Source organism: Akebia trifoliata, chromosome 1 (assembly GCF_017979445.1).
Source record: "Akebia trifoliata isolate Shusen 1 chromosome 1, ASM1797944v1, whole genome shotgun sequence".
Lineage (NCBI taxonomy): Eukaryota > Viridiplantae > Streptophyta > Magnoliopsida > Ranunculales > Lardizabalaceae > Akebia > Akebia trifoliata.
This window is the reverse complement of record NC_141375.1, coordinates 6,980,266-7,052,354: the sequence shown is the minus strand read 5'-3', so window position 1 is coordinate 7,052,354 and position 72,089 is coordinate 6,980,266. Positions and strand designations below refer to the sequence as shown.

Sequence of the window (72,089 nt, the reverse complement as noted above, 5' to 3'; positions counted from 1 at the left end):
GACTCCATTTGAGACTCCTCCAGTCTCCTTGACAATGTCATGGGGGAGTTTTTTTCTTTTTTCTTTTTTATTATTTGTTAATCAAGCAATAATATTAAAAAAACGATTACAAAACTCTAGTATTTGGAAGACTCAATTGGTCACCAATTAAACCCTATCTTACCACTAAAGGAAGAGTATTTACAAGGTCAAAAAACTCGGAAGAACAAGATGAAGAGGCATAAACCGTTAATGCATCAGTCACATTATTCCCTTCTTTGAAGACATGCCTTATGTCCCATTCGACCTCACTGAGTAAAAGCAAACACTTATCCACAATGTGCTCATGAAATCAATGGAATCTCCCACCTTTGAGAGCTCCAACAAGAAGGGACGAATCTATTAAGATTAATGAGCTGCACCCCATAAAACACAACGAGAAATTCAACATGAGAATTCATTCCTTTGCCTAGGAAAACACATCATACTGTTATCAACCATCCATCATGATCACGAATCACACAACCCAATCCAGTTGAACCCGAGTTTCCCAAGTTCGAACCATCACCATTTAGCATAACCATGTTAGCGGGCGGCCTGCTCCACTTAGCAGAGAGTATCTTAGATAAACCAACGGAAACCTAAGGTTTTTTTTAATTCAAATAGCCAAGCATCAATCTTTCTTTTAACTCCTCCACTAATCTAAACACACCATCAAATATTGTAGAATTTCTAGTAAGCCAAATCTCCCACGTGATGATCCAAGGAGTTATAGCTTCCCTAAAGTTTGAGGTATTTCATGACAGAGTTTGCTTGGCTCAATTGCAACCAAGTGATAATGAACTTACCTCCCATATATGAAATGTAAGGAACAATGATCCAAATTTGTATTGATAAGAGCAAACACACATTATAAAAAAAGGCGATTTAAAGGCCTTTTAGCCGTGATTTTAAAAAATGCTTCTAATTTGAAATCAACAGCAATGCTCTTTTGGGGAAACGTCGCTCAATCAATACCAATTTTCGGCCAATTCTTTTGGTGTTACAATTCCCGAGGGTATTTTACCAAAATTTTTGGAACTCCCTCACTCTTTCATCTTCTCATTTGGTTATCTCTTGTTCTCTATCTAAAAGCCCTAAAAATTAGAGCATCTTTCTCCTTTCCTCTCGACCGATTTTTGTAGGGTACATGCCAATTGAGTTTTTGTGTAATTGTGTCAGGTTGAGTTACGAAATCATTACACTTTTTTTAATATATAAAAATAGGGAGTTCTTGTATCACATCAACTTGAATACATCATCAATTACCTCCTGAAGGAAGGATCTGCAGCATAAATATTAGAGAAAGTCTCAAATCCTACAATTTTGGTGCTCATGGTGGTGAGGAGTAATGTACGACTGCTCAGTACATTGGCGACACCATTCAGACTCCCTGCTTGGTGCCTCAGTGCAAACATGAACTCCTGCAAGTACACCACCCACTTTGCATGCTGTTTACTCCATTTGTGTTGGCCATTGATGTACTTCAGGGCCTCATGATCAGTGATAAAAATGAACTCCCTCTGTACTAGGTAGTGACGCCATAGCTTCAGGGACTGAACTATGGCATAAAACTCCAGATCATTATAGATACCCCAATTTTGCATCTGCCTAATTTCATAATTCGTCACTAGATTACTATGAATTCCTAATGATGAGTTTAAAATACTCGAAGGTTAGTGAGTATTGTCCTTGATTCCTCCCATTTCCAATATTTTCATCTTCCCTACTCATTACAACTCGACATAGAAATTTACGCACGCTTAGGTTTGCTAAATAGTTTAATAACCTAGATACCTCGCTACGCTAGGAAAACATGACTTTAAAACTTAGAAATAATCACGTTGGAACTAAAGAAACTTTACACTAAAATTCGAAAAAATCTGCAAAAATCGATAAAATGATGAAATTCCTCTTAACCTCCAAATTAAACTTAGAGATCTCGGTCCTTAGAAAAATGTAATAAAAATTGAAACTAAAAATAAAATTCAGATTAAAAAATTAAACAATTGAAATTAAAAAATCCAAACTATTAAAACTAAACAATTCAAATTAAAAAATCCAAACAATTAAAACTAAATAAATAAAATTAAAATCAAACAATTAAAATTTAATCAAGCAATTAAATTTAATAAAAAACAAGCTAATGGTTATTCAATCAATCAAAATCAAATCAAATCGACCAACATTGATCAACCGATCAAATTAAAATTAAAACGCAATCAACAAATTAAATCCAATCAAAAAAATTTAAATTAATCAACATTAAAATTAAACTCAAATTCTACCGAAACCTAATTTACAAATTTAAAATTCAAAGTCAAACTCAATCGATCGACCAAATAAAATCTAAATCAAATGGCCAATTAAAAATCAAATTAAAATTTCTAACTAAACCTGAAACAAAAATTAATCAACTAATAAAACTTAAAATTAAAAAATTAATCCACCAACAAAAACTCGAAACAAAAAAATTAACCAATCGATTGACCAACCATAACTCAACAACAAGAGACTACTAACATCATACGAGTAGCATGGAAGCCCAACCTCTTTTCTCCTAAATGAAAGAAAGTAGAAGGCGTGTGAAAAAAAAGAAGAAATAATTTTTCTTTTTAGAAACATATTTCTATATAAAGGGAGGACGTTTTCTTCTTCCTTTATCCTTCGACTCTCTAGACTTCGGGTTGGCTAGACTCTCTTCACGTTTTCTTCTTCCTCTATCCTTTGGCTCTCTCTACTTCAGGCTGCTTGGCTTCTTCACATCTTCTTCTTCTTCTCCTCCATCGACTTCTCACTCTATAGCAACAGTTCCATTGCAACACAACCATCCTTTCTATGTGTAGCTGTTGCAGCCATCTGCCCCCATCTTCATCCCCTCCATCATCTTCATTAAACCTGCAACATAGCCCTTCATAGCCATCATGACCTTGCTACCCAATGCCCCTTGTCACTCCCTGCACCCTCTTCTCTTCTCTCACTCTCAGTCATCTGTTCTTTCTCTCATAATATTGCTGCACACAACCCTCACCTCTTTGATCTCCCTCCTTGCTGGACGTCCTATCCAGCCTCTCTTCTTCCTCATAACACCACTACAGCAGCATTCCATAGCACCCACAATGCTCCAACCCCTCTCTCTCTACTGGTTGTTGTACCCACGCCTTAGCCATTAATCCTGTACTCCATAGTACTTAGAACGCCCAGCAACCTTCACATCCTTCACGGCCCTGCTACAGCACACTCATCTCTCTGTCCTTGTCTCTTAGCAACGGATGCTCAGGAGCCTTCAAGTCATATCTGAAGGAACCAACCCTCGCCGCCTTCTTCTATAGGTAAGTGTATTTTGGGCTCATTTTTATTTTTATTCTTGCTTTCTTCTTATTTTTCATAGCTTATTTTTTATATATTGGTAGGATTAGGGAAACAATATTTCTGCAATTTTTTACTTTTTCGTTTATTTTGTGTAAAGAATGTATTTATTTATTTTTAATGTATTTTATGCCTCTATATTGATAGCATTAGAAGAATGGTTCTTTTTTATTTTATGTAGTTTTTATTTTTTGTTTTGTATTAGTAGGATTAGGAAAAAAAATTGTGTATATATTTTCTGTTTTTCTCACTTATTTATCTATGCTTTTAGTTTTTTTTTTTTTTTTTTAATATATTGATAAGATTGGTAGAATATTTTTGTATGTCTCTTTTATTTTTCATTTTTTTTGCTCATCGATAGGATTAGGAGATGCATCATTTCTGTGTTTTGTTTTTTTTCACATGTCAATAAGATTAAATTTTTTTTTATTTCTCATGTTTGCATATCAGTAGGATTAGAAGGAGTTTTTTTTTTTCTTCTTCTTTATGTCTTTTTCTATATTTTTGTTTGTCCTTGCATATTAATAGGATTAGAGAATTTTTTTTTTGGGTACTTTTGTGTTTTTATATCGGTAGGATTAGGAGGATATGTTTTTTACTTGGTGCGGTTGCGTGTTTTTTATGTTAATAAGATTAAGATATTTTTTTCTTATGTATTTTTTTCTATGTTCTAGTCATTCTTTTGCATATTGATAGGTTAGGAGAATATTTCTATGCCTCCATCTTGTTTATTTTTATTTGTTATTTTATTTTATTTTTGCATGTTAGAAGGATTAAGGGATTTTTTTTATCATGATCATTACGCTCAATTTGGATTTATATGATTTATGATGATGTTCGAGCTCTTAGTATTATTTTAAGATTTTTCCATGTGATTAGTGCACTCCTTGACTTGACAAATATGCATGTGTTGAATGATAGTTATTTTGACAAAATCGAAAATCATGTATGCATGCTCTTGGTTTGTTTAAGGATCCGATGAATATGAATTTTTTCTCATGGATTTTTTTTTCAAATTTGAAAATTTTATGCAATGATATTTGTCAATCTCCAATTTTGTAAGTATGATAACCTAGATGCTTTATTGTTTGGTAAATTTCCAATTTGGTGATTCTTGGCAAATCCATAATCTTCTAATTTGAGATTTCATTTTCATATAATTCTTCTTTTATAAAATTATTTGTGAATCATTGAAAAACTCATATGTGGAAACTTTCTAATATGAGATTGTATAATTTTGTATTTTTGAAGAACTTATGTTCATAGATTTCTAATTTAGAAATTTCATATTTCAATAACTTCTCAATTTAGAAGATTTTGCATTTTCATATTTAGAAGGTTCATGTTCATGGAAATTTAGGAGTTTCAAATTTAGAAACTTACATTTTTGGAAATTTTCATTTTAGAGAATATATTTTTTTAAATTTCTAATTTGGGAGTTCAACGTACATTTTTCGAATTCTAATTTAGAAAACTTTAGATTCCTAATTTGGAAGTTTCATGAGTTTCAATTTGACAGTTTTTACTTTGACAGTTTGGGAAATATTTACATGTGGAATCTCTTAATTGATTTTAGATTATGGAGCTAATTAGGGCTTTTTCAAATCCTTATATTTTTTGTGGAATTCGAGAAATCAGGTAATAATTAGAGGATCTTAGCCATAGGATTCATTTGACAATTCCGACATAAGTTGATGATGATGATGATGATTTGACCGTAGTCTTTGTATGTTAATCATAGGATAATTTTAGATCGTAGTAGAGAACGATTATTTTGATTGGGCGGGTTTGGTGCCTAACACCTTTTGAAACCTGTAATCTGACCTTTTACGCATCTCTCTGATCTGTAGATTGACCTATTTCCATTTGGAGTTATTTTTGTATGATTTTATATTCACGAAAATGCCTTAGGCACACTTTGTCCCTTTGCACACACTCACGAGTATGCATATACATGATTGCATCATGACATGTCCCTATAAACCCCGTAGTCGAATCCAAGCTAACCCTGTCCTTGGGACATGGGGGATGATAGTGAATATTATAATTTCAGTACAGTACCTTGGAGTATATCAAACTAGAGCAACACGTATTGCTTGACCAAGTGAAACTGGGATAGTATATCGGTGTTCCAGGCTGAAATGACCTAAGCTTTGTCCTAACCTTGCCTCAAGCATGTAGTGAGCTTAGAACCATGAACTTAGGTACGGTCCCACTAGACCACGACTCGAATCGATCGAGAGTGCTTACGGGTTTCTTTACTTAATTTAACCAAAAGGTAAGAGTGTGGATCGATCCATACTACTCAAATTAAAGCCGCAACATCGGTCCAACCCAAGGAAAGTAATTGACAAGACGTGCCAGCCAAATTTTTGAACCCATTAGTCCGATTGGTAAATCAATCTTTTAAATTGATATACTGGCTGATCAAGTTAATTGGTTTAATAAAATGTCAATGAGGTGATATATTATTCTTTTGAATCCATTGGGTAGAGCCAGTCCAAATTTGGCAATCAAATTTCTCTTTCTGACTAGTTCTATTCAATGGATCGAACTTTCCTTTAAATCAAAATAGGTGAATCATATTAAAGATCGTACCAAACAAAAAAAGGAAGACTTGGTTTGCTGTTAATGTGTCAATAATTGGGGGTGGTTATTTGTATAGATTGCTCACAATGAAATTCAATATTTTATGGATTAAGCCTTAGAAGCATTCACCACTGTGGAGAAGTATAACTTCAATGCATACGGGCTTCATAGTGTATTTTCCTTCAAGTTAGTGAATGTTGACTGGAATCTTTTACATGCCGTGGCCAGTTTTTGGGATCATAACTATCATGTCTTTCATTTTGGTTCGGGTACACTTTACCCAATTCACGAGGACTTTTGTAGCATTATGGGGATAAACACCTTAGGTCCAATCGCCCACCAATCATTACCATCTCAATGTACGGAAGAACTCGCAAAAGGATTAGGAGTCAAACTCAAAATAACAAAAAGATTCATCAATCATGGTTCACTGAATATACAAAGACTCTTAAAAGTACACTGAACTCCCAAACCTGAACATCCTTGGGATTTCACTCCAGAAACTTACAGGAAGGCTAGAGATTTTACCTTATGTTTGGGAGTACTGTCAGCGTATTTTCTAATTTCTTTCAGGACAAGTTATTAGTTACCAGGCTTCTTTACAAACATTGCAGGACAACTCAAAAATAAGGCTAACCCGGTCCTTACAATACTCGTCAAAACTTTTGAGGGATTATCCAACGTGAATGTATAAGGAGGGGCATGATTCTAAGGAAGCCCTCACTTGCTTTATATATGGTTGTGTGTTCGATTCTGTATCGTAGAATTGCCACAAATAAAAAAAGCAAATGGGATAAATTCACTGAAAAAGAGACATTGGTTGATTTTGCATCCGTAGAAGATTAGAAAAACTGACTCTCAAATTTGACTACCCGGGACGTTAGTTGGGATAGATTGGAATCCAAGACAAGAGAGGGTACCGTGCTCACTTCAAAAGGATATGATCATGTAAGGCTCACTGGACTGCTAAATACATCTTTTTATTGCCCAATAATGATACTAAGACAGATGGGAGTCCCTTCATGGATTCCGGTGCACCCGAGAAATTAACATCTATTAAAGGACTAAACATGCGATTGGTGGAACATATAGCTACAGCTTGGCATCAGCAGTCATTTGTGGAATTGGAGAACCAACAAGCATTCAAGAAATAGAAAAAAGGAATAGAAGAACATGTCTGAGAAGGTAGGGTCCTAGATCGAGTCGCTTTTGCTTTTGTAATAAGAGGAGAGTCTCATCATTTCTTTTGTAGGTTGTGTAAAAACGCATCTCAAGGTATATGTCACCAATATGCGCACCATGGCCTCAGTAATGAACAAATAATATTGTTGTTCCAACATACTTTATTGGGATCAGCGTTGCGATGGTTGATGTCTCAGGATTCAGCTGCAATAAGGACATGGGAAAATATGTCAAAGTCATTCTAGCATCAATACAAATATAACACCGAGATTAAGACTTCTCAGAGGAATTTGAAATTGACTAAACAAAAGAATAGGAAAACGTTTACTGACTTCATTGGCCACTGGAAGGCCAAGGTGGCACAAATGTGGGACAGACCTTCAGAAAGGAACAAGTGAAAATCATATTGAAAAAACCTCACACAAAGGTATGCTTAGCATTTGGTCACCCAAAACTTCCTTACATTCGAATCCCTATTACAAGCTGGAAGCCAACTTGAAGATATTTTTGCCTTTGGGATTTTATCTAACCCTTTCGGCAACAAGCCCAAGAAGCCCTTCACTAATCTAAACCTAACATCAACCACGCCTATATAGCCAACACTTTTACTACCGTAGTTCAACCCCCAATGTGAACCAATAATCAAACAAATTCGGGTAGAGCTCCCCCTCGACAGTTCACAAATCTAGGGATGACCCTCACTGCAGTTTTCCAGAAACTATTGAACAAAGGACTTCTCACTTCTCTCTAACATCGATCTCTCCCAAACCCCCTACCAATGATGCATAACCCTGATCTCTTCTATGAATTCCATAAAAATCCTAGCCATCATACTAATCGGTGTATTACCTTTCGTTATGCCATCCAAAACCTCATCGATGCAAAAAAAATCACTGTCCCTACCTAATACCACCAAACGTCACTACCAATCCACTACCCGTGTATCGACCTCCCCCTACACTGAATATGGTCTCTAAAACCCAATTACCATTCGACCTAATCTCCCTCATCCATCCAGTCTACATCAAGCCACCTAGTTACCCTGTTGTTGAAATAACTTTCACTGATGAGGTTTACATCACAAGCCATAAGCCATTTAACTTAGCCTGTCATATACCAATTACCTCTTGGCACAAATGATCCCACCCCACTACGATAGCCTGTCATATCCCACCCCACTACGATAGCCTGTCATATACCAATTACCTCTTGGCACAAATGATCCTAGAAAATTCATCCTCCTTAACAGATGAGGACCCTTACTTATTGGCTAAAGAGGATGAGCCATTTTCACTTACTTGCGATGAAGTCAGACATGTAATACGGGGAGGAAGAGTCTTTAAACTACAAGAACTCAATGTCAACAGTCCTGCAACCTTGGCAAGAAAGGAGAAAGTGGACCATGTTAAGGAAACTATTGAAGATGATGACGCCATAAGCAAACAGTTAAAAATGGCAGTTGCCAACTTTTCAATTTGAGGTTTACTTATGGCTTCCACATCTCATAGGGAAGTTGTGCTTAAAGCATTAAGTGCAGCCCAAGTTTTCCTCAACACTTCCCCGGATCAATTGGCCAGCATAGTAGGGACAACATATGCTGAGAATAGTTTGTCCTTCTTGGACTCAGACCTCCCGAAAGGATTAAGCCACACAAAGTTGTTGCACATTATAGTTGACTGCAATGGAATGAGAGTTCCTTTATTCTTGGTAAACCATTGAAGCGTACTGAATGTCTGTCCTTTGAAGACCGCAACTTCTCTCAGATTTAAGGTAGAAGATTTCAAATCGACTAGCCAAGGTGTCAGAGCTTACGACAATACGAAAAGAGATGTACTGAAAACTTTGCATTTAGAAATATCTTCGGGTATAGCAGACTTCCCAATGAAATTCCAAGTCTTGGATATTCAATCATTATTCAACTTATTACTAGGGAGACTGTGGATGCATTAGATCAAGGCCATACCATCTACTTTGTATCAGAAGATTAAATTCATCAAGGACGGTTTAGTTATCACACTTCATGGGGATACTGAAAACATGGAGGTTGTGAATGACATAGAAACAAAGGACAAGTCGCTACCCGAAATCCAACCCGAACAACAAGAAATACAATTCAACGGGTTTGAATTTGAAAAGATTCATGCCGTCCAATAGGATAACCCTACAAAAGAGTTCGTTATTATTTTGAATTTTTTGATCACAAAATGATATTCCTAACATTTTTTAGAATTATTCCCACATTTGTAATCATCAATAGGTTTTCCCCTTTTCTTTGGTAAATTCCTCTTGCTTGCATGCTTTGTCTACATATATAAGCTAAACTAAACGAAAAGACCAAAAACAAAAGAAAAAAAAAAAAACTTACTTGATTTGTTTAGCCGATCCCAAATCTTTGAGATAAGAAATATTCAATAAAAATAAAAATAAAAATAAAAATGAAAACTAGACATAAAACCTTACTAGATTTGGTAAGACAGGCGACAATGGAACGTAAGGTGGCAACAGTGAGGATGAAGGTCGATATAGGTGTTGCTCAATTCCTCGATAAAAAAGGAGTTCTTTGTTGATCTCATGAAGCTCCTTCTCAGATTGATCTATATGGGATAAGAGGTCTTGTATGATACCATAAGGTCCATGAAAAGGATCGTTAATCCTTGCCATGGCTTCTGCCATTATAGTCTCACTAGCCGTCTCCCTCTGACTGGGCTCGACGAATAAGTAGAGTACCTTCGTAATATTATTTATTCCAAATAGTCTTGCAGCAGCCTCGAACTCTACCGATCGCTCAAGAGGGAAGTAACGGGCTAATAAGCAATCATCTAAGCACATTTTCCCTTGATACCTATATGCAGCACAAGGTGGTCTTTCCATCACTCCACCAAGTAAAATGCAAAATTTCACAGAAGGAGAAGAGAAAAAAAAAATGATTTTAAGAAGATCAAGACGATTGAATTGGAAAGAAATGAAGATCAAAACCAGAAATATAGATCAAGAGATGGGTTGAGATTCTTTAGACGGAGAAACTTAGAATAGGTTTCTGTTACAAAGAAGGATGAAGTACACGTTTAAGAAAACAATGAAGAAATGCAGAGATTAGTCGTCAGGTTAGCCAGGCTACTCTCACAAACTTAGTTAGATTTTAAATCTTACCAATGTCTTGAGCTCACATTGTGCCATCTAAAAATGCTATCCGATGCCACGAAAATGTAGAGGATTAAATTTTAAGAACTTTGAAAACAAATTTAAAATGAAATTTATTTTTTATCCATGAATTTTAGTTTTAAATATGGGAGCTTGGATTCCGAGCTGTCAATTTTTTAACACCTTGGATGAGGCTAAAATAGATACATATATATATATAGATCTGAGCTCTCCAGGAAGAAATTTGCGGTGCTCAATTGCCAATATAGTAATGCATGTGAGCCTAGAGAGCCTTTGTAAGATTTGAAATCGTAATAAGTTAGTAAGAAAAGTGTTTTGTTTTATAAATTATGAAGACTCACTTAGTTCAGCAAATGTGTACATTTATTGAACAAAAGATTTAGCTCTTGTATTTGCTGGCTTTGAATCCCTCATTCGGAGTGTCCGAGTTGACTCAACTCAACTTATTGCGGAATAAATTTTAAATCAAAATTACAAATTAAAATTTATGGATATTTATCAGCCAGGCTCAGAATTTTTTTTTACGACGGGGTGTCCGGTCTACGTCCGATCTTTGTTAGCAATCTCCCATTTTATTCTTTAAAAGTTCACGAATTTTCCTTTTTTATTTTTCAATGAAAGTATTATTCATTGGATCATTGAACTATTCAAATAATTCACGGATTTTTTAAGTATGAAAAGAGTAAAACATGATTTTTACGAATTTTTATAAAACTCGATAGAAAAGATATGCTACTATAACATGTTGTATGTTGCAAATTGTAAATTTTTAAGTTGTGTCGTGTAACACAAGTTGACTATGAAGTGGCCCTGCTACAAAATTTTGGAAGAATCTACATTTTTAGATGAAAAATGTCACTTTTATCTTTAAAAAAATAATGACGTAACCCCTTACATTTATTTGAGATTTCACCTTAATTTTTCAAATTGATGATTTGTCCCTTGACTTTGGTCTTCTTTTAAAAATAAATGAAACAATAATCTCAATGTCCTCATTATCACCACCATCTTAATTACCATCACCATTAACACTGCCAATTTCATTATCATCATCATCACTATCATATGGCCAAATTTTTTGTTTTCGATTTTTTGAAATGAATCGGATAATACACGTATGAAGCATATGCTGCATATTTTTCATTTTTCAAATTTTTTGACTGCATATTTTTAAACTTTGGAATAAGTACGATCAAGATTGTGTTATTCAGATATTTATAAATCCTAATTGTTCGTATTTACACATTGGGATTATATCTTTTATGAAGAGTCATTCTTCATGAGTCACTGAGTAACTAAAACCTAATCCATATTTGCTGTTATTTATAAAAATAAAATAAATAAATAAAAATTAGATATAACAAATTTAACTTTGCCTGAGTCTCCATTTTGACTCAGTCTCCATTTTGACTCGGTGAGTCATCTGATTAGCTTGATTTTTGTTGTTGGTGGGCCATCATGGGTATATAGACACCTGTTTTCAATAATAACTGTATCAACCCTGAAACCATGGCCTTACCACAAGATACCGTTTCGAAAGAAGGGACTGCGCATGAAAATTTGGCCCACTAACATGTCGGCCCAACCTGATATTTCTAAGCCAAAACTGAGACCAAAAGAAGCCCGAATTAGATATGGGTGGGCCTGTGATTACGCTTCCCAAGCCCAGCCCACTGGCCCCGCACTATACCTGCATCTTAGTAGGGTCCGACTAGTTGCACACCAACCATTACCAATTGCACTCCAGTTGGATCACTACAAAACAAATTGAAAAAATGTTGCACTAATTATTTATTATTTTTTTCTTTGTTCTTTCAGCAATAAAAGCCCGTCTTACTACTAGAGGAAGATTATCTACAAGGTCAAAACACTCGGAAGAACGAGATGAAGTGGCATAAACCGCTAATGCATCAGCCACATTATTCCCTTCTCTGAAGACATGGCTTATGTCCTACTCGACCTCACTGAGTAAAAGTAGACACTTAGCCACAATGTGCTCATGAAACCAAGGGAATCTCCCACCTTTGAGAGCTCCAATGAGAAGGGACGAATTTGATTCTATTAACAGCTTCTTGCGAGCTGCACCCCATGCAACACAGTGAGAAATTCAACAAGAGAATTCGTTCCTTAGCTTAAGAAAACACAACATGTTTTAATCAAACATCCTTCATCGACCATCAACATTTAGCGTAACCCAACCGGTGGGCAGCCTGCTCCACTTAACATAAAGGATCATAGATAAACCAATTGAATCCGAAGGTTTTTTAGTTCAAATAGCCAAGCATCAATCTTTCTTTTAACTCTAGCTATTGATCTAAACACACCATCAAATATTGCAAAATTTCTAGTAAGCCAAATCTCCCACGTGATGGTCCAAGGAGTAATAGCTTCCCTAAAGTTTGAGGTATTTTTGGTCCATAAGAGCAAAAAGGAGAATGCCGCTCTCGTAAGAGAAAGAAAACCCTGATCCCCACAGAATAATCCCAATATCGTGGTACTTAAGGTGCATTCGGAAAATAAATGATTCAACGTCTCCTTCGCCAATTTGCAGAGGGGGCATTGAGAGGCAAAAACGCATCCTCTACGCTTTTGAAGACTATCAATCAGGACTACTTTGTGTAATAATTTCAAGTTAAAAACTTTAATTTTTGATGGAATTTTCAAGCTCCAAAGCATCCTCCAAGAATGAGCTTTTTGACCTTAGATTCTTATACAATTCAAAGCCGTTGAAGAAGAAAAGAGACTGGATGTGGTATGAAGCCAAACCGGTTAGTTAGAAAAGCTTTTCTCAATGATTATTTCAGAAGTAAAATGAGTTACTAAGAAGAGAGGGCATTTGATGCACCATAGACTTCCAAATCATGGAAGATTTCTAATTAGAAGCGGATTGATATGAGCTTTTATTATTTAGATACTTACCACGCAGGAACTCAGACCATAATGCCTTCTCTGTTAACATCTTCTAACAGAATTTCAGCATACCTACTTTGTGGATATCGGCAAGTTGCCAAATATCTAATCCCCTTCTTCTTTTGGGTTTGCTACCTTCTCCCAATTAAGAAGATGCAATTTTTTGTTTTATCCAGTGCGCAATAGGTTAAAATAGATATTATAAAAATATAGAATAAAGGATTTTTGTGCAACCAAAAGTTAGTGGGGTGCAACTAGTCAACCCAAAAAGAAGTATTGGAACTTGTGTAAATTCTAAATAAGTTGTTTAATTAAAATCCTAAGTCACACAATAGAAGAGTTGTGGAGGAATAGGATTCAATTGATTTCCTAAAACTCATAAAAATGAACCCTAATAGGGTTTACATAGATAACACAAAATATTCTTAAATGGAAATAAATTAATTTCATCCTAATCTAAATAAGGTTGATAAGGTGTACATATTATATCTTATTACAATGCATTAACTTCTCCTTCTTTCTCAAGAACTTTTCGACTCCATTTGAGACTCCTCCACTCTCCTTGACTATGTCATGGGAGAGTTTTTTTTTTTGTTAATCAAGCAATAATATTAAAAAAACGATTACAAAACTTGAGTATGTAGAAGACTCAATTGGTCACTAATAAAATGCTGTGTTACAACTAAAGGAAGAGTATTTACAAGGTCAAAAGACTCGGACAAACAAGATGAAGAGGCATAAACCGCTAACGCATCAGTCACATTATTCCCTTCTTTGAAGACATGCCTTATGTCCCATTCGACCTCACTGAGTAAAAGCAAACACTTATCCACAATGTGCTCATGAAATCAATGGAATCTCCCACCTTTGAGAGTTCCAACGAGAAGGGATGACTTTGATTCTATTAATTGCTTCTTGGCATTAAGATTAATGAGCTGCACCCCATACAACACAGCGAGAAATTCAACATGACACAATAGGAAAAATTGGCTATAGCGATGACTTTTAGTGACGGTCATATTTTGATCGTCATTGTAGAGTCATCTAAAACCCAACCATTCTCTCTGTCTCTCGTCTTAGACGAAAACACTCTGTCTCTCACTCTCGACATTGACGCTGATATCTCCGTCTCTCACTCTCACCCTCAAAGTCGACGCTAATCTCTCCATCTCTCATCCTCAAACTCGACTTCGACGCTGATCTCTCGATCTCTTTCTCATCTCAAACTCGACATCGACACTGATCTCTCTATGACGTTGATCTCTCGATCTCTTTCCCATCTCAAACTCGACGCTGATCTCTATAGGTTGAGCTCTCTTTCTCTCTCTCTCTCTGTATAATCCTAATTTCTATAGTGTTGATTCAAATTTTGGTTCGATTGCAAACCAAATTCCCAATTTCTATAATTTTAATTCAATTTTTGGTTTAGTTTCAAACTAAAATCCTAATTTCTCATTTTTATAGCTAAGATTTTAATCATTGGAAGTTGTACTTTTCATTATGGTGTAGCAATCGAACCCTAAACCCTTGATTTCATTTTTTAGGTTTTTAATATCAAGAGGGGATGAACTCAGTTGAGCTTCAGCACCGAAAGATAGGTTTTTAAAGATTTTATTTATTGTACTTCAGATCTGATCTCAATCACTTTTTAGACGAAATCAGATTTCAAGTGAGTTTATGGTTAAATTTTTTTTTTTAACTTTCCCGAAATGCAATGTGCAGCTGCTCTTTATTATTTTTTGTTTATGGCAAATTTATGTACTTGAATTTGATAGTTCATTGTCATTTCTCAAAATAGTAGATTCACCTTTCTAGCTTGTAGACCAACGTAAAGCATTATAATTCTAATATATGTTATTTCCGATGCTTTTGATTTCAATTCTACTTTAACTTATTTATGTTTGTTTTGCTGTTTAGTGTTAGAATTTTCCAAGTTCTTAAAGTAATTTAAGAGTTGAAAATTTATTTTTTCACATCTTTCGAATAAGTTCCTGATTTGTAAGGCATGTGTGTTCATAAATTTTCTTACTATCGCCATCCACATCATTCTCAGTTTGCCCCCACTACAAGAAAATCCTAGCTTTGCCCTTGCAGTCGAACCTCAAGTTGTTGTGTTATAACTAGGTTTTGTAATTAGACTAAATGGTTACATTTCATACAAATGTTTTTCATTTATGGTGTTTGTCTAATTATTGACACTCTCTCTCTTTCCTAAAAAAAAATTTCTCACGAGTTTTTCTACTCTTGCTGCTCAAGTTACTGTGGTGCCACCTTCATGATTAATGGCTCTGATTGGTCAGGCTTTGAAACTGCAGCAGCACCAAGGTAGTAATCTCTATGAGTTTTCTGGGTCTTGTGGGTTCAAAAATTGCATTTTCATTCATCTTGATGAATCATGGTGCTATGGCTATTTCAGGTTTGCTGCCCCTAGGAACACAGTTTGATTTGTTTCGAGGGACAGCCGCAATGAAACAAGATGAAGATGATATGTATCCAACTACTCTTGGGCACACAATCAAGTTAAAGTATAGCCGCATATATTTTCTTGTTAACACATTCAATGCCATCTATTTTAAAAGTGCAAAATTTATGCAACCGTTATGTGTATGGGGTGTAATTTAATTTAGAAAATGGTGCTTGGCTGCTTGTTGCTGTGTTTCACTGTTGCTTCTAATCAAAGGATAACTTTGTACTTTTGTTTTTTTGAGTTGTATAAAAAAACATAGAAGTATAAAGAAGGCACACATGCTGGTTTTTCGGTTTATACATTTGACACTTCTCAATTTAACCATTTTGTTTCAGTCTTCAATTTTTTCTCCATTACGACATGACCCTAATTATATAAGCTTAAACATATTTCAACCATTTATGTTTCCTCCTTAATGTGTTTGGGGGGTGCCTCTGTGCAGTTTGGGAAGAAAAGCCATCGAGAATGTGCTCACTTCTCGCTTCTCACTCTTAGGAACATTAACTGTGTTAACACTAGATAAATTTGGATTTTCTGTGAATTAGGAAAATACAATCTGAACTTGCATCGATGATATCTAAGGTTCTTGATAATGAAATCGAGTGAATTCAAATTCTAAATTAATCTACTCGATGGGATCTACCTTTTATTAAAAGTGCCCAGACCTAATTCTGACTAGAATGTTCTGTAAAAACGTTTTAACATTGCTGTCTCAACCTTCATTCAGCAACAATTTCAAATTTACATATTAAACTTGGATCGATGATATCTAAGGTTCCCGATAACGAAATTGAGTGAATTCAGATTATAAATTAATCTAATCGATGAGATCTACGTTTTATTAATAGGTGGCCAGACCTAATTCTGACTTAAATGTTCTATAAAAACGTTTTAACATTACTGTCCCAACCTTCATTCAGCAACAATTCCAGATTTACATATTGAACTTGCATCGATGATATCTAAGGCTCCCGATAACGAAATCGAGTGAATTCAGGTTCTAAATTAATCTACTCGATGGAATCTACGTTTTATTAATAGGTGCCCAGACTTAATTCTTACTAGAATATTCTGTAAAAATGTTTTGACATTATTGTCTCAACCTTCTTCATTCCATCCTTTTCATATGTCAATTTGAATATTTCATTATTTAGGGGTCATCAAAAAGTGACCTTTAATTGGACAAAAATACAATACCCAAAATCATCCACAATCAAGTCACAAAAATAAATAAATAAATAAATAAAATAAATCGAACTAAATAAAAAAAATTAGATCATCCTAGCAATGCTCCCATACTTGGGATTTTTCAAGTCTAATCCTCAATAGTCCCCAATGGAGTCTCCATAAAAGCGCCCTTGATCTACGGGGTGCGCGGATTCGCTTTCGACCTTTGAGGTTTGGGAGTCGCCACCTAGTTATTATGGTCTAGGAACCGAATATTGACTCTAAAAATAAAGATAACTAATCTACGAAAGAAAATACGGGTCCAGGGATCACGTTACGGGGTTGGAAGGTGTTAGACACCAACCCCGCCCGGCAAACGCCGGTCTCTACTAATTCTCAAATAAACTACATTACTAAGACCTAAGTAATAAAATAAAATAAAAAATAGATACCTTTCTGAAGACAATGGTCTTGTTCCCTCAGATCTGATAGAGTAATTCCTTGTACAGTACTCCTCGCTTCGTTCTGTCTTCGGATCTGATTTTTGATATCCGAGGTAAGGTATCTTTTTCTTAGATCTGGATTCTTCAGAATTGTTTATGGATTTCTGAGTGTTTTTTAAGGGCTTCTAGGTGTTTTTCAAGCTAAAATTGAGGTATGGGTGTTAGGTAAAGAGTTAGGACCCTACTCCTCTTAAGGTTTATTCTTTGATACGAAAATAGGGTATGGAGACTCCTATTTATAAATTTTTTTAAGTGACCTTTAGATAGAGTTAAGGTTTAATTATAATTCTTTTAGAGAGAATTATTGGTTAATTATAATTCTTTTAGAAAGAGTTATTATTTAGTTAGAATTCTATTAAATAGAGTTATTATTTAATTAGAACTCTATTAGGATTTATTATTTGATTAAGATTACTTTAAATAGAATTATTATTTAATTAGAACTCTATTAGGGTTTTGACTTTTAGTCTCATTTGATTGACTTTAATCTTATTTGGTTGACTTTTAATATCTTGACTTTAGTCTTACTTGAGTTACTTTAAGATCTTGACTTTAGTTTTACTTGATTGACTTTAGTGTTACTTGATTGACTTTAATTTTTTGAAGAACCCCCTTTATTATATCTTTAATTCCTTAGGCCTCTAGATGGAGGGGTCCTTGAATAAATATCTTAGCAACCATCAACAATTTTGCTTGAAAGCCTAATTGATCGATTTTTTTGGTTCAAAATTTTAAATTAATTTTATTAATGTTTTACTTTAATTATTTAATATTTTATTTATTAATTTAGAAAATTTAATTATAAAAATTATAAAATTACTGTTTTGCCCTCAGAGAGGACTTTTTGTGTTTCAAGTCAATTTTTGATGTTCTAGGATATTTTAGAATCAATTTTTCATAAGGAATTTAATGAAAATATTGGTTTGTGTCATTTATGAAATTTTTTGTGTGGAATGGTCGTAAACTTTTTGAGGAGCATTTTCGTAATTTTATCAAATTTTGTGAAAATTGACGAAATGATTTATTTGGTTTCGATTTGTTATTTTATGTGTTTGAACGGATTTTCCTAAGAATAATGTAGGCTCTAGAGTTGTTTTAAGGTTATGGGTATTTTGGTAATTGATCATTTTTTAGTGATTTTTATCGTAAAGATTCTTTTTGTCTGCAAGATGATGATTTCTATGTTTTAGGGGTTATATTTTCTTAGCGTAGCGTAGTTTCTATAGTTTTGTAAGTTCGAGATACCTCATCCGGATTTCTGAAACATATCTGTTAACAAAATAAAGTATTAGAATAAACATTCATCATTGGAAACCGTTGTGATCGGGTTGACGAGTTGATTAATCAGGCGAGTGCAAAAATGGGGTGTCTACATTTTCCTGCACCAATAACAATTAACTATGATAACACATTACTGCTTTTACTACTACAAACATTTGGTAGTGTTTTATCCAAGCACGATTTTCTTAATTTTTGTTTGTAGCAATTTACATGCAACTTTGTCATTTGTTTTGTGGGATTACCAATGAAATTCCTAGTTAGAGATACTCATTTCAAAATTTTAAATTCTCTTTACCAATTTTTATGTTCATTTCACTCACATAATAGTATTCGAAACCCCATGAAGCAATGAATTCCTTGGGGCCACCCTCCAAGGCTTGATTGACCCTCGACTCCACCAATTGCACGTAGGACTTTCCAAAGGGGTAGTACATAAATCAGTAAACTATTGCAGGAGCAATGAAATGGACAACAATGTTCAAAATGTTCACTGATCTTGATGTCAAAAGGAAAACCATTTTGGATGCCCTGACATCTAATAGGGTGATTAGGCCAAAGTTAATAAAACCTTGAGAAAGTGGTGGTTGAGGCTTAATTTTGATGTGATTCTCACCCTAATATGGATATAAATATGGGTATGGGTGCGAACACAGTTTGGGGACACCCTTATTTGGTAGTTTTTTTAAAAGTATAATATTTAATCATAAAGGAAAATAGATAAAACAAACGGAAAGAAATGAGACAAGGAGATTGTCCTGAGAACAAAGAGCAAGCAAACCAGATGACCCCGTACATCTTGGCATTCAATTTTGTATTGAGCTTTATCTTCTATCACTGTTGTAGACACCCCATTTTAGCATCCGCCTGATTAATCAACTCGTCAACCCGATCGCAAGGATTCCCAATGATGGATGTGTATTCCATTGCTTTACTTTGTTACCAGATTTGTTTCAGAAATCCAGATGAGGTATCTCGAATTGACAAAACCTTAGAAACCACGCTACGCTAGGAAAAGTACGACCCCATAAACATAGAAATCATCATCTTGCAGACCAAAAAGAAACTTCACGATAAAAATCACTAAAAATTATCAAATTACCAAAATACCCCTAACCTCAAAACAACCTTAGAGCCTACGTTACGCTTAGGAAAACCCATTCGAACACATAAAATGACAAATCGGAACCAAATAAATCATTTCACCAATTTTAACAGAATTTGACAGAATTACAAAAATACCCCTCATAAAGTTCACAACCATTTCACACAAAAAATTTCATAAATAACAAAAACTATTATTTCCATTGAATTCCTTACGAAAAACCGATTCTAAAATATCCTAGAACATCAAAAACTGACTTAAAACGTGAAAAGTCCTCTCCGGGGGCAAAACGATAATTTCACAATTTTCATGATAAAAAATTTCGAAATTAATAAATAAAACATTAAATAATTAAATTTAAACATTAATGAAATTAATTTAAAATTTTGAATCTAAAAAATCGATTAATCGGACTCTTAGGCAAAATTGTTGAGGGTTCGTGGGATATTTCTTTAAGGACCCCTTCATTTGGGGGTCCAAAGAATTAAAAATATTTTAGAGGAGGGGTTCTCCAAAAATCAAGATAAATCAAGCAAGACTAAGGTCAAGGTATTAAAGTCAATCAAGTGAGACTGAAGTCAAAATTAAAGTCAATTAAGCAAGACTGAAGTCAAGATATTAAAAGTCAATCAATTAAAACTAAAGTCAAAACATTAAAAGTCAATCAAATAAGACCAAAAGTCATAATAGAATTCTAATTAAATAATAACTCTATCTAATAGAGTTCTAACTTAAAAATAATTCTACCTAAAACAATTCTAATTAAAACACAATTCTACCTAAAACAAGTCAAATTAAAACACAACTCTAATTAAACACTAACTCTATCCAAATCAACCCCTAAAAACTTCTATAAATAGAGGTGCTCACACCCTATTTTCGTATCAAAATATAAACCCTAAGAGAAGTAGGTCTAGAAGCTCCCCTAACCCCCCATAAACCCTAGTTTTGGAGCCTCAACTCCTTAACTAACATCCCTCCTTCAATTTTAGTCTAGAAAACACCCAAAAGCCTTCTAAAAACACCCCCAAATCCGCAACGAACTTGAAGAGTTCAGATTCAAAAACAAGGAGATACCTTGCCTCGGAGATCCGAAGTCAAATCCGGAAACAGAACGAAGCAAGGGAGCACGGTACAAGGAGCTCTTTTTGTCAGATCTGAGGGAACAAAGTCCTTGCATCGGAAAGGTTTTTTTTTTTTATTTATTTTTTATCTAGGTTTTAGCAATGTAATTTACTTGGGAATTTAGTAGAGACCGGCTTTGGCCGGGCGGGGTTGGTGCCTAACACCTTCCAATCCCGTAACATGATCCCCGAACTCAGTTTTTTTTTGTTTTAGATTAGTTTTTATCCGTTTAGAGTCATTGATCGGTTCCTAGACCGTAATAACTAGGTGGCGACTCCCAAACCTCAAGGGTCAAAAGCGGGTCCACGCACCCCGCGGATCGAGGGCGCTTTCAGTGGCGACTCCACTGGGGACTATTGAGGATCAAACTTGAAAAACCCCAAGTATGGGAGCATTGCCAAGATGACCTAGTTTTTTTTTATTATTTAGTTCGATTTATTTTATTTATTTTTTCTGTTTATTTATTTTGTCTTGATTGTAGATGATTTTGGGTATTGCATTTTTTTTTTTTTCAATTAAGGATCACTTTTTGATGACCCATAAATAATAAAAGATTCAAATTGATGGAATGATGAAGGTTGGACAGAAATATTAAAACGTTTTTAGAGAATATTCTAGTGAGAATTAAGTCTGAAAGCCTCTTAATAAAACATAGATCTCGTCGAGTAGATTAATTTAGAATCTAAGTTCACTCAATTTCGTTATCGGAAGCCTTAGATATCATCGATGCAAGTTCAATTTGTAAATCTGGAATTATTTCTGAATGAAAGTTGGGACAGCAACGTTTAAAATTTTTTACAGAACATTCTAGTGAGAATTAAGTTTGGGAACCTATTAATAAAACGTAGATCTCATCGAGTAGATTAATTTAGAACTTGAGTTCACTCAATTTCGTTATCAGAAGCCTTAGATATCATCGATGCAAGTTCAATCTGTAAATCTGGAATTTTTTCTGAATGAAAGTTGGGACAACAACGTTAAAACGTTTTTACAGAACATTCTGGTGAGAACTAAGTCTGGACACCTATTAATAAAATGTAGATCTCGTCGAGTAGATTAATTTAGAACTTGAGTTCACTCGATTTCGTTATCGAGAGCCTTAGATATCATCGATGCAAGTTCAGATTGTATTTTCCTAATTCACAGAAAATCTGAATTTATCTAATGTTGGCACAATTAATGTTCTTGAGAGTGAGCTCATCTCAACCATTGTCATTCTATCATCAATGTAACACCTATTGGAATCTCGATTTATTTTGGATCACCTAAAAGTGATCATTGATTGGACTTTAAAAATTATAAAAATTGTGCCTATTGCGATGATTAGATCTAATTAATTATTATAGGCCCTTATTTATTAATTGATTTGCTAATTGATGAATGCTAGAGATGTGCACGTTTAAAGCTTGAATTAAACCATATGAGTATGTTCCTGATCGATGTTTGCTTGCACTTGTATGATTTAATATCCTCTCTTGATTGGCTTGATTGGGCCATGGGCCCATTTGTTTGAAAAGGCCCCGGGCACACCCCACCTTACTTTGCACACACCACATGCACGTTTATCGCTTTACTCACTTACACGTCCCACTTAGCCAACGTGGCACTAGTGCGTGGCCCGGTCTCTTCGGAGATGCGACGTCATTCATGAAACCCACAACTCCAGTCACGTACCTTAGGGTATATCGAACTGGGGCATCAACACCGTCTGATCAGGTGATTCTGAGAGACATATTGATGCACCCATGCTGGGGTGACCTGAGCCTTTGTCTTATTGTAAGCCACACAGTCACATGTCCCGATTGCCAACGTAGTACTAGTACGTGGTCGGTCCCCTCGTGGGATGCCAAACCATTTATGAAAGCTACAACTCTTGACTCGTACCCGTAGGTATAAAAGGTAATCTAAGTATATCAATTGCACTTCTTGGTCAAAACCGGTGCCTAAGCAAGATCTTGCCCCGCTGTACCCTACTGTACGAGGGGGATAGACTATGTCTATTCTAGACGAGAGGTATTTAAGTGGGCCCTTGCTCAGCATTGTGCGCCACCTCTCAACTGGAGATCAAACTGGCTGTTTTTGGCTTCAGAGAAGTGAATTGAGGTTTTAGATTATCACCTATACGGTATATCAAACCAAGTCACCACGTATCGAAAGGTATATAGGTGTGCTTGGGCAAGAGTGGCCAGATAAAAATGCATTGCACGTAGTAAGCCTAGAGTCTAGAAACCTTCCCAGTAGGTCACGACTCGAACTTATCGTGGGTGTTCCCGGGTTGTTTATTGAATGAATGCATGTGATTGATGAATGCATGTGAATGATGTGAATGATGAAATCCGAGTGCATAATTGATCTCAAGGATAAAAATGTTGCTTTTGAAAAGTAAAATGGGTGCACCGATCCAATAAAAAAAAAATCCATTCTTTTACAATAATGACCCAGTCCATCCCGATCCAACAATCATGATGGACCGGGCCAGTTAAATGGAAATCGAATTTTCAAAGAAGAAAAAGAAAGTATTTTCTAGGACAAAATGTTTCCCAAAAGAAGTGTTTTCCAGAAAAAGTGTTATTCTCTAGAAAAATGTTTTCTAAGAAAAAAATGTTTTCTAGAAATATTTTCCAAGAGAAAATGTTTTCCAAATAAAAATTATTTTTCAAAGGAAAAAATGTTTTCCAGAAGAAAATGTTTTCCAAAAGAAAAGAAAATGAAGGAAAAATGATTTACAAAAGATATATATTTGCATGAAAAATTATTGAAATATGTTTGAAGTTATTATTCAATGAAAACATTATTTGTCAATATTTTTCTTCTGAATAATCATTAAATGGATGAACTTTTTAATGGATTGGTGCACAAAATTCAATAAAATCTCAAGGTTCATTTAAAATGTTATCAAGGGGGTGACACTGAAATTGGTTAAATTCACCTTCAAAGAGGTTTAAGGGTTATCATTGTATCTAAGCTCAATCGTCCATCGTCAAGATAAGGTTGTAAATCCGGTTAGTTAGAATAAACGTCAATATCAAGTCAACAGTCAGAAATGACCTCAAAATTTCTCAACATCATCCAGTTATTCTTTGAAAATCATAGTGCTTCAATCCTACCGGTTGTAAGCAATGTCTCAGTTCTCATCAGGCCCGTTTTGGGTAGTCTTGAGTTTTCATGAGTCATTTGGGTTAGCTCGAGTCCTTTTTTCTAGCAAGATCATGTCTTCCTTAGATTGAGTCTACTCTTTCTTATTGAGTCAAGTTAGTTCGTCGAGTCTATATAGGTGTTTATCGTCCCTTCTGAATTTGATTGGATAAAGGAAATTTTTGAATACCTCGAGTGCATTAACGAATTAACTAATAATCTAGCTTCAAAGACAAGAAGATAAGAGTCGGGCTCAAGAAAGCAAAGGTCATTGACCTCGGAACGGAAATAAATTCCTAAAGAGATTCAAATAGAAACCATCTTATCTCTAGAGGAACACAAGGGAAGAGATTCAAATAGAAACCATCTTATCTCTAGAGGAACACAAGGGGATAATGAATTTTTTCATAAATTTCAAAAGACTTGTTCGTGTGATCATATGAGGGTATGTTAGGTATAAGCTTGGGTGTTGTTCAACATGGACTAGATACTCGTCTATATCAATGGAATCAAAAAAGATGTTATAAAATGTACCAGTGCTATCCTCACTACATCTTGAGTTGCAAATCACATATTATCAATCGATATGGGGATACCTTTTGAATTGATTTCTGATAATGGGTCGTACTTCAAAGCATAAATCATTACTCTGTGATCAAAGTTGAAGATCCGGCATCACACATTATCTCTCTACCGTCCTCAGATTAATGAAAAGATTGAAGCAGCTAGTAAAAAATCTCAAAACAATCATCAAGACAATGCGTCAATCACACCAGGATTAGTTAGAGAAGTTACCATTCACACTAGGGGCACATCATACTTCAATACAATCTTCCACTGGAGTTATTCCCTACTTTCTAGTGTATGATATGGAAACAATCTTACCAGTTGAAATGTGAATTCCGTCTCTCAAGGTCTTGTTGGAAAATCATTTGTTAGAAACAGATTGGGTTCGTCAGCAGTATGAAGAATTAAACTTGATCGAAGAAAACGAGTTGAAGCCCTGTACCACGTGCAAACTTATCTAAGAAGAGTCACCCGTGCATTTGACAAAAAGTTCAAAGCTCATTATTTACAAGTCAAAGATTTAACTATCAGACTTCAAATAAAATTGAACACTCCTCCTCGATTATAGGAGAAAGTCTAAATTGGAAAAATTCATTCATTAAGGAAATACTGTCTGGAAAAGTCGTCAGACTTCAAGATCATGATGGAGGTGAACTACCAGAACCAACCAACATTGACCAAATCAAACGGTACTACATTTAAGGAGGCCATCTTTGGCCGAATCAATTCACCTGTTACCCAGTTCAATATATCATTTCTCAACCCCTTTGCAGCCTTTTCAAAAAGAAAAATTATGCCTTTTTCTTTCTCAGCTCGATCACCTAACCTAGGGGAGGGAAGTTCGAACTACGTTTTGGTCTGATCCCAAAATTCTGGGGTACGTAAGCAACCTGAGAAATTACTTCAGGCCCGACCACGTCAATAAAAAAGATCTATTTCCCCACACAAAAAAATCAAAAAATCAAAAAAAAAGAAATTCAAAAGAAAAAGAAATTCAAAATGGGGAAGAAAATTCAAGAAAAAGGAAAATAACTTAAAAGGAAATGCCACGCAAGGGGCATTTGGGTTTTTGAGCCTCAAAATCTTTTTCTTTTTATACCCAGTCCTAAGCTTACCCATGAAAGTCCTCCTAAGTACCGTGCGAGAAGTCAAGGAAGATAGCAAAGCATGATCAAACAGTAACTCCAGAAGTTCAGAAGAGAAGAAAAAGATAAAAAATGATAAAGCCTGCTAAGTTGAAAATCCGAAAAGGGCGATTTAGGTAAAAATTAAGGCAAGCTCGCAAGGTTGAAAATCTGAAAGGACAACTTTGGCAACAATCAGAGCAAAGAAAAAAAAGAGCTCGCTAGATCGAAAACCTGAAAAGGCGATCTAGGCAAAAGCTAGAGCAAGCTCGCTAGATTGAAAACTTGAAAAGGCGATCTAGGCAAAAGTTAGAGCAATAAAGAAAAACAGAAGAAAATCCCAAGCTGAGAGCAGTCCAAGCTGAAACATCAGAAGTCCGAATAATCAAGTTCAATACTTAGCTTAAACCCGGCATAGACTCAGAAGCCACAAGTATCTTGTCTACGATCGATCTGAAAATGTTTACTTCCCCGAGTTAACCAATGGAGAAAATGGTGAATTCTATGATGAGTCCCAAAAGGAAATATTTTGTTCTCTTGAGCCTGAATCAAAATCTTTAATAAAATTAATTAAAATTAAAAGTTGAGTCTTTATTGCGTTTGTGGTAATCAATTATTTCAAACCTTCATACAAGGGGCATTTTCTTTCTTCTTTCCCCCTTACACTAGGAGCATTTTTATATTACACGATGTGTTCAATTATTTTCAAGGCCATGTTCATTGTCAAACTAGGGGCATTTTGTCTTCGAGCAATGTTAATCCTATAAAAATAATAGGAACCCCAAACTTAAGGTTACCCTCTTGATAACCGTTTTTTCGAAAAACTTTTGAGGTTCAAAAGAAATAAAAACTCATGTTTTAAATTCATAAAACTTTTTGATACATCCTTGAGGTTCAAACAAAAGCATTTTGGATCTCACATAGGAGATATGGCATTCTTTCGTTCTCCAGATTCTTTTTCAGATCCAATCATTCTTGGAATCGATCATTCCTCTTCTAGATTCATTATCTTCCAGATTTATTCGTTCTCCGGTTCGTTCTAATCAGATTTCTCCAAAATTCATTCATTCCTCTGCCAGTTTTGCTCAGTTTTCGCCAAGGGCTATCTTGGATTTTGCTCAGTTTCTGCCAAGGGTTATCTTGGATTTTGCTCAGTCTCCGCCAAGGGTTATCTTGGATTTTTCTCAGATGCCGCCAAGGGTTATCTTGGATTTTGCTCAGTTGCCGCCAAGGGTTATCTTGGATTTTGCTCAGTTTCCGCCAAGGGTTCTCTTGGATTTTGCTCAGTTGCCGCCAAGGGTTATCTTGGATTTTGCTCAGTTTCCGCCAAAGGATATCTTGGATTTTGCTCAGATGCCGCCAAGGGTTATCTTGGATTTTGCTCATTTTCCACCAGGGATATCTTGGATTTTGGTCAGATGCCGCCAAGGGTTATCTTGGATTTTGCTCAGTCTCCGCCAAGGGTTATCTTGGATTTTGCTCAGTCTCCGCCAAGGGCTGTCTTGGATTTTGCTCAGTTTCCGCCAAGGGTTATCTTGGATTTTTCTCAGATGCCGCCAAGGGTTAACTTGGATTTTGCTCAGTTGCCGCCAAGGTTTATCTTGGATTTTGCTCAGTTGCCGCCAAGGGTTATCTTGGATTTTGCTCAGATACCGCCGAGGGTTTTCTCGGAACTATGCTCAGTTACCGTCGAGGGTTTGCTCGAACTATGCTCAGCCAGATGTCATCGAGGGTTTGCTCAAATTATGCTCAACCAGTTGCCACCGAGGGCTTTCTCGGATTATGCTTAGTCAGATATCGCCGAGGGTTTTCTCAGATTATACTTAGATAGTTCATTACTCTTTCACCCCGAGTATGTAGAGTAGAACTCTAGGAAATTAGTCCATTACTCTTTCACCCCGAGTAGGTAGAGTAGGACTCCCAGAAAAAGTAGTTCATTACTCTTTCACCCCGAGGAGGTAGAGTAGAACTCCCAAAAAAAATAGTTCATTACTTTTTCACCCTGAGTAGGTAGAGTAAAACTCCCGAAAATAGTTCATTACTCTTTCACCCCGAGTAGGTAGAGTAGGACTCCCAGAAAAAGTAGTTCATTACTCTTTCACCCCGAGTAGGTAGAGTAGAACTCCCAGAAAAAATAGTTCATTACTTTTTCACCCTGAGTAGGTAGAGTAAAACTCCCAGAAAAAATAGTTCATTACTCTTTCACCCCGAGTAGGTAGAGTAGAACTCCCGAAAATAGTTCATTACTCTTTCACCCCGAGTAGGTAGAGTAGAACTCCCGAAAAAGAATTCATTACTCTTTCACCCCGAGTAGGTAGAGTAGGACTCCTAGAAAAAATAGTTCATTACTCTTTCACCCCGAGTAGGTAGAGTAAAACTTTCCAAAAAAAATTGTTTATTACTCTTTCACCCAGGGTAGGTAAAGTAAGACATTCAAATTTTTTATGCTCAATTTATGCTCAGTTATGCTTAGTTTATGCTCAGATTTTGCTCAGTTTCACACAGTGCACACACTTGCACACTTGTTCTTTTAGTCAGGGAGAATTCTTTAAAATTCAAGGATCTGACGCCGTCAGTGAGAGTTTGTGCTCAAGGACCTGACAACCTTTTGATTCGGGGAGAGCTTTACCCTCAAGGATCCGAACACCCTGACGAATTGCTAAATCAGGCTGCAAAATGAACTGTCACTAGCTTTGGCATTCAGATATCGCACTATCTACCAAAATAGATTTGCTATCTAGTTTGCTTCAACCCTCTGCCAAAGAGGGGCATCTGTAGACACCCCATTTTTACATCCGCCTGATTAATCAACTCGTCAACCCGATCGCAAGGATTCCCAATGATGGATGTGTATTCCATTGCTTTACTTTGTTACCAGATTTGTTTCAGAAATCCAGATGAGGTATCTCGAATTGACAAAACCTTAGAAATCACGCTACGCTAGGAAAAGTACGACCCCATAAATATAGAAATCATCATCTTGCAGACCAAAAAGAAGCTTCACGATAAAAATCACTAAAAATTATCAAATTACCAAAATACCCCTAACCTCAAAACAACCTTAGAGCCTACGTTACGCTTAGGAAAACCCATTCGAACACATAAAATGACAAATCGGAACCAAATAAATCATTTCACCAATTTTAACAGAATTTGACAAAATTACAAAAATACCCCTCATAAAGTTCACAACCATTTCACACAAAAAATTTCATAAATAACAAAAACTAATATTTCCATTGAATTCCTTCCGAAAAACCGATTCTAAAATATCTTAGAACATCAAAAACTGACTTAAAACGTGAAAAGTCCTCTCCGGGGGCAAAACGATAATTTCACAATTTTCATGATAAAAAATTCTGAAATTAATAAATAAAACATTAAATAATTAAATTTAAACATTAATGAAATTAATTTAAAATTTTGAACCTAAAAAATCGATTAATCGGACTCTCAGGCAAAATTGTTGAGGGTTCGTGGGATATTTCTTTAAGGACCCCTCCATTTGGGGGTCCAAAGAATTAAAAATATTTTAGAGGAGGGGTTCTCCAAAAATCAAAGTAAATCAAGCAAGACTAAGGTCAAGGTATTAAATTCAATCAAGTAAGACTGAAGTCAAAATTAAAGTCAATTAAGCAAGACTGAAGTCAAGATATTAAAAGTCAATCAATTAAAACTAAAGTCAAAACATTAAAAGTCAATCAAATAAGACCAAAAGTCATAATAGAATTCTAATTAAATAATAACTCTATCTAATAGAGTTCTAACTTAAAAATAATTCTACCTAAAACAATTCTAATTAAAACACAATTCTACCTAAAACAAGTCAAATTAAAACACAACTCTAATTAAAAGATCTCTAATTAAACACTAACTCTATCCAAATCAACCCCTAAAAACATCTATAAATAGAGGTGCTCACACCCTATTTTCGTATCAAAATATAAACCCTAAGAGAAGTAGGTCTAGAAGCTCCCCTAACCCCCCATAAACCCTAGTTTTGGAGTCCCAACTCCTTAACTAACATCCCTCCTTCAATTTTAGTCTAGAAAACACCCAAAAGCCTTCTAAAAACACCCCCAAATCCGCAACGAACTTGAAGAGTTCAGATTCAAAAACAAGGAGATACCTTGCCTCGGAGATCCGAAGTCAAATCCGGAAACAGAACGAAGCAAGGGAGCACGGTACAAGGAGCTCTTTTTGTCAGATCTGAGGGAACAAAGTCCTTGCATCGGAAAGGTTTTTTTTTTTTTTTTTTTATCTAGGTTTTAGCAATGTAATTTACTTGGGAATTTAGTAGAGACCGGCTTTGGCCGGGCGGGGTTGGTGCCTAACACCTTCCAATCCCGTAACATGATCCCCGAACTCAATTTTTTTTTGTTTTAGATTAGTTTTTATCCGTTTAGAGTCATTGATCGGTTCCTAGACCGTAATAACTAGGTGGCGACTCCCAAACCTCAAGGGTCAAAAGCGGGTCCGCGCACCCCGCGGATCGAGGGCGCTTTCAACTGTGCTGTGTCTTCAATTTTTTTATTTTTTATTTTTTCTTTTAACTATCTTAATCCATGCCATCTTTGTCCTTTTTGCCTTTGTGGACTCTTCAAATTCACTAAAGTAGTCCTCATTGGTGGCACCATTGATCTTCCATGCCAAAACCATCTCTTTTGACGAGGAGAAATAACTTTTCTAGATCCTTGGTATTATTTTCTAGTTTTTTCATTTTTTTAAATTGCCAGGTAAATTCCAATCTTTTTTTGTTGAGTTCTAGGAGGGGCATTGGATTGTATGCTTGTTAATGTAATAAGTTTATGTGCCAACTAGTTCTCTCACTAAGGTGTAGAATATGGTGGTCAAAATATTTTGAAGCATTTCTAGAATATATACTCTTTATATGATAATTATAACAGCACCAATGAGGAATGCTTTGGTACAAGTTGAAGGCTCAATAAAGGTTTGTGGTAGTTTGAAAAGTGCTATGAATAGTAAGGAATGATCTGAAGACACATGCCTTGATATAAGAAATAGCTCAAGATAGAGCTCACTTTCACACTTAAATCTACCAAAAAAATGTAGTAGTGGCTACAATAAGTGATAAACTAACGGAAAGTGAATGCAAATGTTTGGGTCATGTGCTACGAAGACTGATTCAGCCCCAATTAGATGGAATGTACACATGGAAGGTTTTAACAGAGCGAGAGGAATACTAGAAAGAACGTGGATTGAGTTATCGGATACCATAGCCATTACATTTTAGATTATCGGATTATTTTGATGCACAATTTGGCATGCCTATGTGGTCTAGGCTCCATGTCTAGTGGATTCAAACTAACGGAAAGTGAATTCAAATGTTTGGCTCAACTATTTTTTACTTCAGCATTTAGATGCTTCTTGTCTCCATGGTATTATAATTTAGTTTATTTCCACATAGTGTTCCAACATATTTCCATTCTCATGGAGATTGAAAGGATATTATGCCCTCAATTCATTAGGCAAATATACTATGTGATTTGACTTGTAATCCCTTTCTTACTTTTCTAACATCTTCCAAACTATGCCCTCTTATAGTGTGCATCAGCCCAGCAGATATCAATGCAGAGGAAACTCTCAACACTCTCAAATATGCCAATCGTGCTCGTAATATTCAGAATAAGCCCATTGTAAGTTTTTTCAGTTTACTATTTCTGTTTTCCCAATATACTTTATACAGGGGAGGTTATCTGGTTTTAATTCTCATATATGCTGGCCACATATGGGCATTCTTATTTTTTTCTATAGGTCAACAGAGATCCAATATCCAATGAGATGCAAAGAATGCATCCGCAACTAGAGTACTTACAGGCAGAACTACTTTGTGCTCGTGGAGAAGGAGCTTTGTCTGATGAAGTGCAGGTATCAGACAGTGAAAAGAGAGTTACCAATACCGGCTTTTGTGATTTTGAATTTTCATTTACTTAATTTTCTCATAAAACCTAAAACTTAGATAAGAAGCTATAAGTTGAACAGTCATGAAGCATGTACCTCACTTTACATATATAGGGAAAGATAGAAAAGAATAGTGTGGACACGGGATTTTTAATATTTTCGAAAATCCCTCCACTTTGGGTTGTTTTGGAGTCGCCACCATTCAAATTGGTAAAAGGGTGTGAATGGTCACCCGATGTCACATTTTTGAAAAATCATACTTTTTGTATGTTTGATGACTCTCGTTGGATAATGCACGTGGCCCAACCTTTGATTCAAGGTAAGGGGGTCCATTTGTGGAGTAGGGAAGGTGTTAGGCACCCTACTCCACCCACCATAGGTGGTAACCTCGGATTCGGTTTTCTTAAAATAAAATAAATAAAATCGAAAAAATTCGATGTGTGCCCTCAAGCATGAGGGACTTTCAATGTTGGCTTCAATCATTAAGGGTACCCTTATGTAGAAAGGGCCCTTTGGTGATTTAACCCATGGTGGTGTGTGCAAATGTGTGGGAAAGGGGAGAGTAGAAGAGGGGATGTGGAGGGGGTGTTCCTTTTTGTTGAACCCACCTTGTCCTTGAGTTGATCTTCAAATAGGTCTTCCCTTGAGTTGACTTGGACTTGCTTGAGGTTGTAGAAGATTGAGTTGAGTTGAGAGTGAGGTGTTGAGAGTATTGTAGAGTAGAGAGTTGTAGTTTTTTTTTTGAGGATTATTTTTTAAATTTTCATTAGTTGTGGTGAGGGGAGAATGCATTACAACATTTTTGATCTACAGCGGCGGATTTTTCCGCCGCTACAAGGTAATATTTCCGCCGGTAAAAGCTATTGCGGCGATGAGTAGCGGAACCAACGATCCGTCGTTGAATCCTCCGTCGTTGACTATAGCAGCGGATAATGTATTCCGCTGTTGCAGGTAGTACCTTTAGCGGCGGATATTAATATCCGCTGCAATAGGTCAATTTTTTTAAAATATATATATAACACATAGCGGCGGATATTAAAATCCGCTGCAATAGGTCAATTTTTAAAAAAAAAATATATAACACATATAGCGGCGGATATTAAAATCCGCTGCTAGACACTCTTTTTTTTTAAAAAAAGATTATTATATTTCCTTCAAAAACAATATATAAAGACGAAATTTGTATTCACTGCTGTAATTTTTTTTTCATATATATATATATATATGGGTCCCGTTCAGCAACAAACATTTTTCAAAACATGGGTTAGAGGTTTTGGAATGGGCTGATTTTTGGTGAGGATGATCTCTACGGTGAGGAGATCATCCTCACCAAAAATCAGCCCATTCCAAAACTTCTAGCCCCAGTTTACAAGTTGAAAAATCGTGGACCGTCCATTTTTTGTAAATCATTTTTGATGGGGTTAGAAGTTTAGAATGGGCTGATTTTTGGTGATGATGATCTCCTCACCGTAGAGATCATCCTCACCAAAAATCAGCCCATTCCAAAACCTCTAACCCATGTTTTGAAAAATGTTTGTCAAAATGTTTGTTGCTGAACATTTCCCTATATATATATATATATAGATATATATATACATTTAACCTGTGTCCCCCAACCTGTACAGATTGATAACTTTAAAATAAATAATATAAGAGAGCTACTATTGCCACACTAACTTTTATTAATCTCGCACTAATACATAAGTAAATCACCAAAGAACTGCACATGTTTATAGTTTAAACTAACATATTTATTCAAGAGTCAAGACTATATTGACAAAAAAGAATGGTAGTTTGGAGATCACAATGATGATTTAGGATATCTACAAAAGCATTCATACCGCTAAGGAAACTGCATATGAAGCATGCCCACTATAAAGGGTTTTCTCTATCTGCTCTTGCATTTCGGGATCTGTGAACAGCCAAACAAAAAACAAAACATTATGTATAATAGAAAAGTGGTTACTCCGGTTTGAGTATGTGTGGACTTATTGCACAATAAGGATTTATTATACAAAGTGATTTTTGCATAATAAAAGTGCTAATCTTTCCAAGCAAGAGGTTTTTTGCCACCCAAAGAGGAAAACCAGAAGCTATGGCACACAAAAGCTTAAGAAATCTCATCTAAGCTTTGGCTAGTTGTTCCCCTATTCTAGGACATTTAATATCATTGAATTTTCCAGATTTAGATAAAAAAGCTAAGTATTAGTACCATAGGTGGTTAGTTTTCTACAATTCCCAGATTAAAAAGTAGCCAAATGTATCAAAGTTTTCTGGAACTTACAACCAATTATGTTTTTGTATTAAATTGGGTAAGCAAATGAAGTACATTTACAGATGAAAATTGTTGGGTAGGCAGATGTCATGAACCTTAACAAACAAATAGTGACATCAGGAACGGTTCGAAATTTTACTGAAAAAACAAGGGTGAGCTGCTATAAATTTGTAAAGTGGTTTGTGTGTGTTAAGGAAACATAAGTTGTATGTTTCTACCAATATGAATGGCCCACCTAAAAATTTATGTCAAACATTTGACCAGATTACTACCCTAAGTTAGAATCTATTGGTTTTTATTATTGGATTGACAATTCTAAAGAAGGCAATTGGTTCCACGTCTGTAAAATGGTGCACCTCTATTCAAATTGCAAACTGAATGGTAAATGACATTGACTGAGCTATATATTAAAATCAAATTGTTTTATAAGTAAAATTTATGTCAAATGGCAAACTAGATACCAGTCCCATCTTGTAGTTTCTCAATAAGTACTCATAGGTATCTCTTTCAAGGCCATATGAATGGAATTGGAGAGAAAGAATTAAGTAATTGTAATGGACCTTTTTGAAAACATGGATGAAATAGTATGAAAATGAATCATGTACTCTATTAATGATTGCAACGTATAAGGATGTTACATAAGTGTGTGCGTGGGTATTCTAGAATATACACTGATTTATAGGTCATCAGCTACAAGAGTTGTTCATGGTTTAGCATTGCAGAGCACAAGTGTGATACTTCTACACCACTCACTCGATCATTACCACAAGTACAATTTTCAGTTTGTACAAGCATTTCAATTTTTCCACTAAATTTCTTATTTTTCAAGGTCAAGTTTTGTGGAAACTAAATACACCCGAAAAGTAGCATTTGTGGAGGCTACTAAATGTTCAGTTTAGAGCATATGAAGTAAAATAGATAAAACTGTGTGATAAAATCAGGTACCTTTGCGATGCCCATCACAAACTGCAAGAGATGAGTTTTATCCTCTTTGCTAAAACCTTGAGCCACCTCCCAAAACCATTGGATAACAGGAGCACCGGCACTATATCTAGAATACTCTGTATTTGCTCTCATGTCATCCACTGAAAATCTAAAATCATACCAATTACATCAATATAAAAAAATTTATCAGAGGTTGAAGTTCCTGTAATTCACATATACACCTAAAACCTTAGAAGCAGAATCTATGTTTTGAGAGATGCAAACCTTGTTTCTGTTGTTTTTTTTTCTTGCAACTGATTTTGTTAAAAAAGCTTGGGTAGGCCATGGGAGGTACAATCATCTGTTCTACACCCCCTAGAATCACGTTGGTGCCAACCATTATTCCATTTTTTAAAAATCAGCACCTAAAATTCAAACCCAACATTGCCAAGGTTACATGTACAGATTGTTGTCCAAGCCAGGTAAACATACCACAAAAATATTCTACATATCAGCATATGGTGTGGCGTCGGATGTTGTATCCAAATGTCACGCCGCTTCATTAAACCAGCTCATGTATGTTGGTCACCAACACACCAGAATTTATCTTCCAAAAAAAAAAAAAAAACACGCCAGGATTTTAAGCATTAGACCTCATTGTTATGGGTCAATTGTTGCATGTAATAGAAGATGACCTTGTTGCAGCTAGGCAAGAAGATCGGAGTGTGGGCAGCCATGACTTTAATAGGTCAGTCAAGGACCTACACATCTTTCTTCAGTTTTGAGTGCACTGTTAGTTTCTTTGCTGTGGTGGTCTTGCTTAGCCATTGTGCTCTTTTAGCTTTCAGGTGGTTGACAATGGCCCGCCCAATGTCAGCAAGCTTTGGCGAGACGCATCTGTCTTTAGTGCATTGGCAAATGGTTAAGGAGTTGGAGAGGCTAAGAAAGGAGAGGCTTAAGTGCGTTGAGAAAATGTAAATGACTATAGGCAGCAGTGGTGGGTTAGATTCAGGCAGTTCTGAAGCTGTAGTTTCAATGTTTAACACATGTGAATCCTGCTCATGACCAATATCTATTTGATATTATTTGTTTAATGCAACACTAGAGCCCTCTCACAATATGGGGTTTGGTCCAAGTGTTTGTATGCTGGAAACTATGTGAAATTGTTGGGGTGGTTTACATTAACTGCATTCATTTGATGGCAGACCCTTCACATGAATTACCAACCAAGTCATCCTTGAATTCACCAAATATTTGCGGGCATCCATCCCCTTTTCTCTGTTCTCGTGCTTCCAGTACCCACTTACATAGTGGAAGGACCCATTCTCACTGTCCTGCTCAAACCATCTCACCAAATAACTGCATTTATTGTAATATATGAAATAAGACCCACAATAATGATACAATAGAACAATAACCAACACTCAAATCCGACCGGCGAAATGATGTAAACAATAACTAAGGTACAACATGAGGGAAGAAAGAATACCTTCACAACTGCAGGTTCCCATACAAAGTTGGCAAATGAATATACAATTCCACCTGTGTTGATATCCACCCCATACAGGGCACCCTCACCAGTTAGAACACCAAGTCAGGTTCATGAAGTCATAAAATTCCCTCAAAACAGAGGTATCAATCAAGAAAATAAAAAGGCACGGTAAAACTTTCATTTTGATAGGTGGTTAGTTAAGTGTAAGATGAGGTTTTGATCCCAGGTCTGGACTTGCTGCACATAGTTTCAGATCAATATGACTCATACCTGTAGCTGGAAAGCTCTAGCCCTTTCTCCTGCGAGGACTCCCCTTGTTGAATGCAATTCCTATTTTACATATATTCAATAGAACCGGTTCAATACGAAGTGATAAGGTCAAGGACAGAATGTCTAATTTTTTAATCCAGTTGAGGCATGTCTAGCATGCCACAATAATGAGGAACATAAATCTAAAACCTATCTTCAATTCCTCAAGGAAAACCAACATCTTTAGATTCTCATTAGCTTTCTAAGAAATATATGGTACTCTTACATCATGGAGGGATGGGTTATGAAGTTCATAATTATAAGCAGTTTCCAGTCACACTAATCAAATTGAGCAAAAATGAACATGGTATGAAGCACAACAGAACCATCATGACTGTCATATGAATGAATATTTCATTTTGGAACTATAAATGTAGATAGAAGGACATTTCAAATAATTTTTTTTATATAAGTAAAATATTTTATTGAACATTCCTGAAGATATGTTCATTTAAAAATGACCCAGATTTGTATACATGATTTATATCTTATACCAGATATTGGGGTCAGAAATGAGTCCTATTTTTCCATGAAACACTATCTTGAGGCTTCCATACAGTGCAGAAAAACAACTACCAGAATCGATGTTAGGGGAACACACATTCTACCGACTGGGTTTGAAAGCCAAGAAGCTCCTGATTTCAGCTAAAGAACAAGGAACAGAATCGATGGACTTTCCATAAGACCTATTAAAATGAGAGATATCCAAATATGTTGACCAACAAAGTCAAGAATACACCGAGTTTTTATAGAATAGAACTAAAAGCAAATGTAACAGACTAATCGGAAAAACACAAATGCAATATAAATAATTACACTCACCAGTGTACGGTTCAACAATGAAGCAATAGCAAGTGCAATCCTCATTTGTTTTATCTAAAGAAACCATTTTTTATGTAATTAACAAGTCGCAACAGAGATTAGTATTAAAACAAGTCCATGTTATACAAGATAGAAGATTAGGCTGACATATGCATACTTGGTAATTTATGAGAGAAAAGTGTGATTCAACATTATGCTCCCCATCTAACATGAGGCTCTTTGGGATAGACGACTTAAATGACAAGAAACCTCCTGCATAAGTTCCCTGAAAATATAAATTTTCTCATCTTGGCTTGCAAGAGATTGATGCTAATGACAACTAAGGCAGAATCCATTACAAACTTCTATAAGGTAAAGATTCCAAATTCCTGAGTATTATAAAAACATAGAGAAAATTTTGAATGTTATCAAGCAACAAGGATATATGGAACTCATTTCCAAACAACAATGTGGAGTTTAAATTAGGGTCAACAGTCAATAAATGAGCAAGTATAAGAGAAAAAATGAGAGATCAGGTGGGATGATCTCCTTATTTTATACAATTGATTGGCTTAATGACAATGACCAAGAGTGGCTTTGAGTGAATAAGTTAATATCTTTCTCCCACCCCACCCTAACCCAAGCCCATCTCCACTCCTTAGAATAGTCCTTATTTGTATTTGTTGACAAAATAAGTTAGTTGTCAGAAGTCGGGGAAATAATGAATAACTACAACAGGTAACGAGAAAATTGTGTAGTATAATTATCCATAAAGTATGTGGAGTGATATTGGAAGGCTAGACATGTTGAAGAATCTGTGAAACACAGCCAACATCACCTCATAAAGATCGATAAGATGTATGACAAGTTGCACAGAGAAGATCTAACCTGGTGAATCATAATATTCTGGTTCATCGTAGAAAAGGATAGCTTCACGTAATCGATGACGCTTTCCATCAGTAACTGCAAACTGAAAGGTGGTATGCACAGCAAATCGTTCCAATCTGAGTTGTTGATGCATGGCCTGCAAATGTAGCTTAAGCATCAATAGTGAACGAAAGTGAACAAGGTATAGCAAAAGAAACTTCTATGGAAGTCAGGTATTCATTTAGAGAATACCTAAGAACAAAACAATGACTGAATACCTGAACAAAGTAAGTATGTCCACTGCAAAATATACTTGCTGGCAGAAATCCCAACTTAAGGTTTCTATCAAAAGCATATACTAGTCCGCTTTCCTCGTCAACAGATGGTCCTAATTGCTTGTGCACAAGCTCATTGAATGCATTCTGGTCCCATATCTTCATCAGCTAGAACCATCTCTTTCCATTCTTTTGCCAGTTTTTTTGCAGACTCTGTTGGCCGCCAGTGCAAAATTCCAATATTAGAGGCACCATTGACTGCAGAAGGAAAAAAAATGGCTTTGATCTAAAACTAGTTAATCTCCAACCAAGAGGTGCCAAGTAGACACTGTATGTGGCTAATAGCCTACTATAGGAACGGGACACCGCTCTGGATCACGACTCATAATTTTCATAAAATTATTGAAATTCGACGGATTAGAATCAAGTTTAATAATAAGAACGTTAAGGCGAGATGGTTTATCAGATATCTATAAAAAGCTATATTGAATCAAAATTCAAGAACATTTTGTAGTTCAAAACATACCTCAATAGGTACAAGAGCTGTTGGAATGACCCTGCATATAAGAAATTAACCAGAACCAGAAATTAACAAAAAAAACAAAAAGCATTTTAATAAGAGCCAGAAGTTCATAGCTTAGTTTCATTATTAAATTTATATGAAAAATACAACCATCATGATATTTCTTAGTTACTCAAGAACATGGCAGCCACCATCATAAACTATCTGAGATATCGAACCCATCAATCCATAAACCAAATCAATTCTCCTTTTCACCTGTAATAATCAATACTCATTAAACTTAAAAGAAAAACCCATAAAAGATTTCACAAAAGCAATCAAAAGAAATACACAAAAACTACCAATTAATGGATATAAGTGTGGTCACTTTCAGAATTTAAGGGACATTTCAACCTTAACATGTATTAGTAAATTTCCAAATGTGTGAAGGGCATACCAGAGGTCCATTTGGATGGAAATATGCCTGTGGTGATTGGATTGGAGCAGTATATGTATTGTAAGTAACAGGCTGGTGGGGTCCAACTGCAGAAATCATGGAATATGGCTATTAATCTCCATTCATTGCAGTTACACTTAAGACAGGAGTACCCAATATGGATACATTAACCATTTTGATATAACTCGACACACATTTCAGTTGTTGGAAACACCAGCCTCAACAAACGTGCTGCACAGACAAATCATCCAATAAATTCTTTTATTTATGGGTAAAGGATATGTCATATATAATGAGATGTTTCGATAATAAGGTCTCAGCATATCAGTGACATGTGGTGCATACTAGGTGAGTGTCTCCAACCAACGCTAAATTTCATAAAATGGATAGCTTGTACCATGGGAATATAACTATTTCCCTCACCTATCTTTTTTTTACTGATAGAAGAAAAGACTTCACAGTGCTCCATAAAAGTCTAAAACTAGGACCAAAATACCTCTAGAATAGTGTCAGCACCAAAATCCTTCCTCCACTGAATCATTTCAGCCCACATGTGTTTTGCTTTATCAACCTAAATCATGGTATATATCAAGTGCAATGATTTCTTAATGTATCCCGAGGCAAATGATCTAGTTTCCTATAATGGATATGTTTGTTTTGCTAAAAATTTCGAATAACAATAAATGAATTGAGATGATAAATTTAGTAAAGAGTTAGGATCCCTATCTATGTAATTGATATTAGTATCACTTTAATGTAATAGTGTGATATCAATCTGATTTTCGGGATGTGCCCTATCTATGAAGTAGACTTTGGATTGAACATTCAATGGACCACATATACAACACACAAATACAGCAATTAAAAGAGGTATAAACTACTGCACACAAATACAGCAATTAAAAGAGGTATAAACTACTGCACATAATCATATATACAAATAAAAAACAAATGTGAAAATGTAATGACAAGTAGGAAATCACCAGTACGCCTTGTGGCTATGGGAAAGTGAACAAGGTATAAATCCAGATAGTCTAACAGAAATGCTTTAAACTAGCCTTGGTGGTAATCAAAAGGTCTTCTCTTTTCACAAGGCCAGACTAAAATCCTTTAGCAAGTACTTCTCCAACTCTACTTCGTTCTGGTAATCAGCTGTAAGTAGCAATAGTTTATCAGACTTGTTACTTCATGCAGAATACTCAAAATGTAAATGGAAGAAGAAAATTATAAAACTATTGGATCAATGAATGAATCCCTATCAAAATAACCCCCCCAATCATGCACAATTGACTGCATATAACCCATTGGGCATAAGTCAGGTCTGAGTCATTTCGGAAAAACAAATCTTAGCTGAATCAGAATCAGCAATGTCTCCTTATCACCAATTCACTTGCCCCACATCGATCTCGACTAATTGGCTAAAGGAATCAAATTTTTCGATACAATGAATAACATAAAGGCCCATCTTATCAACCGAAATATTCTTACAATGCTTCAAAGATACTAAGTTAATGATAAAAAAAGACCAAAATTTTTAATATAGTTACCAAATGTTCAAAGAAGTTGTTTCCTGAAATAGCAACTCTCACCAAGCTATGTATTTAGGGGACATGGATTGTGCTCCCAAACAGGGCCTTAAATTTAGATTTTCAGATAATAAAACTTCTATGCAGGCATACGTCACAATATGACAATGAAACAGCTCTTAGCACGACCAGGGGTGTTGTTGCGTGAGCGTCTACAAATGCTTGTATGTGAACAGTTTCTAATGAGGGGTGTGGAGACAACGAGGGGGTAATATATTAGTAACAAGGTCATGGTGAATCATTGTGCCAAGGCTAAGTGTAGTAACTGTGCTTCAGTGTGTGCATGTAAGATGTAGGAATGATACGAAACTAGTTTGATTGGATCACAAAAATAATAAAAGATAAAGAAATAATTTATCTGTTTATTTTTATGGTTCATCCTTCTTTTGGCTCTATTATTGATCGTTATGTTGAATATTTAGTTTGGCACACTCTTTATGGTTCAATCTAAGGATATTCGGAACAACCTTAAATAATTTGGAATTTCAAAAGGTTGATTTCATTAAGGACGGAGTGTTAGTTTAGATGTTTTTGTAGTTTTTTTTTTTTAATGAATCCATCTATCCTTTGACTTTTTTTTAGTTTTTATTGTATTTTTGTCAATCTGCCCTTTGGCAGTATGTTTTTATAATAAAAAAAAACATAAAATAAAATTAAAAAAAAGGTTTTTCAGCATGCTGTTAGCATGAACAACAACTTACTGGTTTAACTCGTTGGTGTGCCCCTAGCAGAAACTCAATTTTTAGTGTTAAACCCTTAATGCTTTCATATTGCTGGGAGGTGTGCCAGTAGCAGATCAGTTTTTTTCATTTTTGCATCTCCTTCTCAAAAGAGAAAGAAGGACAGCAAAGAGGAAAGGACGTCTCCCTCTCTCTCTCCCTTTCTCTCTGTCTCTCTCTCTCACAAAAATAAACAAGAAAAAACAATGAATCTAGAAGTATTGAAGAAGAGATTGATGACCTTGTATTCAACCTGGATCAAACACAAATGAGATCTTTGGTCTGATTCAGACATTTTTCTGATCTGCACTCCTCCTTCTGATGATGATGATGATCTCTCTTTCCATCCGATTTCCTCTTCTTTCTACCAATGGTTGCTTGGATTCAATTTCCCTAACACGATCGCCATCTTCATGCGCAAAGAGATTCACTCTATCTCCACCAACAACAAAATCCCTCTCTTAAGAACCCTAATCATCTCTACCAAGGAATCAATCGGATCTCTCCTCACAATCCATCAAAAGCCCCAAGGAGATGTTAAGCGCGGGAGGGACGACTAGCTGCTGAGATTTAAACCCTGGCCTAATGTTCTTGAAAGGAAAAGCTGGACCCTTTAGTCATCAAAGAGTTGGAAGTTTGCTCGGTTCATGAACGGGTAAATGCTCATGGATCGCCGGTTTCCTCCAAACCGATGGTTTACCCTTAGAAGGAAAGCATCTGAAAATGAGAGGGAAGAGGGAAATTCGCACGCTGTGATATTTTCATTTAGAAACTTTTAGAGGCGGATTGTATTTTCCGCTCCAACAAATGTCTTAACGGGTTGAGTGTAGCAACAAATGTTTTAAAGGGTTGAGTGTAGCCACGGATAAATATATCCGCTACAGAAAAACGCACCTACTGCAGCAGAAATACAAATCCGCTGCTATAAATCGACGTAAGAAATGTAGAAAAATTAACTCTGCAACCGCGGAACATATATTCCGCTGCTATTATTTAATTTAAAAAAAATTTGATAAAGAGAAAAACTTACTAAACATAATTTTTTACATTTTAAAAAAAAAAAATTTGATTTTTAGTGGCGGATTTACTAATCCGCTGCTATATTCAATTAAAAAAATTTGATAAACAGAACTTACTAGATATAATTTTTTATATTAAATTTTTTTTAATTTTTTAGCGACGGATATAATAATCCGCTGCTACATTCAATTTTTTAAAAAATATGATAAAAAGACTCATTAAATATAATCTTTTATATTAAAAAAATGATTTTTTAGTGGCGGATATATTAATCCGCTGCTAGATTCAATTTATAATAGAAGCACTCATTAAATATAACTTTTTATATATAAAAAAATGTTATTTTGTAGTGGCGGATATATTAATCTGTTGCTAGATTCAATTTTAAAAAAATTACTAAAGAGAATAACTCACTAAATATAACTTTTTATATAAAAAATATTATTTTTTAGTGGCGGATATATTAGTCCGCTGCTAGATTCAATTTAAAAAAAATACTAAAGAGAAGAACTCACTAAATATAATTTTTTTATATAAAAAAGATTATTTTTTAGTGGCGGATATATTAATCCGCTGCTATATGCACTGAATAAGTAGGGAGGATGAAGTGGGGATATGTGGTGGGTCTCTATAGCGGCGGATATAATGATCCGCTGCAAAAAAGTCTACCTATATAGGCGGATAATATTAACCGCTGCAAAAAATGTATATGTAGCGTCGGATAAAATTATCCGCCATTATAAACCGTCGCTATATATCAAAAATGTTATAGTGATGGAGGGGTTTTTATAGAGGTTGGAGAGGTATTTTGAGGGTATAATGGGGTGAATGAAGAGAATAATGGATAATGGCATGGGTTTGAGAGGAGAGGGGTATGAAATTTGAGGGAGAAATAAGGGTAGTTTTGTAATGAGGGAAATGGGTTGTGTTTTAACCCAAATGGTTTGGATCTTACCCAAATCCATTTGGGTAGAGTGTTTGGTGGGGTAAGATGAGTGATGGTTGATGGGAGGAATGGTGGTGTAAGGGAGTTGTTTGGAGAAGGAGTGTTGAGATGGTTGAAGAGGTATGGTGTTTGATTTGGAGAGATGAGTAGTGATTGGTTTGATTTTGAGAGGATTGAAGGGATGATGACATGTGGTAAATGTTGGGATGAAGAGATTAGTTGATTGGTGATGGTGGTTGGATGATTAGAGAGAAGAGTATGGGAGGTGTGGGTTGAGGTGATTTTATGGGAGTGTTTTAAGGGAAAGTGATGGTTGAGGTGTGGGAGATATGGGTTGTGATGTGGGTGGTTGATAGTGTTAGAGTATGTAGGGTATGGGTTGTGATGTTGGTGGTTGATGATGAGAGGATGGGGAATATGTTAGGTTAGGGTAGGGTTATGGGTTGAGTTGATTAGATGAGGGAGGTGGAAGGAGATGATGACATATGTCATCTCTTGGTGATTGGTTTGATGTGATGATGATGGGTTGGATTGGATTTGGGTAGTGGATTGGGCTTTGGGCTTTAGTAGTAGATTGGGTAGGGTTTTGGGCTTAGATAGGGGATTGAATAGTGATGAGGATGGACTTGGGTTTTAAGAAGAGTGATTGGGCTTGGTAGAATAGTATAGGGTTGGATTTAGGAATGTAGGAGGGTGGTGAGGTGTGCGAGTCCATGGGCCACGTAAATGGCCTCGAACATTTATTAATGTAGATTTGGGCTTTGGGGCCCATCCCAATTTTTTTGGTTTTTTTGGGGTATTTTGCGTCGAGGGCCCGCTCAAATTCGGGTGTCTACAAATAGATCACGTGGGTATCAAAGTCTACTTCTGAAAATGTGTGGTGAAGTTGTGATGGGAGAAACATATTATTCATATGGGGTTTCCTGAAGAACATACTCATGTGGGATCACCTGGTGTTTCCTTTGCCTTAACTACTAGTTACCAAAAAGTTGTGGAGCACTCACATAGTAGATTTAGATTTCAAGCACAATGTGCCATACCAAATGCTACTATATAAAACATTGGGGCCAAACTGATATATATTCCACAGACATGAACACACTATGTTTATGCTTGTAGATCCTAATTATCATACCAACAAGGAATGACAAGTATTGGCACTAAATCGATTCAGTGAAATCAATATCTGGGGAGCCTGGCAAGCTCCTTATCATGGAGGACATTCAATTCTCAATACATATTATATCCTTTAAAAGAGGTGCATTTGAAATTAGAGTATAACTCTTAAATGGGAATGATTAAATAGTTTGTTCTTCATTTTTTTGTGTTATTTACTTTTTGTTTATAAATTTTTTCCCAAGAATTGCTCATTGAGGTTCATTAGATACATTTATCTTTGTGAATAGTGTCCCTTGTCTGATGAGATTAGACTTGGGCAAAAGAAACAATACACTTATGTAAAATGTATCTCTTATGCAATTATAGGGGTTTTCATGCATTTTGAAGATGACAGTGTGGAGTCTGCAAAGATGGGTGAAACAGTGGAATGTGAAGATCATCTCGGTGAGCAAATGCTTCTTCTAGAGCTCCTTAGTTATTTAAATATTGACTAGCATTAATGTAAATTGATGAATATGTTATATGTTTCTTTATTTTGATGGGTAAGGTTGACTCGAACCCACAGCCTCAAGTCGAAACCTTATATCGCACTTCTTGACGTGAAAGTGGATAGGATTTTTAGTTTGAAAAATTCTCAACTTAATGTATATGAGGATATTTTTGTAAAGTTATTGTAATAAGTAGTGACAATGTATTTTGTAGTTTCAAATTGTAGACTAGAATTTGGATTGACAATTAGATTTATGAAAGTTAAAGACGAGGGGTATTTGGGTCTTTTCACATTGGTAGTTGGGGTTTAGGTCATCAATTTCAAAATATAGGGGTATTTCTAATATTCAGCTTCATGTGAGGGGAGCAAGTGCAAAATCAATTTTTTTTTTTCAAAAGTTCTAATAGCCCGTAGCTAAATTTCAAAATTAAAAAAAAAAAAAAAAAACCCTATAGCGACGGTCGGAGACCGTAGCTAAAGGCCTGATGTATTTCTTTTATAAAATACTCTATAGCGACGGCTAATAGTGGCTGTGGCTATAAGTCCAATATATAACGACGAATTTGTAAATAGTTGACCGTCGGTCATACATATAGCTTTGGAGGTTTTAGTGACGACCACCGACGAGCCTAGGGGCTGTCATTATATGTATTTGCGACGGTATGTTTACCCTATAGCGATGGTCATCGACCGTCGCTATATCCCTCTTTTACCTTGGCCTAGGAAAACATAGCCTACTTTTATCAACTATCCATCATGATCACGAATCACACAACCTATTCTAGTTGGACCTGAGTTTCGCAAGTTCGAACCATCAACATTTAGCCTACTGGCGAGTAGCCTACTCCACTTAGCATAGAGTATCTTAGATAAACCAATGGAAACCTAAGATTTTTTTAATTCAAATAGCAAGCATCAATCTTTATTTAAACTCCTCCCATTGATCTATACACACCATAAAATATTGCAGAATTTCTAGTAAACCCAATCTCCCATGTGATGATCTAAGGAGTTATAGCTTCCCTAAAGTTTGAGGTATTTCATGGGGGAGTTTGCTCGGCTAAATTGCAACCAAGTGATAATGAACTTACCTCCCATATATGAAATTTAAGGAACAATGATTCAAATTTGTATTGATAAGAGCAAACACGCATTACAAAAAAGGGCAATTTAGAGGCCTTTTAGTCGCGATTTTAAAAAATGCTTCTAATTCCAAATCAACAGCGGTGCTCTTTTGGGGAAACGCCGCTCAATCAATACCAATTTTCAGCCAATTCTCTTGGTGTTACAATTCCTGAGTGTATTTTACCAAAATGTTAGGAACTCCCTCACTCTTTCATTTTCTCCTTTGGTTATCTCTTGCTCTTTATCTAAAAGCCCTAAAAATTAGAGCATCTTTCTCATCTCCTCTCGATTGATTTTTGTAGGGTGCACCCCAATTGAGTTTTTGTGTTATTATGTGAGGTTGAGTTACGAAATCATAACACTTTTTTTAATATATAAAAAGAGGGAGTTCTTGTATCACATCAACTCGAATACATCATCAATTACCTCTTAAACGAAGGCTTTGCAGCATATATATCAGAGAAAGTCTCAAATCCTGCAACTTTGGTGCTCATGGTGGTGAGCAGTAACGTACGACTGCTCAGTGCATCGGTGACACGATTCAGACTCCCTGCTTGGTGCCTCAGCATAAACGTGAACTCCTGCAAGTACACCACCCACTTGGCATGCTATCTATTTCGTTTGTGTTGGCCATTGATGTACTTCAAGGCCTCATGATCAGTGATAAAAATGAACTCCCTTCGCACTAGGTAGTGACGCCATACCTTCAGGGACTGAACTATGGCATTAAACTCTAGATCATTGTAAACACCCCATTTTTTTGCATTTGCCTAATTCAACAATTCGTCACCTGGTTATTGTGAATTCCTAATGATGAGCTTAAAATACTCAAAGGCTTATGAGTACTGTCATTGATTTCTCCCATTTCCAATTTTTCCATCTCCCCTACTCGTTACGACTCGACATAGAAATTTATGCACGTTTAGGTTTCCTACACAGTTCGATAACCTAGAGACCTCGCTACGCTAGGAAAACTTGACTTTAAAACTCAGAAATAATTATGTTGGGACTAAAGAAACCTCACGTTAAAATCCGTAAAAATCTACAAAAATCGACAAAATGACAAAATGTCGCTCAACCACCAAATTCAACTTAGAGATCCCGATCCTTAAGAAAATGTAATAAAAATTGAAACTAAAAATAAAAATTAAATTAAAAAATTAAACAATTGAAATTAAAAAATCCAAACAATTAAAACTAAGTAATTCAAATTAAATAATCCAAATTATTAAAACTAAACAATTCAAATTAAAAAATCCAAACAATTAAAATTAAAATCAAACAGTTAAAATTAAAATCGAATAATTAAAATTTAATCAAGCAATCAAATTTAATAAAAAAAAAAGCTAAAGATCATCCAACGAATCAAAATCAAATCAAATCAACTAACATGGATCAACCGATCAAATTAAAATTAAAGCGCAATCAACAAATTAAATCCAATCAAAAAAATTTAAAATTGATCAACCAAAATAAAAAATTCAATTAATCAACCATTAAAATTAAACTCAAATTGTACCGAAACCTAATCAACAAATTTAAAATTCAAAGTCATATTCAATCGATCGACCAAATAAAATCTAAATCAAATGGCCAATTAAAAATCAAATTAAAAATTTTAACTAAACCCGAAACAAAAATTAATCAACAAATAAAACTCAAAATTAAAAAAATTAATCAACAAACAAAAACTCGAAACAAAAAAATTAACCAATCAATTGACCAACCATAACTCGACAACAAGAGACCACTAATATTATACGAGTAGCATGGAATCCCAACCTCTTTTCTCCTAAAAGAAAGAAAGTAGAAGATGTGTGAAAAAAGACGAAATAATTTTTCTTTTTAGGAACTTGTTTCGATATAAAGGGATGACGTTTTCTTCTTCCTCTCTCCTTCGACTCTCTTGACCTCGGGCTGGCTGGACTCTCTTCCCGTTTTCTTCTTCCTCTCTCTACTTTGGGCTGGCTGGCTTCTTCATGTCTTGTTCTTCTTCTCCTCCATCGACTTCTTACTCTATAGCAACAGTTCCATTACAACACAATCTTCCCTTTTACGTGTAGATGCTGTAGCCATCTGCCCACATCTTTATCCCCTCCATTATCTTCATTACACCTGCAATACAACCCTTCATAACCATCACGACCTTTTGCCCAACGCCCCTTCTCACTTCCTGCACCCTCCTCTCCTCTCTCACTCTCAGTCCTCTGTTTTTTCTCTCACAATGTTGCTGTACACATCCCTCACCTCTTTGACCTGCCTCCTAGCTAGTCGTTCAACCCAACCTCTCTTCTTCCTCATAACTCCACTACAACAGCTCTATAGCACCCACAACGCCCCAGCCTTTCTCTTTCTCTATTGGTTGTTGTATCGATGCCCCAGCCATTAATCCTGTACTACATAGCACCCACAACGCCCAGCAAGCTTCACATCCTTCACGCCTTTGCTACAGGACACTCATCTCTCTATCCTTGTCTCTCAGCAGCGGATGCTCACAAGCCTTCAGGTCATATCTGAAGGAACCAACCCTCGCCGCCTTTTTCTATAGGTAAGTGTATTTTGAGTTCATTCTTATTTTTGTTCTTGCTTTCATTTTATTTTTCATGGCTTATTTTTTATATATTGGTAGGATTAGGAAAACAGTATTTCTGCAAGTTTTTACTTTTTCGTTTATTTTGTGTAAAGAATCTAATTTTTTTAATGTATTTTTATGCCTCTATATCGATAGCAATAGAAGAATGGTTCTTTTTTATTTTATGTAGTTTTTATTTTTTGTTTTGTATTAGTAGGATTAGGAAAAATTTTTGCGTATATATTTTCTATTTTTCTCACTTATTTATCTATGCTTTCAGTTTCTTTTTTTTTATATTATTATTTATTTATATATTGATAAGATTGGTAGAATAGTTTTGTATGTCTCTTTTATTTTTCCTTTCTTTTTGCTCATTGATAGGATTAGGAGATGCATCATTTCTATGGTTTGTTTGTTTTCGCATGTCAATAGGATTAAATTTCTTTTTTATTTCTAATGTTTGCATATCAATAGGATTAGAAGGAGTTTTTTTTTTTCTTTTTTCTTTACGTCTTTCTCTATATTTTTGTTTTTCCTTGCATATTAATAGGATTAGAGAGTTTTTTTTTAAAGTACTTTTGTGTTTTTATATCAGTAGGATTAGGAGGATATGTGTTTTACTTGGTGCGGTTGCGTGTTTTTTATGTTGATAAGATTAAGATACAGTGCAACATTTTTGATCTACAGTGGCAGTTTATAACAGCGGATAATTTTATCCGTCTCTATAGGTACATTTGTTATAGCGAAAATTTCATCCGCCTCTATAGGTACATTTTTTACAGCGGATAATTATATCTGCCGCTATAGGGACCCACGCATACGTAAGAAAATTCACCCTAAGTAGTTTCTGCTTATTCAGTACATATAGCAGCGAAAAACTATATCCGCCACTAAAAAAATCATTTTTTTTAATGAAAAAATTTAAGTTTAGAGAGTTCTCTTTATCAATTTTTTTTTTAAAAATTGAATATAGCAGCGGATTAATGTATCCGCCACTAAAAAAAAATCATTTTTTTTGGTTTAGTGAGTTCACTTTATCAATTTTTTAAAAAATTGAATATAGCAGCGGAGTAATGTATCCGCCACTAAAAAAAATCAATTTTTTATCAAATTTTTTTTTAAATTGAATATAGCAGCGGATTAATGTATCCGCCACTAAAAAAAATCAAATTTTTTTTATATAAACACTTCGATTTAGTGAGTTGTCTTTATTAATTTTTTTTTAAATTTAATATAGTAGCGGATTAATGTATCCGTCACTAAAAAAATCAAAATTTTTTTATATAAAATTTTTTATATAATTTTCGGTCTATAACGTTAGTTTATAGCTGCGGATGTCTATTTCAGCTGCAGTAGTATGGTATATTTTTTACAGCAGACAATTTTTTCCGTCGTTAGTGGGACTCATGCATAGCGTCCCACTCAATTTATCTACAAATGGCAGCGAAAAAAAAATCCGCCTCTAAAAAATCTTACATCTTACGAAAATTTGACTCGCGATTCGCGAAAGAAGAGCCGCGAAAATCCTTTTCCCTTTTCCCTCTTCCCTCTCATTTTCCCTCTCATTCCTTCTTCTCTGTCATTCTCTCTCGTTCTCTCTCATCTGTGAGTGATTGTGAGATTGCTTCAACAAGCTAATTGCAAGGTAAGCGCTCTCTATCTCTCTCTCTCATGTTTCAATATATATTGAACTCTTCGTATTTGACGGGCTTCAAAGTATCGTTGAGTTCTTTCTTTGAAGCTCAAAACGAAGACTAACCACGCGATCGAAGATGAGATTTTAAGGTACATTAGATGATTTGATGCAATTTTCAATTTTTTTTCCTTCGAATCTCTTGTTAGTCCCGATTTTCGTGGATGGTTTAAAACCACAATTTTTAGAGTTCATGAGGTGGTCCACGATGCTCCAACACGTTTCTTCTAGTTAGGTAACGTGACCCATTCTAAATCTAAGTTGTGGCAACAAACCAAAACGTGGTCAAGTGCTTGATGGAAGCCTCGACCAAGTTTGGTTATAAAAAAAACTCCGTTTGGTCCCCAAACTCTACACTCTCTCAATCTCCTTCAGTCTACACCATCTAACGTGAGTGGATCCGAGTTTGGAAGTGCCAAACGAGACAAAAAATCAGTGGAAAGAAGTGCGTGAGAAATCAATGGCGGGAGGTACGGATTTTTGGCATTTTTTTTTTTCAGATTTCGATTCTCTTTATTTTATTTTCACATTTGAGAATCAATATTAAGATTCAGATTTGGCTAACATTTGGTATCAAAGCCTCCATAATCTCTGCCTTGATATTTTTTAATTTTTATTATGCATCCGAAAATATATATATCATTTTCTATTTTTTTGTTTGAAATTTTATTTTTAAAATTTGAGTTTAATGTATATTGGAGCTAGAAATTTTTGAGAAATTAGATTTTTAATTTTTATGTAATTTTTAAACAATCTTTTGGAGTTTTATCTGATGAGTTGTATCGGATAGATTGAAAATTGAAGAAGACAAATTTCTATAAATAAAATAAATTCTAAAATTATTTAGGTATTTATTTAGCAACATGCCTACCTTTTATTTATTTATTTTACATATGTTATTCAGTTTGTTTAATTGTATGCAATTTATTCATATTTATATATGTTTACATGAATTAATTATTCTGCTTAAATTAATTATACAAAATTTTGGATTAATATTTATACTCGAAATTAGAGGATTAATTTTGCAATAATTATGCTTAAAATATTGTTTTTACATAATTTTATGTTTAATTATGTAAATTATTAAGTTCTATTATTAGAATAATTAAGTGCATAAGATTAACATAATTATAGTTAAAGTATGTAATATATTCTCATAAAACTTAAATTTTTAATCACAATAGAATAATGTCTAAGTGATCCATATAATTTTAGTTAATTAGAGAATAGCCAAGACATCTTTAATTAAATAAAATTATAATTAGTTAGGATTACATAAAGATTATTTAGATATTAATTATAATTAATTATACTTAATATAATAAACTTTATCCCACATAAATTTTTATTATATTTATATAATTAATTAGGATAAAATATCAAATTATTCATAACTTACCTACAAGAATTATGAATTAATAATTTGGTAGTTTTATCATAAAGTTTAATTTAAGATAGAATATATATCAAATTTATAATAATTATATACCCTTTATACTTATGAATTAAGTAAATAATTTGATTAATTCTATCATAAAGAATAATTGAATCTGTTTGAATTAAAAATTTAGCCCACAGGCAATTTTTTTTATCATTAGATTCAATTTTTAAACATGATTTACATTGGTAAAATATGAAATTATTTAGGTATCAATTTTAACATAAACATGTAATTTTTAATTTATGCAACTTCAGAAACTACGAATTTTTCTAATATCCGCTGTGATATTCCTGAATTAAAAGGTGATAACTATAAGGTCTGGAAAGAGAGAATTCTCCTTCACTTAGGATGGATGGACATTGATTATGCTATTAGGAAAGACGAATCACCTGTAATTTTCGATACCAGTTCTACAGCGGACATTACGCTTTATGAAAAATGGAAGCGATCTAATCGTCTCAGCATAATGTTCATTAAGACAAAAATCTCTGCTGGTATTCGTGGTTCTGTAGATCAGCATGATAATGTCTGGGAGTTGCTGAAAACCATTGATGATCAATTCGTTACTTCAGAGAAGGTACTCGCAAGTACCCTAATCATGAAGTTCTCATCCCTAAGGTTCACCAATGTCAAATGTGTGCGTGAACACATCATGCATATGAAGGATATTATGACTCAATTAAAGAATCTCGAGGTTGAAATGTCAGAGTCCTTTCTGGTGTACTATATTTTAAATACCCTCCTGCATCAATACGGGCCCCTCAAAATCTCTTAAAACACACATAAAGACAAATGGTCAATTAATGAACTCATGACCATATGTGTTCAAGAGGAAGAAAGGCTAATGAAGGAATTGGGTGAAAGTGCAATGCTGGCTACGTGAGGAAAGGGTAAATTTCAAGCTAATCAGAAAGGAAAATGTAAAATACCTTCCCAAGCTGATATTAAGAAAAATTTCAAGTGTTTATTCTGTAAAAAGAAGAGACACGTGAAGAAGGAATGCGCAAAATTTAAGAAATGGCTTGAGGATAAAGGTAATTCAATCTCATTTCTTTGTTATGAATCTAATATGGTTAATTTAAATATTAATACATGGTGGATTGATTATGGTTCAACAATCCACATTTCGAATTCCTTGCAGGATTTGCAAAACCTAAGGAAGCCAATGGAAAGTGAGCAAAACATCTTATCCGGAAATAAGATGAGTTTACATGTGGAGGTTGTAGGGACATGCTGTTTAATTTTAAGTAGTAATTTTTTTTATAGTTAGAAAAGACCTTTTATGTTCCAAGTTTTTCTAGAAACTTGATTTTAGTTTCAAAACTTATACCTTTTGAATATTCCTTTCATTTTTCAAAAACATCATTTAGTTTATTTTATAAATCTGATTGTGTTGGGAATGGTATTTTGTCTGATGGTCTTTACTGCATTAATTTACAAAATAATGCCATTTATAATGCTATGCATGTTTAAACTGGCACTAAAAGATGTGTTATTAATGAGGATTCCTTTACATTATGGCACTGGAGATTAGGTCATATCTCCATAGAAATGATTAAAAAATTAGTAAATGATGGTGTACTTAGTACTCTGGATTTTACTGATTTTGAGACGTGTGTGAACTACATAAAGGGAAAGCAGACCAACAAGTCAAAGAAAGGTGCTAATAGGAGTTTGGCTATATTAGAAATCATACACACTGATATATGTAGTCCAGACATGGACTCACATGGTCAGAAATACTTCATCTTTTTCATAGATGATTATTCACGATATATGTATCTCTACGTGCTTCATAACAAGAATGAAGTATTAGATGCCTTTAAAATCTTTAAGGTTGAAGTAGAGAAATAATGTGGCAAGTAAATTAAGATCGTGAGATCAGATAGTGGTGGAGAATATTATGGTAGATACACAGAAAATGGACAAGCACCTGAGCCATTTGCAAAATTTCTTCAAGAACATGGGATTGTTGCTCAATACACCATGCCTGGTTCACCAAATCAGAATGGTGTAGCAGAAAGAAGAAACCGAACATTGTTGGACATGGTGCGGAATATGATAAGCAACTCCAATCGTTCTAATTCCTTGTAGGCTGAAGCATTTAAAATGATAGAGTATATATTAAACCGAGTTCCAACCAAGGCTATTTCTAAAACGCCATTTGAATTATGGAAAGTTTGGAAATCGAGTTTGCGAAATATGCGTATTTAGGGATGTCCGTCTGAAGTAAGAATTTATAATCCACAAGAAAAGAAATTAGACTCAAGGACCATTAGTGGGTATTTCATTGGATATGCTAAAAGGTTTAAAGGTTACAAATTTTTTTGTTTATCTTACAGCACTGGGATTGTGGAATCAAGAAATGCAAAGTTTCTTTAAAATGACTTGATTAGTGGGAGCGATTAAATCAGGACTATAGGTTCTAAGAAGGATCATTAAGAGTCTCAACCTTCCACTTCAGGTGATAGATTGGTTATTGTTTACAACACCCCTCAAGTACAAACTGGTGTTGAACAACCAATCATTGAAGTTCCACAAGCTGTTGACAACATTCCGGTAGATCAGATTGTTCAAGAGTTGCCTGAGATTTCTGAACAATGAGTTGAACCTCATACTTCCGAGGAAGATGATGGTATGACATTAAGAAGATCTTCTAGAACTAAGAGGTCAGCAATTTCTGGTGATTATGTTGTGTATTTGCAAGAATTTGATTACAACATTGGAGTAAAAAATGATGCCGAGTCCTTTTCGCAAGCCATGAGTTGCAAAGAATCAGAATTATGGTACAATGTCATCGAGGAAGAGATGAATTCTATGAAGAGTAACGAAGTCTGGAACCTTGTTGAGTTGCCTAATAGTACAAAAGCAATTGGTTGTAAATGGGTCTTTAAGATAAAGAAAGACTCACTAGGCAACATTGAGAGATACAAGGCAAGACTCATTGCTAAGGGATTCACTCAGAAAGAAGAAATCGATTACACGGAGATTTTTTCTCCTGTATCTAAGAAAGATTCTTTGCATGCTATTTTGGCATTAGTAGCCCATTTTGACTTGGAGTTGCAACAAATAGATGTGAAAACGACTTTTCTTAATGGAGATCTAGAGGAGGATGTTTACATGAAACAACCTGAAGGATTCCCCTCTAGTGATGGTGAGTAATTGATTTGCAAGCTCAAGAAATCCATATATGGTTTAAAACAAGCATCTCACCAATGGTATTTGAAATTCCATAATATAATTTCTTCATTTGGTTTTGTAGAAAATATTATGGATCAATGTATATACCAGAAGGTCAGTTGCAGTAAAATTTATTTTCTTGTTTTATATGTGGATGATATTTTGCTAGCAACCAATGATAAGGGTTTGCTGCATGAAGTGAAATAATTTCTCTCTAAAAAACTTTGATATGAAGGATATGGGTGAGGCGTCTTATGCCATTAGCATTAAGATCCATAGAGATAAATTTCGAGGTATCTTGGGTCTGTCGTAGGAAACCTATATCAATAAGGTTTTAGAGAGATTTCGGATGAAGGATTGTTCACCAAGTGTTGCTCCCATTGTGAAAGGTGATAGATTCAATTTGAACCAATGCCTGAAGAACGATCTTTAAAGGGAACAAATGCAAAACATTCTATATGCTTCTACTGCTGAAAGGCTAATGTATGCTCAAGTCTGCACAAGACCTGACATTGCATTTGTTGTGGGAATGTTGGAACGATATCAAAGTAATCCAAGTTTATACCACTGGAGAGCTGCAAATAAAGTGATGAGGTACCTTCAAGGAACTAAGAATTACATGCTTTATGTATAGACAGATGGACAATCTGAAAATGATTGGTTACTTAGATTCAGACTTTGCTGGCTGTGTTGATTCATGTAAATCAACATCAAGTTACATTTTTATGATGGTCAGTGGAGCTGTATCATGGAGAAGTGCCAAGTAGACCTAGACTGCCACTTCCACTATGGAAGCCGGTTCGTTTATTGTTTTGAGGCTACTTCGCATGGTGTATGGCTTAAGAATTTCATATCTGGGCTTAGAATTATGGATTCTATCTCTAGGCCATTGAGAATGTATTGCGACAATTCAACTACTATTTTCATGGCTAAGAACAACAAAAGTGGAAGTCGAAGTAAACACATCGACATTAAGTATTTAGCCATAAGGGAACGTGTTAAAGAAAAGAAAGTGGTCATTGAGTACGTTAGTACTGAATTGATGATCGCTGATCCTTTGACTAAAGGCATGCTACCGTTGAAATTCAAAGATCATGTAGTGAATATGGGACTTAGTTCCATTATGTAGTTTTTCATTGTATGTACAATGTTATTTAATGAAACTCTTCTAATTGTAATGTTTTTCATATTTATGTGCACCTTAATTTATTTTGAGAAACTTCATTTGAGTTGGACCAGAATAAACATAGGGTTTATTCATTAAGAAATGTTACCACATAAAGTATAATATTAAGAAATAAATACATTGTAATACATGGAAGGTAATACTCGTCATTAGAGGACTTATCATCATGATTCATGTATTTATTACTTAATACAGATTATCGATGGGTTTAAGATATGACTTTTGTACTGTGGACCAAGTGGGAGAATGTTAGTCCTGATTTTCATGGATGATTTAAAACCACCATTTTCGGAGCTCATGAGGTGGTCCATGATGCTCCAACACGTTTCCTCTAGTTAGGTAATGTGACCCACTCTAGATCTAAGTTGTGGCAACGAACCAAAACGTGGTCGAGTGCTTGATGGAAGCCTCGACCAAGTTTGGTTATAAAAAAAACTCCGTTTGGTCCCCAAACTCTACACTCTCTCAATCTCCTTCAGTTTACACCATCTAACGTGAGTGGATCCAAATTTGGAAGTGCCAAACGAGACAGAAAATCAGTGGAAAGAAGTGCGTGAGAAATCAATGGCCGGAGGTACGGATTTTGGGTATTTTTTTTTCAGATTTCAATTCTCTTTATTTTATTTCCGCATTTGAGAATCAATTTTAAGATTCAGATTTAGCTAACGTCTCTTTCTGTGATTGTTTCTCTAGAAAGATTCATTCGATTAGCTCTGATTTTCAGCAAAATAATGGATTTATTGGGTTTGATATTCACGATTGAGTTGTGTTATGGTTTTTTTTTCATTTTCTTTTTTTAAATCTTTGTATAGTTATGGAGCTTTTCTTGTTTTGAAAGGAGAAAAAAATCAAATTTTTTGTTAAAATTTTGGGTATTTTAGGGTTTGAAGGAATCAAATTAGATGTATTGGAAGTGTTTTCTTAGGCTTTTTGTTGTTGCTGTTTGTTTATTTTAATTTCTGGTTTAATAGAGCTCCTGGAACGAAGAATTTGAGTTTTTTATAATAGGGGTTTTCAAGCATTCATCTTTTCTATCTGCTTATTAGTAATTAGAGGTCAAAAAGAGAAATTTTCTGACTCAAAGGAGGGGAATTTTGTTGAGGGAATGGGTGATCATCTGGTTTTATATGTGGATGGTCTCATAACACCTGAAACCTTACAATCCATCCAAGGGGCTGAGGCTTCAAAAACTCCTAGAGATGGCTCTTGTGCCCATACTACCGCTTAATCGTGTCCCACGATCACTGAAGAAAGTGTTGAAGAACATGAAACCCTTGATGAGGAAGAGCCATTAATTCAGAATGTGGAATGCTGCATTTGTCAGGAGGAGGACCACATCAAGAACCTCGAGACTCCATGTGCTTGTAATGGCAGTTTGAAGGTATCTTTTTTTTTTTTTTTTTGTAACCCCTTCTTCATTATATGTATATGAACTTGTTATTATTTTTAAATTTTCTTTGCATGTCGATCTCAATTTTTGAATTGTCGGATTATCTCACGGGAAATTATTTTATTAGTTTTTTGTATATGTTCCCAGATGAAGCATATTAAAGTTGGTTATGATTTAGAATATTGTGGCATTGAGGTCATAGGTTTAATTTGTGTTTTATCTCCAACTAGGAGTTGTAATTTTATTAATGGGATAACTCTTTCTTCTGGTTTCTGTTTCCAAATGTAAAACCCATGGTATAATTCTGAAGGTTAGGTATGCTTCGGACTGAACTTACACCTTAATACCAGATCTGACATAAGGTATATACTAAATCAGTATGAGGAAAATATATTGAAATAAGCTGAGTGTATTTTTGCAGTGTAAATGATTGGCAATCCCAATAAAATGAGTGAATAATTGTCTTTTATTTATTTTTAGGTGGGGATTCTTTATATGATAGATCCAATAGTTTTGATTCGAGATGTAGATGTAGTTATAATGTCACATCTGTGTGACACATGACCCACCATTTTCCATTCTCTTTAGGCTTAAAATGGTCCAACTAGATGATCTTTTGTATTTTTATTTTTATTTTTGGTATTGTCAGAAAATATGGTGAAGATAGGAAAAATAGATTTGGATTTTGCAGTTCAGATCATCTAAATAGATTAATTGTTGGTGAATGAAGATATAGTTGATGCTTTCTAATGCAATTTGGTTTGCATTTATCTTGCCAACTTGTTTTTTTATAGTTATGTATGATGTAACTTTCCCTTGGAAAAAAATTTAGGTTGATTTTGATTAAGTCACTAACTTGTTTTTTATTTTTGGGTATTTACATTTCAGGATGTATCCTAAAAAATAATGTCATTTTCTCATAATGGGCCCCGCCCTTCTGACTTGCTGCAAACTCTACTACAAGAACATTTTTATGCCTAATAGTTGTTTCAAAAGTGAACCTTGAATCAATTCCCGTTCTAATTCCTTCTCTACTAAGTGTGTCACAGCTCTGTTGATCAATATTATCCACAAACAATAAAGCTCCCAGCACATCTACCTCTCCCCTTACATGGGTACTAGCTTCATTGAAAGGACTTCCCTTGGTAAATTTATTATACAAAGAAAGCATTCGCTCAAATTTATTAAAATTTCCAATTGTAATTAGCATCTTCCATTTGTCTAGCAAAACAGAATGTTGGTCTGTGAAGGGCACGTTTATTTTGTTGTCGATGTTTTCTCAGTTTGTAAGCAAAATAAGCATTATATTCACTAACTTGTTTTTTATTTTTGGGTGTTTACATTTCAGGATGTATCCTCAAAAAATAATGTCATTTTCTCATCATGGTCCACGGGCTGTTTGCATTCTTTCATTGGCTAGCCTCAAAGGTACTCTACCAGCAGCATTACTATATGTACATATACATGTTTCAATGTGTATAAACTTGTAACTCCATCAAACTAAAAATAGTATCAGAGAAACTATGCTGAAGTAGCTAAGTAAATGAAATGGAAAGGGACCCATAGCTTGGTTGGTTTGACACATTGTGTAATACATTTTGGTAAAATCGATTTTTAAATGTAGGATATGAAGGACTTCTATCCGAGGCTACACGACTTCTTGATATGGGTCTTCTTCCAAATTCGAATTCTGCAACTCGAGCAATCGGCTATAGACAAGTATGTCCTATAAACTATAGTTTACTCTTCTAATTCCTATTTCTTTGTTGTGCAATCTGCATTTGAACTTTTGCATATACAGGGAAACACAGGTGCGTCTTATCCCTGTATTAATTGTGTATCATTTTAGTTATTCTAAAATCAAGGGTTTTTAATTTCATTCTAAAATATCTCTTATCTCAATTGGGAGAGTGCACCATCCCAACCTTGGACTGTGTAGTTCAAACGTGAACTAAATAGTCTCTTGACCTTGCTTGTGTCAAGTCTTCATAAATCTTTATATAGAAACAAAGTATCCTAACTACATAATCTACTTTAAATATATGAAATTGAGAAGTGTGGGCTATCCATCAGACCCATCGTCGAGATAAGACGAAAAATACAGATTTGGGCCCTTAGAGTTCGTTGGCGTGTCAGTAAAATTTCTCATATGTTAATTTTAGGGTTATGGTTTTATTGTGTTTATGGTTAATCATGTTAATTCAAGTCTTTTTGAAGATTTGTGGGATCTTAACAAGGTTATGCCTTGCCCATGTTGGGACAAATACAGACTAGAGGTTGCTCAAAGGAGGTTTCAAAGTTTTGTACCTTATTGATACACCTTAGTTTTGTTCTTAAATTGGAATGAAACATTGATACCTTGACATTGCAAGTTTTGAGATTGTCTTGGCATGTTTTGGGTTTTTTGGTCGAACAGTGTTGATTTCTCTTGACTGAGGCAATGCCATTAGACATGATTTTAAACTTTGGTTCAATGTATCTTGTCATAATTTGATGAAAAGTTTTGCTCTTCATATATTGAACTGTAATTTGGTGAAACCTGAGTTAAAATTGTTGCCAAGATTTCTATTCAAAACTCCTATCTATCTAGAATAAATACCTAGGTTGAATTGAGCCTTAATATTTTTGAACATTGATTCCCTTTTCCAATATTTAATTGGTTGATCACACAACCTTAGTGTAATTCTTCAAGTAGACATCATTTTTTCAGATGTGCTAGTTCTACAATTTGACTCATCTAAGATAGTGGGCTGAACTAACTTGAATTCGGAGTACCTTTAGGAGCAGTACTTTCAAAGTACCGATAATTAAAATGTAATGTTGGTTTAAAAGGGTTCTTCGGATGCAAAACCTAAAAATTCGCCATTTCTAATGATTGAGGCAACCGGATTCTCCTTGAGATGTATTTTCAAATAGAATTCCTTTTGGGTGTCATGGATTGATCCAATGCTGTGTTTTTACAGTTTCCATTAAGTTGTAGCAGAAGGATTTTTTCATTCCCTCTCGAGTTTTAAGATATTTTCTCCATGCCCCATAGCTTTCATTTTGGATTTCTATAATAATGACGAACAAACATGCAGAGATTGGATCACCTTGACATTAATATCATGTGTTATTGATCCAACAGTAAAGAGTTAGAACCATCTTATTGCTCTTTAGCCTTTATTTCTGTTATATGCTTCTAATTTACTATAAACTTGATTGGTGTCTGTTTTCACTCTTAGTGGGTATGTGTGAATGATTGGATGCATAACTAACTAAATCAAGGTTGTATGAATTTTGTTCGGCTATAATTGTTTTCAACTTTAACTTATATATTCTTAGAATACTTGCTGATATGAGCCAGCTTAGTGTCCATGTAGCCCTACGCCGATGTTTGGGAAGAAAGTTGGTGGTTACTGTAGTGGGTGAAGATGTTCTTTGTATCCAAGTCAGTGGTATTTGCTTGCCTAGTAAGAAAAAGTATGTCAAGGCTGATGTTTTCATAAATGCTGCCTTTTTTTCCACCTCTGTATAACATGCTTAGTACTATAAGCATGGCCAAGTGAGAGAATTTCTGACAAAATAAACGAAAGGAGGCAGATTTATTAACAATGTGGATTAGGATTTGTTTAGGAGAAAAACAAGAGCTATAGCGACGTGCTAATGAAATATAAGAAAAAATGTGGATTAGGATTTTCTATGACTTTTTTGTTTTTGAAACATAAGCTTATTTCTAATGTGAATTGCTTTCTCTTCGTGTCATTTTCCAGGTCTAACCTCTTAAGATTAACAATGTCCAGCGGCTATGAGTTCCATAACTGGTTCACATACTCCATCCTACTTTTATTCCTTAATACAGCTGGATTTTGGGTAACAACTTATGTTGTAATTTGTTTGTCATGTTTTGAGCTATATATTACTTCCAATGCCTCAACCATGTTTTAACTCCTCACTTCGATCTCTCTCTCTCTTTGTCTCTCTGTCTCTCAATTTTTTGGAATCGATCGATCATTTTTGGTGAATGATTAATTACAGGCACCACCACCACCACAAAGGAAACGCAAACCCCATCGCTTTCGTCCAGGAACAGTGGCTCTTCGTGAGATTCGACATTTTCAGAAAAACTGGAAGCTTCTCATACCAGCAGCCCCTTTCATCAGAATTGTGAGTTTTATGCTTATTTGGAATCCAAACTAGAACAATTTGTAGAATAATCTAATTAGAGAGTTCGATCTATCATTTTAGGGTTTATATTAGTTACTAGGTGTTAATCACGCTTGAACTATGACTTATAGTCTTAATTTAAGCTAGAGCAATTCAAATTACTTAAGATCAGATAGAACCTCAAAATGCTTTGCAATGTTAACTTGTAAACTAATTACTTTCTTGAAGAACATTTATTTCAGTTACATCCATTTTGTTCTTGTGATTAGGTATAGAGACAGTAGTAATTCAGCATTGGGTGTATCTGTTATTTAGTTAATAAATTTTGGATTTGGTTTTTCGGTAACATATGTGCTTTAAAGTATTCAGTGTCTGTTACTCTATTTACTTTTAGACTTTTAATCTTGGCGATAGTGATGTGTTTATAACTTTTGATTTTAAAGATCGTCATTGTTTATTTTAGGTCAGGGAGATTAGTAATGGCTTCAGTAGGGTAGTTAGTCGTTGGACCGCTGAAGCTTTGATTGCACTTCAAGAGGTATTAAAGCTATAAGTTACATGTGTGACTTCTTTATTGGTGGTTTTCAGTTACTATAGTTGAACAAAAATGGAATGGTTGAGTAATATTGGTACTTTATATGTCAATGAAGTTAGCTTTATTTAATTGTTTCATCCATCTATAGAGTAATTTGGTGTTCAAGAAATTATTGGATGCTGCAATCGATGTCAAATATGTGTTCGAACCTATAGATGAATTGATTGACCTTCATATAGTGGAGTTCCAGATTGGGCGAGTTCTAGTCGGGGGCCTAATATTAAAAAAAAAAAAAGAATACCCAATAACAACGGCCGACGACCGTAGCTAAAGGCTTAATATATATTTTTTTAATAAAATACCCTATAGTGACGGCCAATAGCGGTTGTCGCTATAAGTCCATATACCGACGCGGGTGGCTGTAGCTATATGTATTTGCGATGGGTTTTTAATTACCGAATATTTTTTTGACAAGGCCCAATTCGATGGACCAATTCGACGGTTTTGGACCGTCGAATTTTGAAAATTTTCATGTAGTGTTATCAACCTCACACGATAGGTGATCGTAGGATTTATAATGTTTTAGGAATTTTCATTTGGATTTTTTGATTTTTTTTTCTAACTAGATAGAGTGGACTTCTTTTTACCTATGAGTTGAATTTCCTTTTCTAGCTATTGATCTTTGGTTAAGTTATTGTTTGGGAGTCTTTTGCAATAATGAGTAGTTTTCTGCAAACAAAAGCTCATGGTCCCGTATCTTGACTACTTGATTTTGAGATGGTATATCATTTCATAATTGTTCTCTTCAGGATGACTTTGACACTTTATGCTGCTCCCATTGTGTGTGCAGGATAAAAGTTCCATATCCATTTCAATGGGGAGCACCTACCTTTGATGCAGGTGAAGTCTTTGCCATGATGGCTGCTTCATTTGTTTCTCTTGTAGAGGTTTGTTTAATTAGCTCTATTAACTTATCGAGGATTGGATGTCTCATTGGTTCCGTGTTACTTATCTATTGTGTTTCTATATTTATTTTAGGTTTTCTATTTATACTGGTGTCCCAAATAAGGAGGATAATATTCCTCCATTATAGGAGATTGAGTTAGACATTTGTTGGGAGTAGAATTAATGATTATTTCTGTTTTAAGTTAGCCAACTCTCACTTTCCATTTACATGCTTCATTAATCAATTATAGTGAATTGTTGATCATATTGTCCAAGATATGTATTAAATTACGTAAAAAAATCATAGTGTGTTAGTGACATTATTCTACTGTTCAGTTTATAATTGTGTTGTATAGGCATAATGTATATTTGTTTATATATATAAATAAATGACCTATTGCAGCGGATATTAATATTCGTCGCTATATGTGTTATATATATATATATATATATATATATATATATTTTTAAATGATCTATAGCGGCGGATATTAATATCCGTCGCTATATCTATTATATTTTATTAAAAAAAAAATGATCTATTGCAGCGGATATTAATATCCACCGCTATATCTATTATATTTTATTTTTAAAAAAAATGATCTATTGTAGCGGATATTAATATCCGCCGTTATATGTGTTATATATATATATTTTTTTAAATGACCTATTGCAGCGGATATTAGTATCCGCCACTATAGGTATTACCTATAATAGCGAAAAATCGTATCTGTTGCTACATTTAGCGGTAGAGACAACACCGTCGGATCTCTGTTCCGCTGCTCATCGCCACAATAGCTTTTACCGACGGAAAAGCTCCCTTGTAGCTGCGGAAAAATCCGCCGCTGTAGATAAAAAATGTTGTAGTGATATATTTTTTTTCTTATGCACTTTTTTCCATGTTCTAGTCGTTCTTTTGCATATTGATAGGTTAGGAGAATATTTTTATGCCACCATATTGTTTATTTTTATTTCTTATTTTATTTTATTTTTGCATGTTAGAAGGATTAAGGGATTCTTTTTTTTATCATGATCATTACAGTCAATTTGGATTTATATGATTTATGATGATGTTCGAACTCTTAGTATTATTTTAATATTTTTCCATATGATTAGTGCATTTCTTGACTTGACAAATATGTATGTTGTTGAATGGTAGCTATTTTGACAAAATCGAAAATCATGTATGCATGCTCTTAGTTAGTTTAAGGATTCGATGAATATGGATTTTTTCTCATAGAATTTTTTTTTTTAATTTTGAAATTTTATGTAATGATATTGTCAATATCCAATTTGGTAAGTATGATAACCTGGATTCTTTGTTGTTTGGTAAATTTTCAATTTGGTGATTCTTGGCAAATCTATAATCTTCTAGTTTGAGACTTCACTTTCATATAATTCTTCTTATAAAAAATTATTTGTGAATCATTGGAAAACTTATATTTGAAAACTTTCTAATATGAGAGTGCTTAATTTTCTTTTTTGGGAGAACGTATGTTCATAGATTTCTAAATTTGAAATTTCATATTTCAATAATTTTTCAATTTAGAAGATTTTGCATTTTCATATTTAGAAGGTTCATATTCATGGAAATTTGGGAGTTTCAAATTTAGAAACTTACATTTTTAGAATTTTCTATTTTAGAAAATGTATCTTTTAAAATTGCTAATTTGAAAGTTCAACGTATATCTTTTGAATTCTAATTTGGAAAACTTCATATTCCTAAAGCTTCATGAGTTTCAATTTGGCAGTTTCTACTTTGGACAGTTTGAGAAATATTTGCATGTGGAATCTCTTAATTGATTTTAGATTATGGAACTAATTAAAGCTTTTTCAAACCCTTCAATTTTTGCGTAATTCGAGAAATCATGTAATAATTGAAGGATCTTAGCCATAGGATTCATTTGGCAAATCCGACATAAGTTGATGATGATAATTGGACCGTAGTCTTTGTATGTTGACCATACGATAATTTTGAATCATAATAGAGACCAATCGTTTTGATCGGGCGGGTTAGGTGCCTAACACCTTCTGTGTGGCGCCCCGCCGAACACTAACACAAATCCCCATGTCAGATCTCGAGGTACTAGGTGGCACCTCGAAATTTCGGCATGGTCTCCTCTATTTATGTTAGCATTCCAAGACGTTCAACTTGCACCTGATAAACGACATACAATCCTGCATACATATACAAAATATAATACTAGCGGAAGCTTATATACGTCTAATAACGTACGAAAGATCAGAGTGCGGAAGAATAACCAGAATACAAAATTATACAAAATTCCTCACTCTAAAAGAAATCCTAATACTCAAGACAGAATTCATAAGACTACCTGGGATAAACTAACACCACTAGGGGGTAAAACCCTAGTACTAACTAAGTGACGAACTCTGGCTGTCTATCTGACCCACCAGATGATTCTCACTCATGTTCTATACCTGCCTCGTCAAGCTTCAAATCTGAAACTAAAAAAATGGAGAAGGAAAAGGGTGAGTAACAATGGTTACCCAGTAAGGAAACAAACAATTTCTGCCAATAACCCATCCTAGCATGAATGAATAAGCATACTAAATCATTTTAAAATCTGTAAAATTTTATAAAAGAACTACGATTAACTGGTACATATAGCTAGGGATGAGCAACTAAACATTTTAAAACTGACATTACATCAATCAACAGTACCCACTATAGCATTTTCTTTTTATACAAATCTAATTGATCAAATGGAAACGTTAAACATGGATTTCATTTTATATATCAAAATAAGCAACAGATACATAATACACAATGGTGGAGTATTGGAATTAGAGAGTTGGGATTCACGACTGGATCGCTCCCAATCGGGACATGATGTTACAATTCTTCTCTGGCTTTTAGTTCCTGATTTTGTGGCCGGTCGCTACACTTACCACGTTTGATTGACCATTTATCCGGCTCAGGCTGGCTGTTTGACGTGACCGTAAGCAATGGGTCTCTTTTCGATGTGTCAGAACGTTCGACTACTATAGATTGTTAGTGATCACTTACTAATCATCTTCGTTTATGCCTATCAGGCGTGCATGTGATTTCCAAATATACAAACCATTCGTATACGACCACCTTTACATAACAAGTTTACTGGTAAAGATAGAGAGGAATATCCCGGATTCTAATTGTGACTCCACTCTCATACGCGTCCCATACCACGTATGAGTTTGGTGGTCTCTACCGTACATCCCAGGATAGTACACTATTCCGGATGATATGACGCACTATCCATTCATGCATTCACAAACTCTTTAACAGCTCACAAAATAGTTACATATATATTATTTTCATTTGAAAACAAAAGATAAATTAACAATACAAGGTTGATAATAGATATCCAGTTTCCTACCATGCAAGTGTGGCCACCCGACCTAAATTAAATAACATAACAGAAACGTAAACAGCGCCTCGCGCTAACAGAAATTTAAATAAACATGCAACCAACAATATTATCCCTGGATATCTATTCACCAACCTACACACAACATAACAACGTAAAATGCAGACATCACCCCTCGGGTGTGACTCTGACATTTTACCGTTTCATACCCTTTTTTCCTTTTTTCGATATTTACAGTTTTCAATCTCTTCAATAAAATATCCATTTTCTGATATTCATCAATTCAATATGAGTTCATTGAATATTAAATCACATTTTCCAACTAAAAAATTTATTTTTATCAATAATATTAAAAAAAATATAAATTATTTTTCAAAATGGGATCCGAGCAGTGTACAAAACCCAATTGATACAAATAACCCGTTAAAATACCATACCCATGTATAACTTCTTAAAAATACAATTAAACATATCAAACATGCAATTTTTGGCGTGAATTTTTAAATAATAAAAGAATTCTATATTTTGGAAAAATATCAAAAAATTTTCAATAAAATCCTACATGCAATTTTCACAATCTACGATTACTAATAGAAATTGAGAGTTCCTTACAATCTCTAGGCAAAATGATCGAAGCACGTGCACGAAAATCGAGGCGATCGGCACGGAAATCGAGATGGATGAAACTTCGAAGCGACTGATTTTCGAAACCCACCAGGTGATTTTGAAGATCTCGATATGCTCGTCTCTTCTCCTTTCTACGGCGGAAGATGATTTGACCTAGAAACGGATGAAAATCGAGGTCGAAGTTACGAAATCTCTGTATAAAAGTACGGCTGATTTTTGACTATACGAGGTGAAAAAGATGAGAAAACAGAAGTTATTTGGATGGGTTATGTAGAGAATGAGGCTGTGGACGTTTCTCCCTTCTGCGTCGGAAGACGGTTTGACCCCGAAACGGACGAAATCCGAGGTCAAAGTTTCGAAACTCCCGTATACGTAGACGGCTGATTTTTGATGATACCGGGTGAAAGAGAATATGAAATGAAGAGTTCTTGGGTGGGTTTTGTAGATGTCGAAGCTGCGGATCTTTTTCCCTTCTGTGGCGGTCGTCGACGGCAAACCATTTGCGAAGGATCTGAGGTAGAAGATCAGAGGGAAAAAAACAAAATTTTCGTTTATTTGTCGCGGCTGTATGACGAGTTGGGGAAGATGAGATATTAAAAAAAAATTAAAATATTATTTATATGAAATTTGGGATGAATTTGGTATTTCGCCTATTGTTTTGATCGACGATAACTTGACCGTCCGGACTCCAAAACTGGCAAATGAATACTCTATTTCGCCTAATTTTTCGTTCCGGATCTAATGGTGCAGTCAATTTCTATAAATTTTGTTTCTAATAAAAATTTACATTTTTGGCCAGAGGTGACCCCTAAACTTGATGTCGTTTTCGTTTCTGACGATAATTTAACTTTCTGATCTTCAAAAATGACAACTAAATAGTCTATATTCAATAATTTTTCGTTACAAACCCAATGGTATAATCGAATCTTAATAATTCTTGTTCTAGAAAAAAATCATTATTTTAGCCTTGTCCGACCTGGTAATCGAGGATTTTACAACTTTTCTATTCGAACTCGCACTTGAGCGTGCTTACAGGCTAAACTATGTTTTTCGATCATTTTGAATCTAATGATGAGGTCAGATTCTATTAAAAATGATCATAAATATCATAAAATTTTACCCCTAAGTTCCACTTTCAAGATTTTCTTAAAATTCCACTATTTATTTTTTTCCTCGAGATACGAATTAAAAATTCGGGGTGTTACATTCTGAAACCCGTAATCTGACCCCTTTCCCACCTCTCTAATCCGTGGGTTGACCCATATCCATTTGGAGTTATTTTTGGTTCCTAGACCTAAACTAGGTGGCGACTCCCATTTTTCAAAAAACCCCTATTTACAAATTGGGTTCCTTTGAACTATTTAGTGAAAAGTGCCGAGGCGATTTCAATCATAGGTGGAATAATTCTTCTTTGATCCTGATAGCTTCTCACTAAAAAAAAGCTATTGGGCATCCTTCCTAACTCAGAACACTACCAATGCCAACCCTAAATGCATCAAAATTTACTTCAAACACCTTTACTAAATCAGGAAGTACCAAAATTGGTGCTTCTGTGATCTTCTGCTTGACTAGTTGAAAACTGGCCTCCGCCTCCTCAGAGCACTGGAAATCACGGCCCTTGAGGCATTATGTGATAGGAGCAATTAGAGTGTTGAAGTTTCTGATTAACCGATGGTAGAAGGACGTTAATCCATGGAAACTTCTGACATCGTGCATGGTCATTGTTTTGGGCCACTCCAAGATCGCATCTATCTTCAACTTATCTGCATGAACACCACTAGTAACACAACAAACCCAAGAAAAGTTACAGAAGTAGTGAAGAAAGAACACTTTTTCTGATTGACGAACAAGCGTGCCATGCTCATCATATCAAAAGCAACACAGAGTTGATCAATGTGTGATGCCCATGTCGGACTATAAATGAGGATGTCGTCGAAGTAAACTACAACGAATTTCCCCATGAAAGGTCATAAAACTTGATGCATAAATTTTATAAATGTGCTGGGTGCATTGGACAACCCAAAAGGCATGACCATCCACTCATACCACCCATGTTGCGTCTTAAACGTTGTTTTCTACTCATCTCCAGGCCTTATTCTGATTTAATGGTATCCACTTTTAAGGTCAATTTTTGAGAAGACCTTAGAACCAGACAACTGGTCTAACATGTCATCCAGGCGAGGAATTGGAAACCTGTATTTCACTGTATTTCAGTTGATTGCTCTGCTATCAACACACATACGCTAAGAGCAATCTTTCTTTGGCACAAGCAGAGCAGGAACTGCACATGGGCTCATACTCTCACAGATGTAGCCCTTCTCCAACAACTCTACCACCTGTCGCTGTAGCTCTTCAGATTCCTTGGGACTGAGGGGATATACCGATCAATTAGGAAAACTGGACCCTGGAACAAAGTCGATCTGATGCTGAATATCCCTCATAGGTGGTAGCCCAGGAGGAAGATCCTTTGGCATCAGGTCAAAAAACTCTGCTAGCAACTGTTGTACCTCTGCCAGTAAATCTAGATTCAAGTCTGCCGCACCATTCCCACAAGGAAGCAGAGCATAGACCATGCCTCCATGATCAATCTCAACTAAAAACCTGGAAATAGAAAGCAGGCTAGTATTATTGGCTACCAAGGTAGGAGTGGATCCTTCCCGACGAGGTGCCAACACAATCTTTTTCCTTTTGCTGCTAAGGGAATATGTATTTTTTTGCCCAAGATAAATAACACTGTGATCATACGTCTAAGGCCTACCTAACAATACATGACAAGCATCCATAGACACAACATCACACCATGCATTATCGATATATTTCCTACGGATCGAAAATGACACTAGGCATCGGCTATCTATAGTTACCTCACTACCTTTATTCAGCCACGACAATTTGTATGGCTTGGGAGGACGATCTGTCTTCAACTACAGCTTTTGGACAGCCTCTTCAGACACTACGTTCTCACAACTACCACTGTCAATGATTATCTTGCAGACTTTATTTGCAACTATGCAGGTCGTGTGGAAAATATTGGTTCTTAACCAATCGTCCTTGGAATTGCCCTTGGGAGTTAGTAAACTATTACAAATGACCAGAGTCTCATGGCCATCTCTATAAAGGACATCTCCATCTTCATCATCATCATATACAGGCTCTCCAATCTCTTCAGTTTCGTGTACCACGTGTCTTCCTCAATCAGGAAAGTTTTTCCCTTCTGACTAGCAGGCTTCCTGCACTTAGTCGCTCTATGTCCCTGTTCTCCACATCTGAAACATGTAATATTTGAGTTGAGTTACCCTGTGGTGGCTACTGGCAAGATGAGATTCTTGAAGGCGAACTAGCCGACTGCTTTAATCACTTCTAATCATTGGCCTCTTGTTATGTTGTTTTTCCACCAGAAGTGCACGCTAGTATGCTTTAAAAACGATCCACAACGAGTGAATGTTGAGGACATCCTGCAAGGGCTGTCATAATCCCCCAAAATACCGTGCTAATATTTACTCTTCCGTCTTAGATAAATCATTCCAGGCTATCAATTGATAAAACTCTTCCATGTAATCATCAACCGATCTCCTGCCTTGTCTCAATGAATGAAGTTGCTGAAACAAAGTTTGAGTGTAGCTGAAAGAAAGGAAGTAACCCTTCATCCTCTCCCAATCAGAGATCTCGGTCTTGCCCTACCTGTCACGTGATCGCCTCAACTGCTCCCACCATGCAGATGCTCCACCTTTGAGATTGATAGCGACCAGTTTCACTTTGACACGATCTGGGACTTCCTTATACTAAAAAATACACTCTATTTCATTCAACTAATCGACGAATCCTTTATCTTTTAATGTACCAAAAAACTCGAGTAGATCTACTCTGAAGCCGAGGTCTCCATGACGATCCTCCCGATCACGGTGATCACAGAATAGAGCATGATTATGATACTGGTTTTCGAAACAGGAATCAAAATTGTGATCATCCATCTCACGATCACAAAAATCCGGTACTGTTAGACGCTGGGTTAACTTTGCGACTTGCCTCTCTAAATCTACAATCATCACATCCTAAACATTACGATCATGGTGTGGGACTTCCTCGTTTGGAACTTGCCCGTGACAACCACGACCACGACCACCTGCCATGGAAACTGATGAAATCTCACTCCAGTCAGATGTTGAAGCTCTGATACCAACTGACGCTAAACATGATAGCAATTATTTTGCAGGCTAGCTTCAACAGATAATTCATAGAGAAGAACACAAGAAAATCACATAAGACACAGAGATGCACCTCTGATGTTCAATTCAAAATTATGTAATTCAATCATAATCAAAATTCCACCCAAAATTCCATGCTATGTAGCTAAAAATCTTCATTATCAGAATTTTACCAAAAATAGCAAAATCCAAATAATCATACCAAAAATGAAATACGTATTAAAAGAAATAATCTACCAAAAATCTGGCCCCAAATTGGGCTCAG

At 35.1% G+C, this 72,089-nt stretch overlaps 2 protein-coding genes and 1 long non-coding RNA gene across 22 annotated transcripts; 1 reads left to right on the top strand and 2 right to left on the bottom strand.

Annotated features, from left to right (window-relative positions):
- Window positions 1-9,600: 9,600 nt before the first annotated feature.
- LOC147410578 (LOB domain-containing protein 22-like) lies at window positions 9,601-10,029 on the bottom strand. Its single transcript, XM_086437727.1, has one exon. The coding sequence runs from the start codon at window positions 10,027-10,029 to the stop codon at window positions 9,601-9,603; it is 429 nt and encodes a 142-aa protein (XP_086293853.1).
- A 23,301-nt stretch (window positions 10,030-33,330) lies between these two features.
- Window positions 33,331-42,651, bottom strand: LOC147410577 (cytokinin riboside 5'-monophosphate phosphoribohydrolase LOG8-like). 20 transcript variants are annotated; one of them, XR_015176981.1, is made up of 12 exons: window positions 42,072-42,651; window positions 40,509-40,677; window positions 39,526-39,611; window positions 39,240-39,344; window positions 39,093-39,123; window positions 38,570-38,779; window positions 38,313-38,448; window positions 37,446-37,697; window positions 37,118-37,309; window positions 36,585-36,644; window positions 36,312-36,364; window positions 35,149-35,247 (listed from the first exon to the last, which is right to left on the bottom strand). XR_015176981.1 is itself a non-coding variant. In XM_086437010.1 (7 exons), the coding sequence occupies exons 1-7, from the start codon at window positions 39,622-39,624 to the stop codon at window positions 36,161-36,163; spliced, it is 447 nt and encodes a 148-aa protein (XP_086293136.1). In that variant the 5' UTR covers window positions 39,625-39,698; the 3' UTR covers window positions 35,149-36,160. The 20 variants fall into 20 exon arrangements, 6 of the variants coding, with proteins under 6 accessions (XP_086293136.1, XP_086293183.1, XP_086293192.1 ...); XR_015177000.1 differs by lacking the exons at window positions 37,446-37,697; window positions 38,313-38,448; window positions 38,570-38,779 and adding exons at window positions 33,331-33,535; window positions 34,844-34,991 and having other exon boundaries at window positions 35,108-35,247; window positions 36,312-36,395; window positions 37,200-37,268; ... (1 more) ...; window positions 40,584-40,677; window positions 42,072-42,650; XR_015177002.1 differs by lacking the exons at window positions 37,446-37,697; window positions 38,313-38,448; window positions 38,570-38,779; window positions 40,509-40,677; window positions 42,072-42,651 and adding exons at window positions 33,331-33,535; window positions 34,844-34,991; window positions 39,720-39,756; window positions 40,022-40,357 and having other exon boundaries at window positions 35,108-35,247; window positions 36,312-36,395; window positions 37,200-37,268; window positions 39,262-39,344.
- Window positions 42,652-58,965: 16,314 nt separating this feature from the next.
- On the top strand, window positions 58,966-59,715 carry LOC147410576 (uncharacterized). The gene is made up of 2 exons (XR_015178774.1): window positions 58,966-59,423; window positions 59,620-59,715. It is a non-coding gene; the product is annotated as an uncharacterized LOC147410576 (long non-coding RNA).
- Window positions 59,716-72,089: the final 12,374 nt, after the last annotated feature.

What these genes read in the sequence shown, in the direction of transcription:
- LOC147410578 (XM_086437727.1), bottom strand. Translation starts at nt 10,029, where the DNA reads ATGGAAAGACCACCTTGTGCTGCATATAGGTATCAAGGGAAAATGTGC.
- LOC147410577 (XM_086437010.1), bottom strand. Translation starts at nt 39,624, where the DNA reads ATGATTTCTGCAGTTGGACCCCACCAGCCTGTTACTTACAATACATAT. An exon ending in TCCATCCAAATGGACCTCTG is followed by an intron (nt 39,345 to 39,525) that starts GTATGCCCTTCA and finishes TGATTATTACAG; the next exon opens with GTGAAAAGGAGAATTGATTT. An exon ending in CAGCTCTTGTACCTATTGAG is followed by an intron (nt 37,269 to 39,092) that starts GTATGTTTTGAA and finishes CTTGTTCTTTAG; the next exon opens with CTGAAATCAGGAGCTTCTTG.